Here is a 60948-nt window from a genome sequence, read left to right as displayed (position 1 = left end):
ATTTGACAATCCAAAACAGATATTTTAAACTATGTAAACCCCGACATGTATTCATTTCCTCTGATAGCAGTTGATCTTTAGCTTATTGCATAACTTTGCAAGATGGCGTGAGAGAATGAACGCTCTAGTGTTACTGCCAATGGATAAAGCAAATGTAAGCAAATATGGAGTTGCTGCTCCTTTTAAAGAGAAAGGGATAAAAGCTGTCTGCCTCGATGCTCTGAACCACATCCCTTCTTCCAACTGAAAATATACAATTCTATTTACAAATAAACCTCATAAAACCGGAGAACTCTGATCTGACTTCAGTGTCTATAGCGCTTGGGCTGAGTCTGCCAAACAATGCCTTTAATTGCCCCCCCCCCCCCCCCCCTCCCCACACAAAAAAACGAAGTGCCTTTTCCCCCATTTATTTTCAGTCACTCCACTACAACAACTATTGTTTGGTTCAGTGGACCCAACAATTGCCTGAGAATATGAAAGAAATGTTCAGTTCAAATCAAAGTTGTGTCAAATGAATAATATAGAAACATACAGTGTAACCAGGTGCAGAGATATATTTGGTTTCCAGGCATAGCTGATGTCAACAGACAATGAGGAAAAACTAAAGACTGCCTGATGGACATTGTCACCAGTCTCCTTCTGAAATGACCTGTGACCAGCAGCAGCATATGGATGTCACACTCCTAATAAAGGCCCAATACACCTCAGTGTCAAACCGTGACCTCGGTAACACTCAGTGACTGTGCCAGCTTCACTCAGTGACTGTACCAGCTTCACTATATCTACTTAGTATGGTGGTGTCATAGAGGAGAGAGCTGCAAGCCAGGGGGAGAGGAGAGAGCCAGAAGAGAGCCGCAGGGGGAGAGGAGAGAGCCAGGGGGAGAGTCAGGGGAAAAGGAGAGAGCCGCAGGGGGAGAGTCAGGGGAAAAGGAGAGAGCCGCAGGGGGAGAGTCAGGGGAAAAGGAGAGAGCCGCAGGGGGAAGAGGAGAGAGCCGCAGGGGGAAGAGGAGAGAGCCGCAGGGGGAGAGTCAGGGGGAAAGGAGAGAGCCGCAGGGGGAGAGTCAGGGGAAAAGGAGAGAGCCGCAGGGGGAGAGTCAGGGGAAAAGGAGAGAGCCGCAGGGGAGGGGAGAGTCAGGGGAAAAGGAGAGAGCCGCAGGGGGGGGAGAGTCAGGGGAAAAGGAGAGAGCCGCAGGGGGAGAGTCAGGGGAAAAGGAGAGAGCCGCAGGGGGAGAGTCAGGGGAAAAGGAGAGAGCCGCAGGGGGAGAGTCAGGGGAAAAAAAGGAGAGAGTCAGGGGAAAAGGGAGAGTCAGGGGAAAAGGAGAGAGCCAGGGGGAGAGGGCAGGGGAGAGTCAGGGGAAAAGGGAAGAGGAGGGGAGAGTCAGGGGAAAAGGAGAGAGCCGCAGGGGGAGAGTCAGGGGAAAAGGAGAGAGCCAGGGGGAGAGTCAGGGGAAAAGGAGAGAGCCAGGGAGAGAGCCGCAGGGGGAAGAGGAGAGAGCCGCAGGGAGAAGAGGAGAGAGCCGCAGGGGGAAGAGGAGAGAAAGAGAATACAGAACACTATCAGTACAGAACAAACTCATGTTCGTATAACTCTGAGGTTAAGTGTCATAGCTACAGATGACAGTCACTAATCTGAAAGAACAATTGGGTGAAACCTAACATAAAAACCATTACATGTAAACTGAGTACTGATGGGTGAATAGTATTTACTGTCTCCCAGACTGAAACAGAGAAAGACATAGTTGAGGGAAGAACAGAAGTTTTTTAAAAAGCCAAACAATAGGAAACAGCTCCCAGTCAGAAACAGGCAGTAGTAGTTGTGTGAGGGCTTGAGTGTCCAGCACTGTTCCTGGTTGAGGAACGACCATCCCTTCACACATCCACAACATTGCTCTCACTGGCTTTGTTTCTTTGTACGATACCTGCAGACATACACCACAACACAGCAATGGGCACAGTTACGATCATCTAGTAGAAAAAGGTCAGGACTGAAGCAGAAAAACAACAGAAAAGTACATTAAGATGAAGTTTGTTGCATAATCCGGAACCTTACCTCTCCCAGTGCTTATGGTTGAGACCTGAGAAGTCCTCCAGTTTGGCAATCTCTTTAAGATACTGAGAGAGTTTGAAGAGCTCTTTGTCTTTCTCACGGTTTAAGTGCGCTTTCATGAATGGACGAATCTAAAAGGGGGGGACATTGAAAATGGGTTGTATCAAAATAAACACCATAATGACAGCTGACAACTCGAAGACTCAAGGAGGCTACTTATTGAAAACTGACATTAAAAAGCAGAGGGCTCTATTTTCATCTGGCCTTAAGCCATCACTATTGTCAAAACACATGCTGGTTTACAACTGACCTTTTAAAGCCTTCACATGTCTGTTTTACAACCCTAGCCCAGGATTGGTAATGGACCTCTCTTATAGGAACTCTGGTGCTGAGGTGGGAGGGGTGGTAATGGACCTCTCTTATAGGAACTCTGGTGCTGAGGTGGGAGGGGTGGGAATGGACCTCTCTTATAGGAACTCTGGTGCTGAGGTGGGAGGGGTGGTAATGGACCTCTCTTATAGGAACTCTGGTGCTGAGGTGGGCTGAGGTGGGATAGGGAACTCTGGTGGAGTGGTAATGGACCTCTCTTATAGGAACTCTGGTGCTGAGGTGGGAGGGTGGTAATGGACCTCTCTTATAGGAACTCTGGTGCTGAGGTGGTAATGGAGGAACTCTGGTGCTGAGGTGGGAGGGTGGTAATGGACCTCTCTTATAGGAACTCTGGTGCTGAGGTGGGAGGGGTGGGAATGGACCTCTCTTATAGGAACTCTGGTGCTGAGGTGGGAGGGGTGGGAATGGACCTCTCTTATAGGAACTCTGGTGCTGAGGTGGGAGGGGTGGTAATGGACCTCTCTTATAGGAACTCTGGTGCTGAGGTGGGAGGAGTGGTAATGGACCTCTCTTATAGGAACTCTGGTGCTGAGGTGGGAGGGTGGTAATGGACCTCTCTTATAGGAACTCTGGTGCTGAGGTGGGAGGGGTGGTAATGGACCTCTCTTATAGGAACTCTGGTGCTGAGGTGGGAATGGACCTCTCTTATAGGAACTCTGGTGCTGAGGTGGGAGGGGTAATGGACCTCTCTTATAGGAACTCTGGTGCTGAGGTGGGAGGGTGGGTAATGGACTGAGGTGGGAGGGGTGGTCATCTCTTATAGGAACTCTGGTGCTGAGGTGGGAGGGGTGGTAATGGACCTCTCTTATAGGAACTCTGGTGCTGAGGAACTCTGGGAGGGGGTGGGAATGGACCTCTCTTATAGGAACTCTGGTGCTGAGGTGGGAGGGGTTTTGGGAATGGACCTCTCTTATAGGAACTCTGGTGCTGGGAGGTGGGACTCTGGTGCTGGGTGGGAGGGGTGGGAATGGACCTCTCTTATAGGAACTCTGGTGCTGAGGTGGGAGGGGTGGGAATGGACCTCTCTTATAGGAACTCTGGTGCTGAGGTGGGAGGGGTGGGAATGGAGGAACTCTGGTGCTGAGGTGGGAGGGGAGGGAGGGGGAATGGACCTCTCTTATAGGAACTCTGGTGCTGAGGTGGGAGGTGGGATGGGGTGGTCATGGACCTCTCTTATAGGAACTCTGGTGCTGAGGTGGGAGGGGTGGTAATGGACCTCTCTTATAGGAACTCTGGTGCTGAGGTGGGAGGGGTGGGAATGGACCTCTCTTATAGGAACTCTGGTGCTGAGGTGGGAGGGGTGGGAATGGACCTCTCTTATAGGAACTCTGGTGCTGAGGTGGGAGGGGTGGAATGGACCTCTCTTATAGGAACTCTGGTGCTGAGGTGGGAGGAGTGGTAATGGACCTCTCTTATAGGAACTCTGGGTCTGAGGTTTTTACGGGTGGTAATGGACCTCTCTTATAGGAACTCTGGTGCTGAGGTGGGAGGGGTGGTAATGGACCTCTCTTATAGGTTTGCTGAGGTGGAGGGGGGTGGTAATGGACTCTCTTATAGGAACTCTGGTGCTGAGGTGGGAGGAACTCTGGGTAATGGACCTCTCTTATAGGAACTCTGGTGCTGAGGTGGGAGGGGTGGTAATGGACCTCTCTTATAGGAACTCTGGTGCTGAGGTGGAGGGGTGGGAGGGGTGGTAATGGACCTCTCTTATAGGAACTCTGGTGCTGAGGTGGGAGGGGTGGTAATGGACCTCTCTTATAGGAACTCTGGTGCTGAGGTGGGAGGGGTGGTAATGGACCTCTCTTATAGGAATGGTGCTGAGGTGGGAGGGGTGGTAATGGACCTCTCTTATGGACTCTCTTATAGGAACTCTGGTGCTGAGGTGGGAGGGGTGGTAATGGACCTCTCTTATAGGAACTCTGGTGCTGAGGTGGGAGGGGTGGTAGGAACTCTGGTGCTGAGGTGGGAGGGGTGGTAATGGACCTCTCTTATAGGAACTCTGGTGCTAAGGTGGGAGGAGTGGTAATGGACCTCTCTTATAGGAACTCTGGTGCTGAGGTCTGGTAATGGACCTTTTATAGGAACTCTGGTGCTGAGGTGGGAGGGGTAATGGACCTCTCTTATAGGAACTCTGGTGCTGAGGTGGGAGGGGTGGTAATGGACCTCTCTTATAGGAACTCTGGTGCTGAGGTGGGAGGGGTGGGAATGGACCTCTCTTATAGGAACTCTGGTGCTGAGGTGGGAGGGGTGGTAATGGACCTCTCTTATAGGAACTCTGGTGCTGAGGTGGGAGGGGTGGGAATGGACCTCTCTTATAGGAACTCTGGTGCTGAGGTGGGAGGGGTGGTCATGGACCTCTCTTATAGGAACTCTGGTGCTGAGGTGGGAGGGTGGTCATGGGAACTCTGGTGCTGAGGTGGGAGGGGTGGGAATGGACCTCTCTTATAGGAACTCTGGTGCTGAGGTGGGAGGGGTGGGAATGGACCTCTCTTATAGGAACTCTGGTGCTGAGGTGGGAGGGGTGGTCATGGACCTCTCTTATAGGAACTCTGGTGCTGAGGTGGGAGGGGTGGTCATATCTGGGAGGGGTGGTCATATCTCATGGGGTAGGCGGGAGGGAGGGGTGGTCATATCTGAGGCGGGAGGGAGGGGTGGTCATATCAGAGGCGGGAGGGAGGGGTGGTCATAGGCGGGAGGGAGGCGGGAGGGAGGGGTGGTCATATCAGAGGCGGGAGGGAGGGGTGGTCATATCAGAGGCGGGAGGGAGGGGTGGTCATATCAGAGGCGGGAGGGAGGGGTGGTCATATCAGAGGCGGGAGGGAGGGGTGGTCATATCTGAGGCGGGAGGGAGGGGTGGTCATATCTGAGGCGGGAGGGGTGGTAATATCTGAGGTGTGTTCTTAAAATCATATGCCAAATTCAGGCAGCGCTGGTGCGGATATTTAAAACCCAACCAAAATGTGGTCTTAGTGGTAACGATGGCTGGACTTACAGCACTACAATAGCATTACGTTAGGTTTGTTAAAATAGCCCAGACTCTCAAACAAACGCTGGTCTCTTAGAATGGCCGGCCATCACATTTGAGCAAATATTACGCCAGTCTCTAATTCGTGTCAGGGTCCATAGAAGAGTAATTACACGTGTGGACATTTTACTGGTCTACTCCAGTGGATTCCACAGCACCTCGGTCAATACACACGTCTGTCCATGTAACCAGTGAGGAGAGATGATTCGTTCTCTCCTTTAGTGACATTTTTGCAACGCGTTCTAAATGCAATATATGTTCTAAGTATCAAACTGAACTGATGGACGACAATGTGGTTATCAACCTGTAGAGTAAAAAAACCTCACAACGGGGTGAGCTGGTCTCTCGCCCTCCCTTTCTATCCTCCATCCAGAAAGTACCACGACCTCAGAACCTGAGCAGATTTTACTCAGACTATTGAAAGTAGCTGGCGACTGGAACGAGCTGCTATAAACACTCAAACGGGACAGTTTTATCTCCATCTCTTCATTCAAAGACTCAATCATGACACTCTTACTGACAGTTGTGGCTGCTTTGCGTGATGTATTGTTGTCCTCTACCTTCTTGCCCTTTGTGCTGTTCTCTGTGCCCAATAATGTTTGTACCCTGTTTTGTGCTGCTTCCATGTTGTGTTGCTATCATGTTATTACCATGTTGTGTTGCTACCATGTTATTACCATGTTGTGTTGCTATCATGTTATTACCATGTTGTGTTGCTACCATGTTATTACCATGTTGTGTTGCTACCATGTTATTGTCATGTTGTGTTGCTACCATGTTATTGTCATGTTGTGTTGCTACCATGTTATTGTCATGTTGCTGCCGTGCTGTTGTTGTCTTGTTCTCTCTTTATGTAGTGTTGTCTCTCTTGTCGTGATGTAGGTTGTCACACACACAATAGTTATTTTAAATCCCAGCCCCCACAGGAGGTCTTTTGGTAGGACGTCATTGTAAATAAGATGTATTTCTTAACTGACTTGCCTAGTTCAATATATGTTTTTAAATCCACACCTCCAATGGTAATAAATCCCGTCTCAAACAACCGCAAGTGAAGCCAAGAAACAGCATGTATGTAATGTATGTTCTAGCAGAACTTACCTTCAGTCCGTTCTGTGGGTTCATGAGGAAGTTTCTGCCAATGTCATCAAACATGATGGTGTTCCTCTTGCTGTAGAACTCACTGTACTTGCCCCATATCACCCCGAGAGGCTTCACCTGTAACACATCCATCACAACACTGTCTGGAGACAGCTCGTTCAGGCAACTGGGACATGAATCAGAGGGATTGAGGAGGTCGTCTGCTCCAGTGTAGGCACACTCACCTCCACGACACCCCTCTTAGGCGTGTGCACGGTGATCATGGCTGCACTGTCCAGCATGAAGGTGATCTTGTAGTTAGGGTTGTCTGTCACTCCCAGCTCCTGAGAAACCAGAGGGCACGGTGAGACAGTCACATACACCACAACAGGAAGACAACATCTGATCTGACATTCTATACTACAGGTCAACAGCGCATATTAAATCATTGCTGCTCAATATGCATGTGTATAGTGCTCTCAATGGAAGTTTACATGTTGTGAAAAATATTTTTGGGGGAAACACTGCCTCTTTCTGGCCGTGAAGAGTCAACAAATTGAGACTGATAAAAAAAAAAAATCATAATAATAAACTTATCAGAAGGGAATACTTACTTTCATTTTAGCATCAATCCACTTCATACTCGTGGCAGCTAGAACAAATTAAAACACAAATTAGGGCCAGTTCAGTTCAACTGTGCATCAAAACGAGCAGTTTGGTACTTACACCAGATGATGATGTCATAGTCCTCATACGCTGAGGTCAGGAACTCGTGGAGAAAAGGCCTCATGAGCTCTTGTCCCGTCTCAGCACAGGACTTGTGATCTGGTTATTAAACAAATCACAGAGAAACATGCTCCAAATGTGTGGGGGAAAAAAGCACAGCATAAGGACAAGAGTATAACATCTTTCAATAATATTCTACATTCTTAAAATCTAAAATAGGTTTCATATTTAGAAAATGGTGAAATTATTCAATCACAAACAGCAGTGGCCAGTGCAGTTTTAATAGTCTTCTTACTCACCAAACAACGTGTAGTCGACATCTAGTACCAACAGACTCTTTCCTACCCTGGGTGGGTTCATCCCATCCACTTTGTAGTCTTTCACACGGCGGGCTATCTTGGCCAAGTTCTCCTCTCTAAAGAAAACAAAAAAGGGCATTAAGTTAAAACAAGTCATTGGACTGACTATGTGATCTTAGAAAACATATCGTAGAGTGCCAAGCGAAGTTTGAGCCGAATCAATTCATTACTTGTATGACTGAAACGACGGTGTAAATTATTTGGATCTGCAAAGTCCTACTGCACCTGTTCTGTACTTCAATCACCTCTTCTTCAATGTCAAAGTCATTGACAATGTCATCATTCTCTGGGGGAGGTGCTAAAACCTCTTCCTTCACAAAACAAAACAAAGCGATTGGGTGTTATGAGGCCTAGGTCTTTGACATGCTAAAGTTAGAAACATCAACACTCTACAAGTCCGTGCTTGTTGTGACATTGCTTCTGGTAAACAGCTGGAAGCGGGCTCCACCAATCACAGTCCTAGGTGTGGAATGGTTCACCATACTGTTTAGTACAAGAGCAGAAGGAAGAGGAACCCACCAGACTCTCCTCCCTGCTGCCCATCATCATAATCTTGGTATTGGGTTTCAGCTTCAGTGAACCAAGCTTCACTTGGTCCTCTGCTGGTTTGCCTGGGAGCGAGACAGAACCATTAAGACGTGATGAATCAGATATCCAGACAACTCAGAAAAAGGCAGAAATCCACAACGGTGTGAAGCTTGAGACGGAAAATACTTCCATACAATCTGTGCTGCACGTGCCAATTAACTCTCAAATGCAGTAAAACAGTTATTGGCTTTTTACAGATGGGTTTTTACCTTTGACCTTTAATCCTAGGAGTTTCTGCCTCTCTGGGAGAACCCCTGTCAGGGACTTGATGGACTGCTTGAGGTCCAGCACAGTGTCCTCTTCGGAGAGTGTCCTGATGGAGTACTCCTGTCCTCCCCATTTAATGATCACAGACACAGACATGCTGCCGCGAAGCTCCTGCAACACTTGTACGAGATCAGAATGATAACCCCAAGCTAGCTACACATCCAGAAAACAGAACAGCAAAGCGATCTTATTGGAGATGCATTGCTTCCAGTACTTTGCAATGAAAACAAGTTATAAATTAAGTTGAACATGGCTACCATATAGCTTGTTAGTTAGCTACCTAGGTTAGGCCTAGTATTATCTTCGTAGATAGATTCAGCTCACTCAGCTCATTCAGTAAATTAGCTAGCTAGCAAACGTTAGCAAGCTAGTTATTATCCGCAATTTATCAAATCACTCAGATGCAATCTGATCAAATGATGATAGAATTTTTTTTTTACATATCATGTCTGGCATTTCTAAAAAAAAAAAATGACTTGCGTGTCTCTCATTCATCCAGATCGAGCTAGCTAGCAAGCTAAATCGATGGCCTGCCAGCCATGGACTGTTATTTATACAAGTCAAGACAATCAGATGCGCATTCATACCTAAAAATTGCGGTGTGCCACAATTCCCTTCGTTTCTGTGGTGTGCAGGAACACGTGCTACGAAGTATAATAACTGTGTAAAGTAAGTGATTTCTTAAAACTCAGTTTCATTCAGTGTTGTTTAATAATCAGCAGTCGTTTTTGTCGCCCGGTTTGTTACCAAGCGCGCTTCGTTTATAACTTCCTGTGGGTGGTGTACTGCTAAAATACCGACAGATGGAGACAAATAGCAAGGGATAAAGGTTCAATAGCCAGCGCTTGCAAATGCATTGATTTATCCCATTTTTAACTACACAAATAATATACTTGAAGTTATATTGATTCACCTAAATTTAGGCTTTGTGCTGTAGTATGTAATTTTATTTTGTCTAAAAAGTGACATTTATTTTCAACTCTATCGAAGTATTTTAGAGCCCTTCAATCATGCTTCTCAGTTCCATTACATTACACATAAGAGTCATTGGACAGAAGGCGTCTTCTCACGGCCGGCCGCTCATTAGACAGGATTATGAGGGCGGCATTTTCTGAGCTAAACAGACCAAAACGCACCTCCAACAACACATACAACCTCACATAATACTGTCCAAAAACAATTACAATTTCTCTTAACCAGTGGCATATGGGCTTTTTAGGTGAGAGCTGATGCCGCCCTGTGATAAGCAGGACCCACTTTGTCAAAAGCAGGAATGGGTAATATTTTGCTTGTCCATTCCCAGTGCTCCTCTCTAGGGTGATGTTGGAGAGACTCATCGCTTCAACTCCACCAACGTTTTGTCCAAAAAATGTACCTAACATAAATCCTGTAGCACATATAGGATCTGGCAGAAATGGTATGTGGCCTTTTCTGTATCCTACAGATTAGAGATCAAATGGATGACAATGTAATGAGACGGAAACTGTTTACATCATGCAGGTTTCTTCGATCAAATAGCCGAACCTAAATGGCGCTCAATCAAACAAACATGCGAAGTCACGTTAACAAACATATCCTAAAAACTGGACAGGTCGAAGTAAAATGGACAATCACAACTGTTGTCCAGGAGTTTCACCCCATTGTCATGATCAGTGGTTTAAAGTTTGTATCCATCAATTTTTGACAAGCTGATCACAGTGAAAAATAATATACCTCTGCATTTCCCGTTGTGTGAAACACATTGCACATATAATCATAATAACTGCTGATACAGTTGGGGAGCTGATATTCAGTGATTAAATTGCCAAATTGATTCATTATAGGAATCAGGACTAATAAAACAATGCAACGGGCCGTTTTACAACAGTGGGCCTACCACATGGATGGGCATTCATAAAATTCAATTTCTGGCAGATATGGTAGGATGGATGTCTTTTTCTGGTGTTTGACAAAAGGTAGGCTTACCATATGGGCGATCATACAATTCAATTTCAAGCAACACTCTAGGCATCTCAGTAAGCATGGACCGACGGTGACGCCTTTTGGACATCTTTGTTTTGGTGGAGTTCAGAAAGGCCTTGATTTCCACATCCACGGACATTGATTTTTGGTCCGGACCGGAAATAAGCTTTTTGTGCATATGGAAAATGTATGGGATCTTTTATTTCAGCTTATGAAACATGGGACCAGCACTTTACATGTTGCGTTTATAGTTTTGTAGCATGCTCATAATGGAAGAAGGCCGCCAGAAACGTGTTGTCACTGTAAAATAATGTTGGCTGCAACTGTGATAAAGCCATTAAAACAGAATACAGTGAGTGTATATTTTGCATTTGTGAAATTCATGAATTATTTTAATTTGATATGAAAGAAAAGGGTTTGATGTTTGTAGAACCTAATTGCAATTGAGAATCAATTCATGTTTACATGGAGTATTTGGCTGTTTTGGCTAACAGAAAAGTCTACCTCTGTAAATGACGGTCCTCGGAGTAAAGGTACTAGGGCTGAATGTTTATATACTCACATCATGTGTACATCAAACAAACGTGAGGAATATGTAAAATACCACGTTTAAAACTGCAATATGTAACTTTTTTAGTTTACCCGGACAAAATCCACATAGAAATATTAGTTATAGAACTGTAATTCTCAATGAAAGGAAGTCTAAGAAGCAGTAGATATGTTCTATGGGTGCTATTCCTATACTTCCCTTACTTCGTTTTTGCGTCTTTTACTTTCGAATTCAAACAGCTGAATATACAACATTTTTGGTCAAATTAGGCGAATTATAAGAACAACATTCAATTAAATGGCAGAGCTATTTTTGCATATTCCACCTACAATTACCTGATTCCAGAGGTCAAGGTGTATCCCAAATGAGACGCCTAGACCTCTGGAATCAGCTTGCGCTCAAATCGTATTTTCTGTTGAGCATTGCAAACGTAACGAACAAATTTAGAAGCTGTTGACAATACATTTAAAAAAATAAAAAAATAAATACAGCATCTCTCTCAGCCCAGCCAGGAGTTGTTCTCTAATTAAGAGCTGCGGCGCATGCGCAATAGCCACGTCTTCATTATGAAGCCGTTACCTGGCTGAGTGAGAGGAGAGCTGACGGTTCGACTACGGAGAAAATGTCATCGTTTAAACCGTTCATTTGGGAGACGCCTACTTAAAAACATGTTTGATATTCGACCGGAGAAACATCATCAAATTGAGTTTAACGTCGTTCTCGCAATGTAGGTTATTTGCTTTTTCCGTGGGGACAACGTTGATAACGCGACAGCAAGCTAACTTAGCTAGCTACACGTCACATGCGGTGATAAGGCGTAACTAGCAATGCTTCTAGCCAACTGTTGCTAACTAAGATTCATTTTTATCGTGAGCAGCTCTTGATGTTACGTTTTTAGTTTGCTAACTATGCATGGTGGTACTTTCCATTACAAACCTATGGTATTGCTAACGTTAACTAGCTAGTTTAGGATGTTTTTAGCAGCTAGCTAATGTTAGCTATTGACGTGTCGTTAGCTAGATGGCATCAATGCAGTTTTCTGAGTCCTACTTCTGCCCATCCGCTATGCTAACATGCATGATGCAGTCACGTTTAGCATATTGTCTCATTTTACGACCCGACAAAAATGAACATGATTGAAGATCTCTAAGTAACATTATTAAAAATGATATTATGATGTGATTATTCAGCACCCTTCTTGCGGGGCACAAGTGGTTTCGTGGTTAACTAGCCGTGGCTAACGTTAGGCGATGTAACTAAAGTTAATGTTATGACGCTCAGAGCCAAGCCACAACAAGCCATTCATGTAGCGTAGTTAGACGCCGAGTTAAGTTTGAATCGCTTTAATAACTTCACCCTCAACAACGTGATCCTGTAACTGGTGGTGGTATAACCGAAATGGCGTGAAATACAGTCGTGTAATCAGAATTAGAAGTGGTCACGTTAGCTAATAAGACGTTTCCGGACAGTCAGTCATGACTGAAAGTGTATTCCAAAGTGATGTAGCTAACGTTAGCTAGCCAGTTTACTCACAAGTACAGTGTTTAAACTATTATTTTATTTATTTTTTTACCGTGGACTATCTGAAAATGTGGGCCAGGGGGGATGGGATCTCAGAGATCCATTGAATCAGTTCTATATGTAATTCTATGGGATATACCCAACATCAGTGTCTGTCTTTATTATCATGTTTTTTACGTGATGAGTCAACAACCAATCTGTAATACAGATTGTGTGAAAGGGTGAAGGCAAGCAGCATCATGATCATACGCCTTACTAACATTCGGCTATGGAAGGAATGTTTACAGTAGTTCAGGTGGATACAGGGACCAGTTGGGATGCTTGGCTGTGTGGCTAATGGATAACATTTCATTTTCATTTACATTGATCCTGCTCAACCAAGCATGTAGGATTCTTGGGAAAATAGCCCACAATGTGGACTCATAGTGAGAGGTGACGACAAATGAAATTCACATTTTATTTTTTTGTCAGCAAATTACTTTTACTACATCTATATTCCCATAAGTATTTTTCCTTTAAAATAAATAAAAGGTTTATTGTGAAAGTGACCTCTGGCCCCATGTTACCAAATATGGTCTCATTTCCTGTACTTCAGGCTTGACTTGTGGAATTACAACACTTTCTGTGCAGGCATTTTTAGTGTATATAGTTCCTTCCTGCCTCGGTTTGTCTGAACATGCAGACAGAGACTTGAAGTGTTAACAGTTCTTCTTGGTCAAATGTAACTGTGTTTATCTATCCTTTACAGCAACTTGTGCATTTTACTTTTTTATTTGACCTTTATTTAACCAGGCAAGTCAGTTAAGAACAAATTCTTATTTTCAATGACAGCCTAGGAACAGTGGGCTAACTGCCTGTTCAGGGGCAGAACGACAGATTTGTACCTTGTCAGCTCAGGGATTTGAACTTGCAACCTTCACGGTTACTAGTCCAACGCTCTAACCACTAGGCTACCCTGCATGCCTACCTAGGAATGGGTTTATGAAACACCACATCGGTGAATCTATGGAATTGGAGCTCTGAGAAAACATCATTTTGCTACTGTTTAATAAAAGCAAGTATTTAGCCTACATGTTATAGCACTTGAGACTTCTCACCTTTTGCTTTCTTCTCCCTACTCCTTTATCCCCCCCTGTCCAGTCTTAGTTGGTTGTAGCGTGCCTTGTCAGGGCCATGGCATTGAAGGACAAGCTGGAAGCGGTGCTGAACGTGGGGCTGCGAGTCCCCAGCATCATGCTGCTGGAGATACTCTACCGCTGGGATGTCAGCTCCTTCTTCCAGAAGATCCAGAGGAGCAGTCTCAACAACAACCCCCTCTTCCAGTACAAGTACCTGGCTCTCTACCTGCACTATGTAGGTCAGTATCTCGCGCACACACACACCCCTCACCTTTTTCAGTGCTACTGCAATTGGTCATGCCACTTCTGCAGCCCTTTAAGTTCTCATTTTATAGCAACTGTACATTTTTAAGCAGCACATTTTAACAAATGCACCCATACACTTACAAACATTTCTATTGGTCCATCTTATGATAAACATATTTTAAACTGGTCCCCCCCAAGGTAAATGTAATGCTTACTAATGAATTTAATGGTGTTGTAAATGTCAGATTAGTTGTGAATTTTCTTGGCTACTACAGAAGTTTGCACTTTTTTGAGTGGCCATGAACTTTTCATGAACTGTTAAAAAGGCAGTGCTGTTAATGTGATTTTCCTAGATAGATGGCTCTTACACAAAATGGGAATGATCTATTTGAAGAGGAGAAAAATGCCTGGAATATCAGCCAGTTCAGGAAGGATGGAGTTTTTGGCCCAGATCATAATGTCACAATCCAATCTTATTATAATAGACCAATGACCATTCAGGGGTGTGCTCTAAACCATCCTATCAGCCAATTTGTTCTTCTAACAGCCACACAATCAGACAGAGCATTTCAAGGGTCGAAGAAGGCTCAGGGAAATGAATGATACAAAATATCTAAGTTATTTTCATTAAATTAACAGTAATTTTTTAGACATACATTGAGTTTTTGATTTTTTTGATTTTTTTTAAAGACTGCTTGGGGGCTTTTCACCTCAGAGTAGATGAACTCTCGAGTGACATTGTGAAGAATAAAAACTATCACATTCATAACAATCACTGTACACTACGGTGATCATATCCAAACAATCAAACAAGCTTGCAGTGTTAGCCAATAGTGCAGCACTACACCCAAAATAATCTATCGCTAGTGTGCCCTGAACAGGAAAAAAGCTGCAGTTGTAGCCTGTAACTAGGTCCCTGTTTTTCATGCTTGGTTCTCCTCCATAGAATGTAATTTATGGAATACATTAATATAGTTTGTGTTCAGCAGTTTTGAACCTACTAAGTGTTGAATTGTCTTGCTTTGTGTTTATAAATGTTATCGGGTTCAAAGCTGAGACGGGATAAAATGAATGATACAAAGGATGACTGACTTTGTTTGTACTCAGAATTTGCATCATGGCTGTAATGTCTATGATTCATGCATGTCAGCATCACCTCTGCAATTTATTCAGGTGAATTTTGTATTCATAATGGCACATTAACACAGACACACATACTGCTAATTTTGGGCTCCCGAGTGGCACAGCGGTCTAAGGCACTGCATTTCAGTGCTAGAGGCGTCACTACAGACCCTGGTTTGATTCAAGGCTGTATCACAACCGGCTGTGATTGGGAGGCCCATAGGGCGGCAGCTGTGAGTGTTTCTGGGTTAAGAGCTTTGCACACCTGGCTTGTACAATATTTGCGCAGTCTTTTTAAAATTCTTTAAGTTCTGTCAAGTTGGTGGTTGATCATTACTAGAGACAGTCATTTTCAAGTCTTTCCATAGATTTTCAAGTACGTTTAAGTTGAATATGTAACTAAGCCACACGGACATTCAATTTCATCTTGGTATGCACATCCAGTGCATATTTGGTCACGTGTTTTAGGTTATTGTCCTGCTGAAGGGTGAATTTGTGTCTGTTGGAAATCAGACTGAACCAGGATTTTGCTCGTGCGTAGCTCTATTGTTTCATTTTATCCTAAACTCCCTAGTCCTTGCCGATGACAAGCATACCCATAACATGATGCAGTCACCACCTTGCTTGAAAATAGGAAGTGGTGCTGTGTTGGATTTGTCCCAAACAACAATTTTATTCCGGACATGATGTTAATTTCTTTGCCACCTTTTATTTTTTTTCTATACAGGCTTCCTCCTTTTCACTCTTGTCATTTAGGTTAGTATTGTGGAGTAATTGCAATGTTGATCCGTCTTCAGTTTTCTCACAGCCATTAAACTCTAACTACTTTAAAGTCACCATTGGCCTCATAGTGAAATCCCTGGGTGGTTTTCTATCTCTCCGGCAACTGAGTTAGGAAGGACGCCTGTATCTTTGTAGTGACTTGGTGTATTGATACACCATCCAATGTGTAATTCAAATTTTATTGGTCACATGTGTTAAGCACATGTTATTGCGAGTGTAGCGAAATGCTTTGTGTTTCTAGTTCCGACAGTGCAGTAACCTCTAACAACAAGAACAATTTCACAACAAATACCTAATACAAACACATCTAAGTAAAGGACAGGAATTAAATATATAGATATAGGATGGATGCGCAATGTCAGAGTGACAGACTAAGATACAGTAAACACGAGATGAGTAATCCAATATATGTAAAGTGGCTAGTGTTCCATTTATTAAAGTGGCCAATGATATAAAGTCTGTGTATATAGGCAGCAGCCTCTAATGTGCTAGTGATGGCTAATTAACAGTATGATGTCCTTGAGATAGAAGTTGTTTTTTCAGTCTCTCGGTCCCCGCTTTGATGCACCTGTACTGACCTCGCTAGTGGTTAGAGCGTTGGGCCAGTAACCGAAAGGTTGCTTGATCAAATCCCCTGCCTGACAAGGTACAAATCTGTCATTTTGCCTGTGAGGAAGGCACTTAACCAATTGTTCCAAGGGTGGCCTGACTACGTGGATGTCAATTATGGCAGCCCCCCCAGTACCTCTGATTCAGAGAGCTTGGGTTAAATACAGAAGACAATTTTCAGTTGTAGGCATTCAGTTAAACAACTGACTAGGTATTCCCCTTCTGGATGATAGCGGGGTGAACAGGAAGTGGCTTGGGTGGTTGTTGTCCTTGATATTTTTGGCCTTCCTGTGACGTTGGGTGCTGTACGTGTAATTAACATCCCCCATGCTTAAAGGGATATTACATTTTTACACATCTACCAATTGGTGCCCTTTGCGAGGCATGGGAAAAACTCCCTGGCCGCCTTCGTGTTTTGAAATTCACTGCTCTACTAAGGGACCTTTACAGATAATTGTATATGTGGGGTACAGAGATGAGGTAGTCGTTCAAAAATCATGTTTACTATTATTGGACACAGTGAGTCCATGCAACTTATTCTGTGACTTGTTAAGCACATTGAACTGATTTAGGCTTTCCATAACAGGCATTGAATAGTTGTTTTGTACTAGACATTTCATCTTAAAATGTATTACTTTGTAAATAGTTCTAAGAACATAATTCTACTTTCTCGTTAAGGAGTAGTGTGTGTGTGTAGGCCAGTGACAGTCAGTTTAATCCATTTTAAATTAGGCTGTAACACAGTGAAATGTGGGAATGGTAGCTGTGTGTGTGAATACTTTCTGAAGACACTATGTGTGTGCAGGTGGGCCTGAGGAGATTGAGAAATGGACTTTGCTGCAGTAGTTAGGCTAGTCTGTTTAATAGACTAACTACGTAGCCAATTCAAAACATATAGTGTACCCTGACTAATTTTCACAGCATCTATTCATTTTATTTTACCTTTTATTTAACTAGGCAAGTCAGTTTAGAACAAATTCTTATTTTCAATGACTGCCTAGGAACAGTGGGTTTAACTGCCTGTTCAGGGGCAGAACGACAGATTTGTACCTTGTCAGCTCAGGGGTTTGAACTTGCAACCTTCCGGTTACTAGTCCAACGCTCTAACCACCCCATTAATGTCATTGTCCTGTCCGATGTTCTTTTCTATCGGCACTCGCAAATTGATAAACAGGAGCATTAATAAACCAATACCAAATATAAGGCTACTCCTGTTGTAGAATCGCCCTTCGAGTGCTTCATATTGGCAGTTGATGAAAAAATCTGGCACTGTTGGAAAACTGGGATTCCCTTCCATTCATCATTGGCCATGTCATTCTGACAACATTAGCCAATCAGAATATTTCTATCATGATGTCAATAGATCTCCCCAGAAACTTGACTGAAGTTTGTAGATTAACTTGTCTTTGTTGCCTTTTTGTGGGTGTGAAATGGTTTCGTTAAATCTAATGCTGTGTAAATGCTTGAGTTGAAAATTACTAGTCACTTGTCATTTTCCAAAGCTCTCCAGTAACCTCTTCATACACCACACGAAGGAGTGGTTTGTTTTTCGTCCTTATCTCTGGGCACGAAGCCAGACAGCTTTAATTCTTCTCCTGTCTGTTTGGGCTCTAAAGCTAGATGATAGGCTGTGCGGAACTGGGTAGAACATGTTTTTGTTAGTTTTATGCTACAGGGGGGTAGAGCTAATTACCCCTTATTTCTCATGTAGGCTTACTTCCTTCTGAGGGGTAAGCAGCTCTTTGTGTGTGTATATATATATACACACACACACACACACACACACACACACACACACACACACACACACACACACAAATAAAACTTGTAAATAATCTAGATCCGCTATGTCCCGAGGGTTCCCTGTTCCGAGCATGGTCTTCCTTGAATCCTTCAATTGCTCGAATAAACCTCTTATTGCTGATAAATTAATTCTCCCTGATTCCTCAAACCAGTTTTCCTCTACACTTTGAAGTAGATTACTTTAGCCATTTTGATCCCTGATTTATTCAATTAGGAACTTTATTCTATTGGCCTAAAGACAAGTATTTGGTTGTAATTTTATAGGCCAACCATTCTCCATGAGACTTAAATGGGCAGTGTTGTATTTTGAGACAGGCTTGAATATGCCTGAAAGCCAATAGGCAGAGGGTAGCTTATGTTTTTATTCTGTTCTTAATATATGATCATTTAATTTTGAAGTGGTTCCTTGCATCATACAACCCATTTTCCAGTCACCCTTTTGGTCCATGCATGATGTTAGACTTTGTGGTTGAGACGAGTTACTTGAGCTTTCAGACAAACAAAATCAGTCATACTTGGCTGATGCTTGTGTTTCAGACCAGAACAGAAAGGCATTAAGATGATAATGAATTAAACAGTGAAATGATGCCATAATTTAAAGCATGGCCTGACCTTAAACATTTGCAATTGTCTACAGCCACTTTTTGTGTGTGTGTGCTTTGTCATCATGGTGAAACGGCTCGGTCACATTTTCCTCTCCTTCCATCTGCCTTAGAGCTTTTTTTCCACCATCCAAGACAAGTATTTTAAAGGGATTTTCCGTGATGCTCGGCGAGAAATAAGTCAATCTGGTCACAGCACCTCTGCTATTCCAGTTGGTATATTTTTACCTAAATGTTTGAAGAGGACTTAACCAATGATACTGTTTTGTGGTTTGGCATAGTGATCTGTACTGTACAAGGCATGGAGGATCCCATTATCATCAGGTCAGGCTGCTGGGTAATTGTGTAGTAGATGGACAGTGTGAGCTATGGGGAGAAGCTGGCAGCAGGGTTGGGTATGTGACTTTTGTTTAGGCAGGCTAAACGCTGTTGACTCAACTTTGCTAGCCTAGCACCATGTTCTCTGTGTGGGCGGGCCTAGCACCGTGTTCTCTGTGTGGGCGGGCCTAGCACCGTGTTCTCTGTGTGGGCGGGCCTAGCACCGTGGTGGGCGGGCCTAGCACCATGCAGGGAGTAGGACTGAGTGACGTCAAAGAAGCCGTTTTCTTCCCAGGGGAGGAGAGTGGAGGAGGTACAGGCCATGATAACCAGCTTACAGACCATTAACACCATGTACTGCAGTCACTAGATAGATACGCTAATCATCAATGGGAATGACTGTTTTTTTCTTGCCTTTGTATTTTGTGTGTAAGCACACTTTCTATGACCTCGCCAGGGGTGTGTTTGGGGTCTTGGTGGTCTTGGCTGAAGATGGTGGATGAGACTTTGAGCTTGGTATTTGCTGATGAACACACTTGACAGCAGAGCACCAGTTGACTGAACTGAACCGTGTGTGTGTGTGTTTTTGTCTTGGGGAGAGAGGAAGGGAGAAAATATATTCTTCTGTGTTTTTAGGTTTCACCTAATATTTTGAATCTGAGGACTTTTGGCACTGTAGCAGCCTGTCTACAACCCTTTAGCTTATAATCGTCTCTAGAACTTTGCTGCAGCTACAAGCCAACCGTGCCCCCCCCTGCCACACCCCTGGTCACGCCCACCACCTAAACCCCTTTTTGAAACGGAAACCAAAACAAACTCTTGCCCGTGTTGGCTTGCCTAATGTAATGCAGACAGGAATAGGATGTGCTCTGTTCATAACATACATGGCTGCTCCTGACTAATGGCCGGAAGGCTTCTTCTCTGTGCACAATTCAGATACTCGAGCCCGTCCCCACCCGCCACGGGCCGAGCTACATCACGAGGACTGTTATATTAGTTTTATGTGAAATAATGTGACACATCCCCAGGCACAGGATAGGAAATGACCTTTACCAGTCAGTTTATAATTTGTCTGGGCGCCTGTTATATATTTAATATTAGCAGAGGGTGGAACGTTATATTATACTGATCAAAAATATAAACGCAACAATTTCATAGATTTTACTGAGTTACAGTTCATTAGGCCCTAATCTATGGATTTCACATGACTGGAAATGCTGATATGCATCTGTTGGTCACCGATACCTTTTTAAATAAAAAGGGTGTGACACCAGTCAGGCTCTGGAGTGACACCAGTCAGGCTCTGGAGTGACACCAGTCAGGCTCTGGAGTGACACCAGTCAGGCTCTGGAGTGACACCAGTCAGGCTCCTTCGCATAGAGTTGATCAGGCGGTTGGATGTGGCTCGTGGAATGTTGTCCCACTCCTCTTCAATGGCTGTGTGAAGTTGCTGGATATTGTCAAACTGGAACACACTGTCGTACACATCGATCCAGCAAAGGATCTGAATACTTACGTTTTTTTTTTTTTTTTTTTTTTTGCAAAAAATGTCTAAACCTGTTGCTTTGTCAGTATTTGTTATTTATTGTGTGTAGATGAGGGGGGACAATTTTAACAAATTTTAGAATAAGGCCGTAACGTAACACAATGTGGAGGAAGTCGACGGGTCAGAATGTGCTGTGTATGTGTGTACATACTTTTCAATATTGCAATATTATTTTTGCACTAGTTGGCTGTACCTGCACCAAAACAACAGTATTTATCCTTCTGTAGCTTGTTCTCCATCTTTTTAAATCGGGAGCCAATATGTTTTCAGCACTTATATTACCATGACTGATCAAAACCTGTTTTCCCATGTCTCTCTCTGGTCCCTCTGCAGCAGATGTATAGTGAGCAATATGTTTGGAACATAAAATCTCAATAAAATCACTGTATGGAATCACACTGTACATATGGAATCACACTGTACATATGGAATCACACTGTACATATGGAATCACACTGTACATATGGAATCACACTGTACATATGGAATCACACTGTACATATGGAATCACACTGTACATATGGAATCACACTGTACATATGGAATCACACTGTACATATGGAATCACACTACATATAGAATCGCACTCTGCATACGGAATCGCATACTATATAAATATATAATCACACTACATATATAGTCACACACTATACACACAGAATCACACTATACATACAGAATCACATATCGTATCGGCACCATGGATTCGTTCACGACATTACGGCAGCAGTGCTTACCCTCTCCTGTCGTCCCTTCACATGTCTCTGTTTCCTGCTCTGTGACGGTTTTGACTGAGCAGCCAGATGAGCCTATTGACAGCAGTGACTTGTCTGGTTGGGCTGGCAGAATATAGCTCTAACTCTCAGGATTATATAAGCGGGATCCGCTCACAGCCACAGTCTGAGGGGAGAGAAGGGAGGGAGAATTAAGCTGCCCCTCTCTAATCTCCCGTCCCCGTCACCCTGGCTTTCACAGTGAGGCTGGCTCATGCTGAACGGGCCATTCGCACGCGCACACTAGTGGCTGGGTTCACCAACAAACATTGACTCCAGTCGGCGCCTGTGGCGATCCGAGAGAGGATCACAATCATTTTGGTTCTCATGGGAGGTAGAATCATGAACGGTGAGCTCAAAGTATTGGAACAGTGACAGCGTTGTTGTTTTGGCTCTGTACTCCAGCACTTGATATAATGACTGAGGGTAAAGTGCAGACTGTCAGCTTACATTTTCATCCATACTGGGAATTATTTCACTTTTTGTACACAGTCTCTCAATTTTAGGACCAATTCACTTGTATTAATGTAGTGAAAAGTTCAGCTTTTTTGTCACGTTCATACTGGGCAGTGGTTACATCAAGCTTGTGTCTCTACAAACACGTTGGATGCATTTGCAGTTTGTTTTGGTTTCAGATTTTGTGCCCAATAACTGATTGGTAAATCGTCATTTTGGAGTCACTTTTATTGTGAATAGAATGTTTCTGAACACTTCTACATTTAATGTGGATGCTAACATGATTACAGATCATCCTGAATGAATAACGATCTTGAGGTTTTTTTAAAGCACAAATATCATAGCCACAAGACATGCTAACCTCTCACTATTACAATAATGGGAGGGTTGCAGTTTTTGTGGGTGGGTATGTTTGTCTTTGTCGAGTATTTGTTTCTCCAGAATGACTCACTCCACTGACCATTCTTCAAGCCTTGATGGCTAACTGTTTTTGTCATGCTCCCTGATCTCTAATGAAAGTTTGATCAGGTTTAGTTGCACATTTTGACTTCCACTCACGCATGCGCACTCCCTCACAGCGGATGATGCAGAGAGCTGTGGTGTGTTAGCTGTTTGCTAATAGAATCCCCAGGGTGAATTGCCAGATCTATTGCTGGGTCCAAGTCGGCCAGTGAGTCCCGGGTGTATTCGTGCCTGGTGATTTTTGTCTCGGACTGTTCCTGCTGACTCCTACACCGGGCAGGCCGCGCTCAACCAAGATGGAGGGAAGGCAGGATTATTGCTTTCACTGTCCTCACTACTCCTCTGTATTACTGAGAGGATTGGAAGGGCAGTTGCAGGATTCTACATGTGGTGAAGGCCAGTCAGACAGTAGTGGACGCCTGTGTTAAATCTGTCCCTTGTGTTAAATCTGTCCCTTAATGTCAATTGCTGTTTAACACGCATCTTTTTGTCTATAAAAAATAAATCTGCTTAAAGTGTTTCACCTTTATTTAACCAGGTAGGCCAGTTGAGAACAACTTCTCATTTACAACTGTGACCTGACCAAGATAAAGCAAAGCAGTTGGACTAAAACAACAGTTACACATGGGATAAACAGAGTCAATTTGACCTCACACACGTTTTATTATCCCAATAACCGATGGACCAAACTTTTTATGATCAAGTAAACACCATAAAGTATCAGAGGAGGAAGTTTGACCCACACTGGTCAGAACACACCAGACTGGTCACAGGGAAACTGCTGGCTGGGCTTGGTGCTCTGAAATGGGGAAAGGGACTGTATCTTCAGACATGTTCCACGCCATTTACCAAACCAGGATAACTCTCCTGGACTACTGTTCCACAGTACGGCTCCCACCCAACATCAGAGCATTCAGACCGGTCTTAACAAGCTCCAGTGACTCATCAACAGGGCTGCTCCTATCAGGACCGGTCATACACGAAGGGAACACACAAAGACAGTTGAAACACTGGACATGATTCAATACACTACCCTGGCGACTGCTTTCAAGGCAACACAAACTGCCTACTTTATGTGTCAGACCTGTTCAACAGTTTCCACCAATCCTCTGGGGACTAGATTAGCAGCCAAACACTATGAACAATGGGATCCCCACCTATTGGCTCACCCACCCACTAAAAACAGTGTAGTTTGCTGGATTACTGCTGTGTGACAAGCTGGTCTTACCCACAGGACAGCTAGCTAGCGTTTCTGCTTTAGTGTTACTGAGTGGGCTATCATGTCTAATTGAAATGAATATGTATTCTACTTCATGGTGCTGTACAGTCCCCTCTGATTCACTGCGTCTCCCTCCCTTGTGACAGGTTACATCCTCAGCCTGGTGCTCCTGACTCTGCCTCGTCAACACCTGGTGAAGCTCTACCTGTACGTGCTAACTGCCCTGCTGCTCTTCGCTGGACACCAGGTGTCCAGGTGAGAGAGCGAGACGTACATACACACAGACTTTATATTGTTAGCAAGGAGTGAAATGTGTTTGGAAGGTCATTTTAAAAAGCCATTGCGTGCTGTGATTGTTAACAATTTTCATATTGCTCCATAAAACAGGTAATAGTATTGAGTGAATCAAGCTTCTACAGGCCCTGGGTGTGTGTAACTTGTTAAATTCTCTGAATGATATTTCTGTATCTAGCCAGTAAGGACAGAGGACCACAGGTGTGACTGCAGGAGGTGAACTGATCTCTCGTTTGTCTTATTGTTTTTAGGGATTATGTCCGCAGTGAGCTGGACTCTGGGTACGAGGGACCGCTCTACCTGGAGCCACTGTCCATGAACCGCTTCACTACCGCCCTCCTAGGTAACTAAACACAGTCCCACCTTCACTACCGCCCTCCTAGGTAACTAAACACAGTCCCACCTTCACTACCAGCCTCCTAGGTAACTAACTAAACACAGTCCCACCTTCACTACCGCCCTCCTAGGTAACTAACTAAACACAGTCCCACCTTCACTACCAGCCTCCTAGGTAACTAACTAAACACAGTCCCACCTTCACTACCAGCCTCCTAGGTAACTAAACACAGTCCCACCTTCACTACCAGCCTCCTAGGTAACTAACTAAACACATTTACATTTACATTTAAGTCATTTCCTCCTAGGTAACTAACTAAACACAGTCCCAATTCACCTTCTGACATCCACTGGAACAGCCTCCTAGGTAACTAAACACAGTCCCATTCAGGGCACTGACAAACCACATTTCATTTATGTATGAAATGACGTATGGAAGTATGATATCATCTACATGGTAAAAACACAGGCCCATTCCCAAAATCATGGGCACTAATACCAGTGCCCCACCCCCTTTCCTAACAGCCTCCAGTAACTAACTAAACACAGTCCCACCTAGATGTTGGAACTAAACCATCCATTCAGCATCCTAGGTAACTAACTAAACACAGTCCCACCTTTCACTACCATCCTCCTAGGTAACTAACTAAACACAGTCCCACCTTCACTACCAGCCTCCTAGGTAACTTAACAAAACAGTCCCAACTTTGTCCCATAAACATGCTGAAACACCATCCTCCTAGGTAACTAACTAAACACAGTCCCATGTCATTGTATGCTTCACTACCAGCCTCCTAGGTAACTAACTTAACACAGTCCCACCTTCACTACCAGCCTCCTAGGTAACTAACTAAACACAGTCCCACTTTCCCACCTTCCTCACCACCACCAGTTCACTGCCTAGGTAACTAACTAAACACAGTCCCACCAGATTCACCACCATCCTCCTAGGTAACTAACTAAACACAGTCCCACCTTACACTACCAGCCCTCCTAGGTAACTAACTAAACACAGTCCCACCTTCAGCTCCCTACCATCCTCCTAGGTAACTAACTAAACACAGTCACACCTTCTACCAGCCTCCACCGGCCCTCCTAGGTAACTAACTAAACACAGTCCCACCTTCACTAACAACACCATGACCTCCTAGGTAACTAAAGTAACTAACTTAAACACAGTCCAATGTTTTCACTACAGGCCTCATAGGTAACTAACTAACTGCAACTAAACACAGTCCACTAAATGAAACTACCAGCCTCCTAGGTAACTAACTAACTAAACACAGTCCCACCTTTCACACTAAACCAGTCCCACCTTTCAAACCATCACAGGTAACTAAAAATTAAACAGTCCCACCTTTCACTACCATCCTCCTAGGTAACTAACTAAACACAGTCCCACCTTCACTACCATCCTCCTAGGTAACTAACTAAACACAGTCCCACCTCCTAGGTTTAAACACACCACCACCATCCTCCTAGGTAACTAAATAACTAACTAAACACAGTCCCACCTTTCACCACCAGCCTCCTAGGTAACTAACTAACTAAACACAGTCCCACCTTTCACTACCATCCTCCTAGGTAACTAACTAAACACAGTCCCACCTTACACTACCATCCTCCTAGGTAACTAACTAAACACAGTCCCACCTTACACTACCAGCCTCATAGGTAACTAAACACACTACCACCCTCCTAGGTAACTAACTAAACACAGTCCCACCTTTCACCACCAGCCTCCTAGGTAACTAACTAAACACAGTCCCACCTTCACCACCACCATCCTCCTAGGTAACTAACTAAACACAGTCCCACCTTACACTACCGCCCTCCTAGGTAACTAACTAAACACAGTCCCACCTTTCACCACCATCCTCCTAGGTAACTAACTAAACACAGTCCCACCTTCACTACCAGCCTCCTAGGTAACTAACTAAACACAGTCCCACCTTTCACTACCACCATCCTCCTAGGTAACTAAATAACTAACTAAACACAGTCCAACCTTTCACCAGCCTCCAGGCCTAACTAACTAGGTAACTAACTTAGGTAACTAACTAAACACAGTCCCACCTTCACCACCAGCCTCCTAGGTAACTAACTAACTAAACACAGTCCCACCTTTCACCACCAGCCTCACAGGTAACTAACAGTCCCACCTTCAAACAGTCCCACCTTCACTACCAGCCTCCTAGGTAACTAACTAAACACAGTCCCACCTTCACTACCATCCTCCTAGGTAACTAACGAAACACAGTCCCACCTTTCACCACCACCATCCTCCTAGGTAACTAACTAAACACAGTCCCACCTTCACCACCAGCCTCCTAGGTAACTAACTAACTAAACACAGTCCCACCTTTCACCACCAGCCTCCTAGGTAACTAACTAACTAAACACAGTCCCACCTTCACTACCAGCCTCCTAGGTAACTAACTATCCTCCTAGGTAACTAACTAAACACAGTCCCACCTTACACTACCAGCCTCATAGGTAACTAACTAAACACAGTCCCACCTTTCACTACCACCCTCCTAGGTAACTAACTAAACACAGTCCCACCTTACACTACCACCCTCATAGGTAACTAACTAAACACAGTCCCACCTTCACTACCATCCTCCTAGGTAACTAACTAAACACAGTCCCACCTTCACTACCAGCCTCCTAGGTAACTAAACACAGTCCCACCTTCACTACCATCCTCCTAGGTAACTAACTAAACACAGTCCCACCTTTCACCACCAGCCTCATAGGTAACTAACTAAACACAGTCCCACCTTTCACTACCAGCCTCCTAGGTAACTAAACACAGTCCCACCTTCACTACCATCCTCCTAGGTAACTAACTAAACACAGTCCCACCTTTCACTACCATCCTCCTAGGTAACTAACTAAACACAGTCCCACCTTCACTACCAGCCTCATAGGTAACTAACTAAACACAGTCCCACCTTTCACTACCAGCCTCTTAGGTAACTAAACACAGTCCCACCTTCACTACCACCCTCATAGGTAACTAAGAAACACAGTCCCAACTAGCATCCTCATAGGTAACTAACTAAACACAGTCCAACCTTTCACCACCAGCCTCATAGGTAACTAACTAAACACAGTCCCACCTTTCACTACCAGCCTCCTAGGTAACTAAACACAGTCCCACCTTCACTACCACCCTCATAGGTAACTAAATAACTAACTAAACACAGTCCCACCTTTCACCACCAGCCTCATAGGTAACTAACTAACTAAACACAGTCCCACCTTCACTACCAGCCTCCTAGGTAACTAACTAAACACAGTCCCACCTTCACTACCATCCTCCTAGGTAACTAACTAAACTAGGTTCGCCCTACAACCTTCAGGCACATGGAAGGTGTTCCCTTGCTTCATCATTGACAGTGGGTAGGGTGTTCAGGGGGTTGTGATTGTATCTGTTGCTCTGAGCTGCCGTTTGCTGCAGAGCTCCTCAGCTCTCTAATGGGCTCTAACACAGCGAGGTGGAGCTTCTGAATGCAGCCACAGCGTTCCAGTAACAACGGGGACACCCACAACTCTGACAGGCCTCTCAGTGGCTCTCGTTTAATCTCTACCTTTCCCCCCACGCTCGCTCTCTTGCTCACTCATTGATGTATTTCTTTGTCGCACTGCTTCTTTCATAAGAGGGAAGCTTGTTGTGGTTCTGCAGTATCGGAAAGCTCTTAGCTTACTGGGGTGTGGGCTCCGCCTCTTCTAAAAATATGACTGGCCATAATATTGTTGTATTCAGAGCTCAGTAAAAAGGCTGAAAGCAAGCAACCAGTCTTATGTCTTCATGAATAGGAGGCCTGCCTGTGAAATGCCTTTATGTAATGACCTGATGATGAGCGGCTTGCCCTTCTGTTAGGTAACCCACTGCTACTTTGACTTTTAACGATGGGAACCCTTTCCTTGACAAGGGGAGGGACTGATTGATTCCTTGGCTTTGAGTTTTACACCGCGGCTGCCACTACAGAGTGTATGGTGGACGTTCACCTACACCCTGTGTGTATTAACCCCGTCCCTCTTGTGTCCCTGCCTCTCTCTCCAGCTCAGCTGGTGGTGTGCACCCTGTGCTCCTGCGTCATGCAGACCAAGAGGATCTGGCTGTTCTCCGCTCACCTGCTCCCCCTGGTGGCCCGTCTCTGTCTGGTCCCCCTGGAGACCATCGTGTTCATCAACCGCTTCGCCATGATCTTCACGGGCCTCGAGGTCATCTACTTCCTGGCCTCCAACCTGCTGGTGCCCTACAACCTGGCCAAGACCGCCTACAGGGAGCTGGTGCAGGTAAAACTGGAGGAGATCGTCAGTCCATTCTTACCTGATCCTCAGTGGTTTTTCCCCTCTCAGGAGACTGTAAATCTACCAGCCGTCTGGATGTGTTTTATTTATTTCTAGTAGCTAACCATCATCTTTGTGCCCAGGTGGTGGAGGTGTACGGGCTGCTGGCTCTGGGGATGTCCCTGTGGAACCAGCTGGTTCTGCCCGTCCTCTTCATGTGCTTCTGGTTGGTTCTGTTCGCCCTGCAGATCTACAGCTACTTCAGTAGCCGGGACCAGCCCACCTCCAGAGAGAGGCTGCTCTTCCTGTTCCTCACCAGGTGGGACCAGCATCACTAACCCTGTCGTGGTATTGCGGTTTCTGTCGTGGAATGCTTATCCTGTGTGGTATGCGAGAGGTTTGAAACCCAAGTCGTCCTCAAAGTTATTGAGTCTCAAGTTCTACAGTTTCACTCACGTGTCTTGTTTTAAATCCTAGAAAATGGGATGTGGTCCATCTATTACAAATACATGTATGACCTTTGAATAACTCATTCGTCGTCGTCCCCCAGTATTGCAGAGTGCTGCAGCACCCCCTACTCCCTGCTGGGCCTGGTCTTCACTGTTTCCTTCGTGGCATTGGGCGTCCTCACCCTCTGCAAGTTCTACCTGCAGGGCTACCGAGCCTTCATGAATGACAACACCATGCACCGGTCAGTCCGCTGTCCGCCCAGCTGCCTTCTCATTCAGTCCATGTGATGCTGTGTGTTCGTGTCTGTTAAGTGTGTTCTGTGGACCACAGGTTTAAACACTGGGGGAACCTTTTTCCTTTCTGTCATCATTTTAAAAAGACAGAATATTTATGAATCTCTCTTCCCCTACCTCCCTCCTATCTCAGGGGGATGACAGAGGGCATCACGTTACTGATCCTGGCTGTCCAGACAGGTCTGATCGAACTGCAGGTCATCCACCGAGCCTTCCTCCTCAGTATCATCCTCTTCATCGTGGTGGCCTCCATCCTCCAGTCCATGCTGGAGATAGCTGACCCCATTGTACTGGCTCTCGGGGCGTCCCGGGACAAGTAAGATGTTCAAGGCTGATTTTGAAATGTGACTTTTTATTTTTGCTCTGCTTTCTACTAGGGCCCATAGGGTCATCCACACACAGAGAGAGAAATGTATTTAACCTTTATTTATACAGAGAAATGAGCAGCAGAGTCACTTAAAATGTAAACCCAACTATATGGTTGAATTCGACAACTTTATCGACCCCCTCCGAGGCGGTTCCCTACTAATGGGTGTGTTGGTGGTTGCTCTGTTCAGGAGCCTGTGGAAGCACTTCCGGGCCGTGAGTCTGTGCCTCTTCCTGCTGATCTTCCCAGCCTATATGGCCTACATGATCTGCCAGTTCTTCCTCATGGACTTCTGGCTCCTCATCATCATCTCCTCTAGCATCCTCACCTCACTGCAGGTACACACACACACACCAAGCTCTGTTGCTGTGGAGAGAGAGACGCATGGTGACGGGACGGGCGCGGTAAGGACCGTAAGCTGTAAGCTCCCCCATGCTATTCCCTGGCCACCTGTAAGTGTACGTTACCTCTGGAGTACGGAAAACCCTTCGCGCTCCGAGAGGTGGAGTCAACACGTGATTGGCCCTTTCATGTTTTCTATCTCCCTGTAATAAGAGCCACGGAAAGATCCTTTGGGTAAAGGATGTTTGGCATACCTTCTTGAAGTCTGTATCCAAAATGATTACTTCAGTAGCAGAGATCCCCACTCTGGGAATGTTATGTACTTGTAGAGAATGTTTTAAAACCAATATGAACTAAATCTAAAAGGGTACTTTAAAATATATGTTATTCTCAATCTAAACATGTTTCCGGTGACACCAAGACTGTCTTTGATGCATCTACACACTAATGGTTGTAATGTCTCACTGTTAACTGGATGGCTGGGTATAATCTCTTCATGAGAGGGCCATGAACATTACCTAGTCACGTCTTATTCTTTTAGAAAGCTCCGAAACAGATTGCTGGACAGTCTGATCAGGAGATTGGTGTTAAGGCTGGACCCCTGCGCCTCCAATGGCTGTGGATATTTAATCTGATGCCCCAGAGGCCTCATTTGAGGCCAACTGGATTGAAGCAGGGGCTGTCAGACGGAACTATCGCAATGCGATTTGGCCTAACAGAAGTCGATTTAAGCCAATGACCTTGAAAAGCCAATTTAAATGATAAGTGAAGTCCCCTGGGGGGGGGGGTCTTGATGTTTATGGATAGGCCTGGGTAAGACCAAGATGTCACAGCTTTCTCAACTTTAATGACTTATTTCTCTAGCATTATTCTGGATGCAGAAGGTATGTCAAACATCCTTCCCCTCCCAAATGACCTTTCTATGGATTTCAGATCCAAAACATCATCGTCTTTGGAATCGCCTTGGTGATTAGTTTTTTTTTTTTTTTTTTTTTTTTTTTTTTTAGAACATTCTAGTACGTTGACCTGAAGTGTTCTTCAACAGAACGGAGTACTGATTTAGCTTGTATATGACCTGTGATCCTAACCCTCCCTGTCCCCTAGGTGCTGGGCACCCTGCTCATCTACATCCTGTTCATGGTGGAGGAAGTCCGTAAGGAGCCCGTACAGAACATGGACGACGTCATCTACTACGTGAACGGGACCTACCGGCTGCTGGAGTTCCTGGTGGCGCTTGTGGTGGTGGCCTACGGCGTGTCAGAGACAGTGTTCGGGGAGTGGACGGTGATGGGCTCCACCATCATCTTCATTCACTCCTACTACAACGTGTGGCTGCGCGCCCAGCTGGGCTGGCAGAGCTTCCTGCTGCGCAGAGAAGCCGTCAACAAGATCAAGAGCCTTCCCACCGCCTCTGACCTGCAGCTGAAGAAGTACAACGACATCTGCGCCATCTGCTATCAGGTGTGTGTGTGGAAGAAGTGTGCATGCTTGAAGAGAGTGTTTGAGACCAATGTTATTGGTCTGATAAGTGTTTCAAACGCCTTCTGATTCGAAGAGGATGACAATACAGCTAGAGGGGATATGAAGTAGGTTCTCCTTCAACATAAAATAAATATATATTATTCATAGAGAAGGAACGTTTTTAGTTTGAATAAGGATATGTAACTGATACTTCCACTCATCAGAAAAGGGTCCGTGTTGAATCTGGCATTGTAGTAGGCTTTTCCAGTTCAGTAGTTAACCAGTGTCTTGTCCCTTCCTGTAGGACATGAAGTCTGCTGTCATCACCCCTTGCAGCCACTTCTTCCACGCTGGCTGTCTCAAGAAGTGGCTTTATGTACAGGAGACCTGCCCCCTCTGTCACAAACAGCTGAAGAGCCAATCACAGCCTGCCAATGCCACCGCAGCACCCGCCCAGGACATTCTACCAGCCAATCCCAACCCAGCAGAGGCTGGGCAAGGAGAGCCAGTGGCTGTTGTGGCTGAGGAGGACAAAACCGTTACTCAGAATGGTGTTCCTGTTGAAGGGAGCCAAGCCAGCCCCTCTGCTAACCCTAACCTTGAGGGTAAGGCAGAGGAGAATTCCCTGGGCCCCGAGCAGGCTGACACAGTGGACAGTGTGTATTTGGAGGGCCAGGTGAATGGTCTGTCACAGGGCTCGGGGGAGTCATGTCTCCGGCATCGCCAGCCCCAGCAGTCTGCCTCTTCACCTGCAGCAGCAACATCCACAGCATGTGGAGCTGAACTCTAGTCAGAACAGTCTGCCAGCCCCTGCTGCCTCTAAACCTCACTCCTGCATACTACCACCTCACACACAGCTAAAGACTGAGTAACCAAGATGGAGGTTGCTGGTTAACTGTTGGACTGACTTCCTATTGTCACTATCCAACACCTCCCCATTAATGAACTCATCTATTTGTTGGCCTGTTTCTTAGATTTTGTTTTTAAACTCATTAACATTTCATGGTTATTAATCCTATAGGATTGTATGAAATATGATGCAGACTTTAGTAATGTTTGATTCTGAGATGCCATACTGAACATCATTACATTTCACTGTTGAGAAATATGCATTGACTTCTCCCACTTGATGACAAAATACGTAAGTAGCCTTGTGTGAGCCAGAAACGCTCATGGCAGCAGGTTCCTGTAGCATGAGGCATGTTGATGTATGAGTACACGCCCTGGACGGGACTCTTGTCCAGGGGTCGGCAACCCTGGTCCTGGAGGGCCGCAGGCACCTCATGCTGGTTTTACCGGCCTGGAAGACCAGGTGTGTTGAATTTAGTCAATTACTGAAGTGATCCGTTAGCTCAGTTGGTCAGGTGTGGTGCCTAGTTGGAACAACATACTACAAAGCCCTAATATAAATGTGTGTCTATAAACATTTATATTGTATCTGAAGAGGAATTTTGATATGCCTGCCATTCAGTGTTAAAGCTGCACCCCCCCCCCAGTATGACGTGATCAGAGGCTTGTGTGAACACTTTAGTAACCCTCTCGGTTGAAGTGTGAAGAGAGCTGATCACCGATTTGAGGGAGTTACCAGCGCTGAATTGACCTAAAACAGTATTATTTGTCACAATTTTGAGAATGAATACATAGTATTATGTATGATCAAACTTGTCAAATGTTCCGTCAATTAATTGGTGGCCTTTGGACATTTTCTTGAGTCTATATTGGGAGAAGCGGCTAAGAGGGTACAGTATTTTACATGCATCATGACATCGACAGTTTGAAGAGGACTTTTAGCGTTTGAAATGCGTTCCTATTTGGAATGGAATGTTTCTTATGAGAAGCCCTACAAATTATTATTATTTTAGTTTTTGTTTTGAATACAAAGAATGACATGCTCTGTGAATGCTGATTTCCAGTCAAATTGTTTTGGTGAGAAATTTGCCTGGTGTTGCCTTTTTTATTTTTACAAAACTGCTGAATGTAGAATTTGACAATCTAATTTTAACCTGTATATTCTGCAGTCTTTTTGTGTTGGTGATTTTGAATGTTATAGGTGGTGATGGATCGGCCACAACTTCCAACATCACCATGCAAGCTCTATCCTGGAACCCACACGCCTTCCATTGTGAATAAGAATTTGCTCTTAATTGACTTGCCTCGTTAAATATAAATAAAACCCACAAGGGCTCCCGAGTGGCGCAGTGGTCTAAGGCACTGCAGCTCAGTGCTTGAGGCGTCACTACAGACACCCTGGTTTGATCCTGGGCTGCATCACAACCGGCGTGATTGGGACTCCCATAGGGTGGTGCACAATTGGTCCAGGTTTGGCCGGTGTAGGTTGTCATTAGTAAGAAGTTGTTCTTAACTGACTTGCCTAGTTACATAAAATAAAAGGCCATAGGGGTGGAAGGTGAAGGCAAATGTCAAGAGAACTGGCATGGGGTGGAATTAGCTGGAGAAAAATACCCAGATCAGTGTGATCGGGGTAGGAGGTGAGGAGAGATTTGAGTGAGGGGAGGATCTTCTCTGACCACCTCCAATGGGTTTTGACCATGAGGTGAGGAGAGATTTGAGTGAGGGGAGGATCTTCTCTGACCACCTCCAATGGGTTTTGAGAAGGAGGTGAGGAGAGATTTGAGTGAGGGGAGGATCTTCTCTGACCACCTCCAATGGGTTTTGAGAAGGAGGTGAGGAGAGATTTGAGTGAGGGGAGGATCTTCTCTGACCACCTCCAATGGGTTTTGTGAAGGAGGTGAGGAGAGAGGATGCAAGGAGTATGCAATTGAGGTTCTTCCCTAGTCTTGAGTTTAGCAGAGACAAACAACCAGGTTTTTGGAGCCTGTTCTGGCACAGCATTAAAGTTGTCAAGTCTGTGTCAGTCCTACTTTACAATACACAGACCTTATACCATATGTGTCAGTCCCACTTTACAATACACAGACCTTATACCATATAAACTGGATGGTTTGAGCCCAGAATTATGATTTGCTGAAAACCATGGTAAAGCAGACCATATACAATAGATATGACATATTAATTTAACTGCTCTAATTCCGTTGGTAACCAGTTTTTAATAGCCATAAGGCTCCTCGGGGGTTTGTTCTAAATGGCCACTGTACCGTAGTTAAGATCTGAGTCCAGACACTCCCCTTACCTGTGGTATATTGGCTTTATACCACACCCCCTAGAGTTTTGTGTAAATAACTGGTAATACACATGTTATTACATTGTGTGTATTTTCTAAAATGTCTTGGTTGGTGAACAACCATTGAGTTGTACGTACAATACTATAGCCACAAGGACTTCACTGTAACGTGTCTTTTCATAATTGCCATGAACCACTTTGGAAAAACCTGGTCACAATGATTCTGTCACAAACTGAAATTAGGGGAACTGTTTGAATTTTAGCAACCAGGAAATGGCGGTGCGATTTCTGCATAGTGCGTCTTTAAGTTTAGCAAATGTATTTAGTTTGACGTCATTACTGTTTATAAATGTTCCAATAAAAACACGTGGTCAGTTTTCATAAAATCTTTGTCACTCAAATAAATGAGCATTGTTCAAACACATGGTATAAACCTCAAGGTTTTCATGGACAAATCTAACCTAACAATTTCACAACAACTACCTTATACACACAAGTGTAAAGGGATGAAGAATATGTACATACAAATATATGAATGAGTGATGGTACAGAACAGCATAGGCAAGATGCTGTAGATGGTATTGGGTACAGTATATACATATGAGATGAGTAATGTAGGGTATGTAAACATTATATGAAGTGGCATTGTTTAAAGTGGCTAGTGATACATTTGACATCAATTTCCATCAATTCCCATTATTAAAGTGGCTGGAGTTGAGTCAGTATGTTGGCAGCAGCCACTCAATGTTAGTGGTGGCTGTTTAACAGTCTGATGGCCTTGAGATAGAAGCTGTTTTTCAGTCTCTCGGCCCCTGCTTTGATGCACCTGTACCGACCTCGCCTTCTGGATGATAGCGGGGTGAACAGGCAGTGGCTCGGGTGGTTGTTGTCCTTGATGATCTTTATGGCCTTCCTGTGGCATCGGGTGGTGTAGGTGTCCTGGGGGGCAGGTAGTTTGCCCCCGGTGATGCGTTGTGCAGACCTCACTACCCTCTGGAGAGCCTTACGGTTATGGGTGTTGCTGCAGTTGCCGTACCAGGCGGTGATACAGCTGCCAGGATGCTCTCGATTGTGCATCTGTAAAAGTTTGTGAGTGCTTTTGGTGACAAGCTGAATTTCTTCAGCCTCCTAAGGTTGAAGAGGCGCTGCTGCGCCTTCTTCACGATGCTGTCTGTGTGGGTGGATCAATTCAGTTTGTCAGTGATGTGTATGCCGAGGAACTTAACACTTACTACCCTCTCCACTACTGTTCCATTGATGTGGATAGGGGGGTGTTCCCTCTGCTGTTTCCTGAAGTCCACAATCATCTCCTTTGTTTTGTTGACGTTGAGTGTGAGGTTATTTTCCTGACACCACACTCCAAGGGCCCTCACCTCCTACCTGTAGGCCATCTCGTCGTTTTTGGTAATCAAGCCTACCACTGTAGTGTCGTCTGCAAACTTGATGATTGAGTTGGAGGTGTGCGTGGCCACGCAGTCGTGGGTGAACAGGGAGTACATGAGAGGCCTCAGAACGCACCCGTGTGGGGCCCCAGTGTTGAGGATCAGCGGGTGGAGATGTTATCTGCCCTCACCACCTGGGGGGCGGTCCATCAGGAAGTCCAGTACCCAGTTGCACGGGGCGGGGTTGAGACCCAGAGCTTGATGATGAGTTTGGAGGGTACTATGGTGTTAAATGCTGAGCTGTAATCGATGAACAGCATTCTCACATAGGTATTCCTCTTGTCCAGATGGGTTAGAGCAGTGTGCAGTGTGATTGCGTCTGTGGACCTATTGGGGCGGTAAGCAAATTGGAGTGGGTCTAGGGTGTCAGGTAGGGTGGAGGTGATATGGTCCTTGACTAGCCTCTCAAAGCACTTGATGATGGAAGTGAGTGCTACGGGGCGGTAGTCGTTTAGCTCAGTTACCTTTAGCTTTCTTGGGAACAGGAACAATGGTGGCCCTCTTGAAGCATGTGGGAACAGCAGACTGGGAAAGGATTGATTGAATATGACCGTAAACACACAAGCCAGCTGGTCTGCGCATGCTCTGAGGATGCCATCTGGGCCTGCAGCCTTGCGAGGGTTGACACGTTTAACCCAACTCACAAAACCACAGGTTTTGGTAGGTTTTGTTTGATTGCCTTGCGGACGGAATAGCTACACTGTTTGTATTCAGTCATGTTTCCGGTCACCTTGCCTTGGTTAAAAGCAGTGGATCGCGCTTTCAGTTTCGCGGGAATGATGCAATCAAGCCATGGTTTCTGGTTTGGGAATGTTTTAATCATTGCTATGGGAACGACATCACCGATGCACTTTCTAATGAACTCGCTCACCGAATCAGCGTATTCGTCAATGTTGTTGTTTGACGCAATGCGGAACATATCCCAATCCACGTGATCAAAGCAGTCTTGAAGCGTGGAATCAGATTGGTTGGACTGAGCACGGGAGCTTCCTGTTTTAGTCTCGGTCTATAGGCTGGGAGCAACAAAATTGAGTGGTGGTCAGCTTTTCCAAAAGGAGGGCGGGGGACGGCTGACGTTACAATAACAATGATCCAGGGTTTTACCAGCCCTGGTAGCACAATCAATATGCTGATAGATTTTAGGGAGTCTTGTTTTCAGATTAGCCTTGTTAAAATCCCCAGCTACGATGAATGCAGCCTCGGGATATGTTGTTTCCAGTTTACATAGAGTCAAATAAAGTTTGTTCAGGGCCATCGATGTGTTTGCTTGGGGGGGAATATATACGGCTGTGATTATAATCAAAGAGAATTATCTTGGTAGATAATGCGGTCGACATTTGATTGTGAAGAATTGTAAGTCAGGTGAACAGAAGGACTTGAGTTCTGGTATATTGTTATGATCACACCACGTCTCGTTAATCATAAGGCATACCCCCCCGGCCCTCTTCTTACCAGAAAGATGCTTGTGTTTGTCGGCGCGATGCGTGAAGAAACCAGCTGGCTGTACCGACTCCGATAGCGTGTCTCAGGTCAGCCATGTTTCCATGAAGCAAAGAACGTTACAGTCTCTGATGTCCTTCTGGAATGCTACTCTTGCTCGGATTTCATCAACCTTGTTGTCAAGAGACTGGACATTGGCGAGTAGTATGTTCGGGAGTGGTGCGCGATGTGCCCGTCTCCGGAACCTGGCCAGAAGACCGCTTCGTCTGCCCCTTTTACCGCGACAGTGTTTTGGTTCGCCGGCTGGGATCCGATCCATCGTCCTGGGTGGTGGGCAAAACACAGGATCCGCTTTGGGAAAGTCGTATTCCTGGTCGTAATGATGGTGAGTTGACGTTGCTCTTATATTCAGTAGTTCCTCCCGACTGTATGTAATGAAACCTAAGATTACCTGGGGTACCAATGTAAGAAATAACACATAAAAAAACAAACAACTGCATAGTTTCCTAGAAATGCGAAGCGAGGCGGCCATCTCTGTTGGCACCGGGAGTTGATCCTAGATATGTCTCGCTGGTGAGTTTACAGACATATTCAATCTCTACCTATCCCAGTCTGCTGTCCCCATATGCTTCAAGATGGCCACGATTGTTCCTGTACCCAAAAAGGCAAAGGTAACGACCCGCCCTCCAGGACCCCTACAGCACCCGATGTCACAGGAAGGCCAAAATGATCATCATGGACATCAACCACCTGAGCCATTGCCTGTTCACCCCACTATCATCCAGGCGAGGTCAGAACATGTGCATCAAAGCTGGGACTGAGAGACTAAAAAACAGCTTCTATCTCAATGCCATCAGACTGTTAAATAGCCATCACTAGCACAGAGAGGCTGCTGCCTATAGGCATAGACTAGGAATCACTGGCCACTTTAAGGAATTGAACACTAGTCACTTTAATAATGCTTACATATCTATCATTACTCATCTCATATGTATATACTGTATTCTATACTATTCTACGGTATCTCATTCAATTGATAATGCTTACATATCTATCATTACTCATCTCATATGTATATACTGTATTCTATACTATTCTACGGTATCTCATTCACTTAATAATGCTTACATATCTATCATTACTCATCTCATATGTATATACTGTATTCTATACTACGGTATCTCATTCAATTGATAATGCTTACATATCTATCATTACTCATCTCATATGTATATACTGTATTCTATACTATTCTACGGTATCTCATTCTTAATAATTATCTCATTCTCATCTCATATGTATATACTGTATTCTATACTATTCTACGGTATCTCATTCACTTGATAATGCTTACCTATCTATCATTACTCATCTCATATGTATATACTGTATTCTATACTATTCTATGGTATCTCATTCACTTAATGCTTACTTATCTTGCATTACTCATCTCGTATGTATAGAAAAACAGTATCTTAGACTGTTCTGCTCTGACATCGCTCGTACATATGTACAGTTAAAGTCGGATGTTTATATACACTTAGGATGGAGTCATTAAAACAAATTTTTTTCAACCACTCCAACAATATTCTTGTTAACAAACTATAGTTTTGGCAAGTCGGGTTCGGACATCTACTTTGTGCATGACACAAGTCATTTTTCCAACAATTGTTTACAGACAGATTATTTCACTTATAATTCACTGTATAACAATTCCAGTGGGTCAGAAGTTTACCCACACTAAGTTGACTGTACCTTTAAACAGCTTGGAAAATTCCAGAAAATGTCATGGCTCTAGAGGCTTCTCATAGGTTAATTGACATAATTTGAGTCAATTGGAGGTGTACCTGTGGATAGATTTAATGTCCTTCCTTCAAACTCAGTGCCTCTTCGCTTGACCTCATAGGAAAATCAAAATAAATCAGCCAAGACCTCAGAAAAAAAATTGTAGACCTCCACAAGTCTGGTTCATCCTTGGGAGCAATTTCCAAATGCTTGAAGGTACCACGTTCATCTGTACAAACAATAGTACACAAGTATTAACACCATGGGACCACGCAGCCGTGTATGTAAAATGTTCTTTGCATACAAGCTTACCCAATACCAAAATGATGGATCTTTCTTGTCTTATTTACAAATGTTTGCACACAGCATGCCAGATATGAAGACCTAATGTTCAAAACCTTAAATACAGTATAAAGCCTCTACCTCTGCAACAAGCTCAAAAGCTAGATTGAATTTTTGAATAAACATATCATTGAGAAATTGCTGATCGTAAATTGTGTAAAATAGACCAACCACAGCTGATTCCAATCTCAATCGGAGACATAGCCAGGTGTTGAAGTTCTTTCAATTACATGGACATACGCAGTACAAAGAGGACTCTGTGAATTGATTTTGTTCAATGTGGATACAGAACAACACAGAGGAGCAGAGAGAGAAAAAATAATGTCTGGACCAGGGAGAGGCGTAGCTGGACCAGGGAGAGGAGGAGCTGGACCAGGGAGAGGAGTAGCTGGACCAGGGAGAGGAGTAGCTGGACCGGGCAGAGGAGTAGCTGGACCGGGCAGAGGAGTAGCTGGACCGGGCAGAGGCGTAGCTGGACCGGGGAGATGAGTAGCTGGACCGGGCAGAGGAGTAGCTGGACCGGGCAGAGGCGTAGCTGGACCGGGGAGATGAGTAGCTGGACCAGGACAAGGGGGAAGGAGAGGTAGTTGGACGAGGGAGAGGCGTAGCAGGACGAGGGAGAGGCGTAGCAGGACGAGGGAGAGGCGTAGCAGGACAAGGACAAGGGAGAAGGAGAGGTAGGGGGAGAGGAGTAAGAATGCGTGGTGATATTCAAAGGAGAGTAAGAGCTGTTGTCACTGATGACATAAGAGACACCATCATAGACCATGTGATAATCCATGGTCTATCACTAAGAGAGACTGGTGAAAGAGTCCAGTCTAATACCATGGTCTATCACTGAGAGAGACTGGTGAAAGAGTCCAGCCTAATACCATGGTCTATCACTGAGAGAGACTGGTGAAAAAGTCTAATACCAGTCCAGTCCAGTCTAATACCATGGTCTATCACTGAGAGAGGCTGGTGAAAGAGTCCAGTCTAATACCATGGTCTATCACTGAGAGAGACTGATGAAAGAGTCCAGAGCTGGTGAAAGAGTCCAGTCTAATCTCACTGAGAGAGGCTGGTGAAAGAGTCCAGTCTAATACCATGGTCTATCACTGAGAGAGACTGATGAAAGAGTCCAGTCTAATACCATGGTCTATCACTGAGAGAGACTGATGAAAGTGTCCAGTCTAATCTCACAGACTGATGAAAGAGTCCAGTCTAATACCATGGTCTATCACTGAGAGGCTGGTGAAAGTTCCATTATCAGGAATTTTCAACAAACCAACAGGTAAGTAATGCATTTCACAAGGGCTCCTTCTATCATTACTGTTGCTATGTCCCACTGTAACGGTAGGCCACCAGTCCCAATGCAAATACATATGTTGTATTTTTGTTCCTCTAAAGGACGCAAAGTCTTCCTCCCTCTGGGGGAAGAGGAAAGCTCCTCAGTGAAGACCAAGAGCCATTGTAGGATTGGTCATTGCTGACAATGCAATAAAACAGAGCTATTCAGACCAGAATTGTAGAGGAGGGAGGGAAACATGAGGGAACAGGAGGGAGGAAACATGAGGACATGTGTGATTGCATGGGTCAATGTAGCATTCCCACATTCACATGCAATCACAAACTGGTTTGCAGCCCATCCAAGAATGATTTGCCTTTTCCTCCCCCATTCACATTCAATCACAAACTGGTTTGCAGCCCATCCAAGAATGGTTTGCCTTTTCCTCCCCCCTACTCACCTTTCCTCCCCCCTACTCACCTTTCATCCCCCTCACTCACCTTTCCTCCCCCCCTACTCACCTTTCCTCCCCCCCCTACTCACCTTTCCTCCCCCTACTCACCTTTCCTCCCCCTACTCACCTTTCCTCCCCCCCCTACTCACCTTTCCTCCTCCCCCCTACTCACCTTTTCCTCCCCCTACTCACCTACTAACCAAGCATTTCTATCCAAGGTGCAGAGACATCTCAGCTGAAGACTGTCAGGAGTGGATGTGGCATGCCAAGCGTTTCTATACAAGGTGCAGAGACGTCTCTGCTGAAGACTCCCAGAAGTGGATGAGGCAGGCCAAGCGGTATATAACAAAGTATTGAGATAAAAAAAGTATTTAGTCATCATGGGTACACTTCAACTTCAAATAAATTCATTAAAAATCCTACAATGTGATTTTCTGGATTTTTTTTCTCATTTTGTCTGTCATAGTTGAAGTGTACATATGATGAAAATTACAGGCCTCTCATCTTTTTAAGTGGGAGAACTTGCACATTTGGTGGCTGACTAAATACTTTTCCCCCCACTGTATATCCTATGTCTGAGTTGACAGATGCACTGTAGGACATTATTGAGGGGGAATGGTCCAAGGTCCACACCACAGGTCAGTAAAATACTGTACCAGCAGTGGTCTCTCTAACTTTAGACTGATTAAAAATATATTGCTTTGACAAAGACCGATTTGATGTCGAAATGCGTCAGCAGAGGTGGGACCAAGTCATTATTATTCAGTCTCAAATCACAAGGTTCGAGTCTCAAGTCAAGTCCCAAGTAGAACGGGTCGAGTCAAGTCCCAAGTAGAACAGGTTGAGTCAAGTCCCAAGTAGAACGGGTTGAGTCAAGTCCCAAGTAGAACGGGTTGAGTCAAGTCCAAGTCATGCATAATAAGAGCAAGTTGAGTAGAGTCACAAGTTTTGTGAAATGTCTATACATGCAATGACTTGTTCTTTGTCTATTTATTGAGGCTACCAGACTTTATTGAGGCTACCAGACTTTATTGAGGCTACCAGACTTTTCATTATTTTGTCTACATCACATTATGATTATACATTAATTAATTTGAACAACAAATTCGAAAATACAAGCTTCAAGACTGAATTATCAATTTCAAGAAATCTGTACATACCAAAAGACCAGTAAGCATATGCTGGTAATTGTTGGTTGATGCCCCATTGCTGGTCAGCTTGCAAAGTAAACCGTTTAATATTATTTTGGAGATGCATATTTATTTATGGTAAATCCTCTCTCTCTACAATGTGATGTTTGCGCTGCACCCATCCTAAAACTGTACAGCAAATCAACAATCTTTTCGATAAGTGGTTCTCAAACTTTTTGACCCACGACCCCAAAAAATAGTGGTTCAAAGCTTGCAAACCCCCGCACACGCGAACACACGCGAACACAATCGCTGCGCAAATGTAGCCTGTCATTACAGCTATAAATGGTGAACAGGCAGTTAACCCACTGTTCCTAGGCTGTCATTGAAAATAAGAATTTGTTCTTAACTGACTTGCCTAGTTAAATAAAGGTAAAATACATCTCTCTCTGTCTGAGGATGACAGAAAGGCTACGGCTACATCAGAAAAGCAGCCATATCTTGAGCATCTAGAGAGATGGAATTATAGCGGGCAGGTACTGTGTAGAGAGGCTCTGTCTGGACGTTGTTGTTGGGAGGGTGTCCTTTCGTCAGTTTCGTATAAAGACATAAGCAGATCAAGTGCAGACTCTGGATTTGTAGTCAATGATCAATACTCAGGGTTAATAGCACAATAATGTAAAGACTTAGGCCCTCAGTCCTCCAGAGTTGGGGTGTACCTGGACTACAAGGCAGGAATTCTGTCCTTACAGCGTCTCTGAAAAATTGGCCATCCTCCACTGAGTCCAGACCACATTCAATGAGGCTCTTTATCCTGGGCTTTGGTTTTATGATGAAACCATTGCTAAACTGTGTGATTTGTAGTAGAAGTTCAAGCACCCATAAGGAGGATATGTTGTTATTCTCTATTACTCTGTAGAGATCTATTACCCTTGTAGAGATATTAAACTTTTTTTAAACTAATAAACAAAATGCTGAAAACATGAATTATCCTTGGTCTTGCTTTCTCATTTTCATTGACAATAAACCTTTGGCTCGTCTACATGCATGGACACCAATGGCCTTTTGAGATGTGATGACAAGACCATAGAATAGATAAGTGTATATAACCAAGTTACATTTGTTATCATTTTTCTATTTGTTTTTGAAACTCTACATTGTTGGGCAGGCACCATATGTAAGCACTTCACTGTTGTTTACATAGCATGTGACAAATACAATTTGATTTGAGGTGCACTTGGCCACAAAAACCTGTTTTGGCATGGGTAGCAGCACAAATGGCTTTCTCCATTTTAAAGTTGTCAACAGATGGACTTCTTATGGGATCACAGCTCAGCAGGAGTGATCAGCCAATTATACTCCAGCACTGCAGGTGAAAGTAGGCCTAAATCACCAACTTTGGCTTTATGCCTGTAGTAGACAGTTCACTCCAGTGGGCACCTTTTCAGTTTGTTGCTGCCAATAAACTCGGAAGAAATGTCAGTCTACTACTTTGAAATGGAGATGGCGCTAAAAGGCACTGCCCAAACAGAAGCTAAAAAGTGTGCTCTCCCCCCAAAATAAATAAATACATACATGACCCCCCAAATATAATACTAACGCTACCTGGTATATTGTGTTAAATGCATGACCTCTATACGCTTAGTTTGCATCTTGAGTTCAAATTAAACTTGTATCTAGAACACACATCGACTATTGATGCATTGATTGTGCCTCCTGAGATCTAGGACACACGGTGGCGACGTTTCATCACTTTTGAAGGTGTAAAATCCTTGCACTTCAAGACCATCTGCAGACGGTAAAATAGTAAGCCGGCCTGTGGTTAAACCTTTAAGTATTCGTCTAAATTCAGTATATTATCCTGTTTTAATGTTTAGCCAGTGTCCTATGCCAACTACACACGTTCAGCCGGAATGTTACAATGAAACACAACAACTCAATGCAGCCTACTACGACGTAGGACTATACAAGAGAATGGCAATTGATAAGTGGCAGTTGGTTAGGAGTAGCACGAAAGAGTGGATCTAGAAACTATTAGCAGCAGGACAGTGTGCCAGGTACCTAAAACGTGCCTCAGTTGCGTTTACACAGACAGCCCAATTCTGATTAAAAAAAAAATCACTAATTGGTATTCTGACCAATCAGATCAGCTCTGAAAAATATCTGATGTGTTAAGATCTGATGTGATCGGTCAAACGACCAATTAGTGGTAAAATACATCAGAATTGGGCTACCTGTGGAAACGCAGCGTTATTTTCCTTCGTTGCCAATAATCCATCCGAGACATGATGCCTATTGACCACCGGAGGGAGCCGCAGTTGCATTTCAACTTTACTCCGTCACCAAACTTAGATGATTGAATCAACCATTTACAGAGGAAAGACCGTGGTGGGTGAGTAGAGTATAGCCTACCTCCGCACAAGCGTTAGCAACCTGTGTAGTCTTTCATCAGCACCCACAAAACCAACTTGTATTTAACGGCAGCAGGTAGCCTAATGGTTCAGAGCGTAGGGCCAGTAACTGAAAGGTAGCCTGTTCGAATCCCCAAGCCTACTATTTGAAAAAAATGTTAACATACCCTTGAGCAAGGCAATTAACTTAAATCACTCTGGTTAAGAGCGTCTGCTCAATGACTGAAATGCAAATGTAGCTTAATTGAATTTGACTTTGCTCCATTCTAGTAGCCTAGAGTGAATTGTTTTGGTGGCTAGTTTATTGTGAAATGTATCTGATTTAAAATTATACATATATATATATTGAAATATTGGTGAACATTGAGTTGACAATGCGTTCTAATTCATTAGATGCAATTTTTGTTCAATAGTTTAGGCCTTTACTCAAACAAGAGACTCAAATAATATGTATTCATCTTACTAATATACCTACTATGTTATGATACTGTTAGGCTAAGAACTATATGCTTATTTTATCGGTCTTGTGCACTGGGCCATTTAGATTTGTGGTTTGGAAGTCTGTGAAGGAATTAGATGAAGCCTATTTAAATATATACATCCATCTCTGATGTGAACACTTTGGAGGATAGTGGGAGGTAAACCATATCCATGTCTCAGGTGTGTCAGTCAGTCACGGAGAAGAGGAAAACAAACGGCTTTACATTTTTACCTGTTGTCTGTATATAGGCTATAAAATAACTCAGCCCAATAAGGTCAAAAAGTGTCATGTATAGTGACAGGCAAAATGTGCTAAATTTAACCGGGAAAATGTTGGCCTCTTTTAATCGTCCACGTTCTTCGTTTTTTAAATGTGTATTATTTGCCTAAATCATGATTCATGAAATTACTGATCAGAGTTTTTCTCTCTCGCGCTGCAAAATAGTCATAGCCTATTTCAGACTATTTATTTATCGCCGATAAAAAGCAGATTCAGAGAGAAAGGCAAAGACGAGGAATCTGGTAACAATTATGCCACATTGTTATTTCGAGCTAATTATTGCTGTCATTGTTTATCTCAGCGCTTCTTGTGGCGTTAGCATAAACAGTTACATTTAAATTGGAACCGTGAATGTGTTTTGTTTCATACCATATGGGTTTCATAAATGAGGTGAAACAATTGTATACAAACTAAGTGAGAAGAGGCAGGATAGTCTCTGTTTTGTGAAACAACTCTGTATGTCTGCCGCATTTCTCCACCACATGAAAGCAGAGTTTGGTCTTGAGACCAAAACTGCAATACAATTTTCTCACCCCCCCAAAAAATACTAGTATCTTCAACACCATGTCTTGATATTAACCCTGCTTATCGCATTTTCTGAACTCATCTCACGACTGTAACCTTGATATATGGGCCCATCACATAGCCTTGCATTGATACAGCCTGAAATTCAGTAACATGTTTGAAAGGCACGAGCTTTCACTTGCATGATATCATATGGATATATATAATGTTTTATATATAATTTCTAAATGGAACAAACAGTTAGGCTAAATGTTGTTCTGTATTCCTATATTGCAGTTGGATATATTAAAGTGTGTACAAGGATGTAAACTTCCACTGGTGTATCTGAAGTACGGACATCTGTGCAAAGTCTTCTAGTGGTGTTAGAATGTTTTTACATACGTGAACCATGGGTTGACATCTATAGTTTAATACTGTTCACTAGCCTAGCTAAGCCTAACATTAATCGTTTAAGACAGAGATTCCGGTGTGCTCAAACGTGTCTCTTCTCCCCTCTCCACTGCGGCCAAACAATGAGAGACTAAAACTAGATATATTGAAAAAAGTTGTTTTTTAAAATATATATTTTCCCCATAATAAGAAACACATCAAGGCCAGCGCTTTATCCAAAACTGATTCAGACATCTCTCACTGGGGGTTACACAGTCAGACACGTTTTCAAGACATATCGGAACTAATCAGAATTTCATCTCTTGTACGCTTCACTTCATGCAACCCATGTTTCGATATGGAGTTATCTTTGGCAACATTCTCCGAAAGCTCCTTTAAAGTGATCTCTGGCTTTGGCTGCGAGAGTGCGACTGTTGCGCGGTGGAGGTAAGGGAAGGGGCGGCCTTAAATACATCGCCTAATGAGGCGAGCCGTGGTTGGGCGTATCTGACACTGGGCTCGTCTTTGTTTGGGGGCAGCCCGCCTCTTACAGTCACTCCCTCTTCCCTCTGCTGGGGCTAGTGTGCTTGTGTTTAGTTCTCAGAGATAGTCAAATAGGATTCCTTTGGGAAGGGACACAAATCACTCCCATTTTAACAAGAGGAACAACACGGGATCTGCCTACACAAGGGTCCTCATCTTCTTGATTTCTTATTAATTTCCATTTGACAGAGATCATTGGGAAAAAGGAAACAAAGAGAGAGTAAAGGAAGAAAAAACTTGTCAGGGGATGAAGACATTTGATCTAGAACAATCTGAAAGCTCTAGTTGATCCCACTGACACCAGGGCTCGCTCATAGAGCAAGTATCCCCAATACAGGAGCGACATCGTCAAAAACCTCAAGCGAGATTTTGTTAATTTGCGCCGTCTTGCGTTTCGCTCGTTTGTCTTTTGATCTCCGTTTGAAGTGATTCTGTCTATGAGGCACCTGAATTTCGATACCTCGTCTTTGGACTCTTTTCGTATTTTTCTCTTGGTTTGAAGTAAACAGACAGACACACTGTCACAGGCATCAACGCGGACCCAGCACCATCCCACGCCCACGCCCGCCTTTTACCTGTGATTAGAGAACTGATTTTGGGACACTCGGTAAACAGAGAGAGAGGGAGCGCGATTTTGTAATGTTTGGGATTCAGGAGAGCATCCAAAGGAGTGGGAGTAGTTTGAAAGAGGAACCCATCGGGTCTGGGATGAACGCAGTTCGGACATGGATGCAGGGAGCCGGGGTGTTGGATGCGAACACCGCCGCTCAAAGGTAAGAAGCCGGAGACAGGCTCTTCCTCCCGGCGCGAAGGTTCCACCAGCGCACGGATGGTCCATGGTCCACACTGTTTTGGGAAACTATATTTTCAATGGACCAAATATTTTTTTGTCGCTCGCTACACTTGCAGTTTAGCGTACATGCTTTTTGCTCGAAGAATTGTTTTAAGTTTTCTTTGCCGCGGCAATGATGCTCCCCTCACCAGTGGGTGTTTAGCATGTAGCCTTATGGATGACTTCTATACTCTACTGTTAATTGGACATAGACAGAACAGTTAAAATAGGAGTCATAATAGTTATAATATAATAACTATAATATCATGATAATAAAAACATGTTAATTAAATTGGCCATGGAAATATGTTTCGTATATAGGCTTGCGTAGGCCTATCAATGCCACGAGCCTGGAGTATTGACAGGCATATCAACTCAACATCTTCATTAAAAGAGCCCACTTCTAAACATTCATTTTCCAAATTAGGCTATTTGTCGCACTGTTTAAAATTAGGCAAGTATCAAAAGATTCGCTTCGCAAAAAGGAACAGGATTTACACGGTTCGCTTCACAAACATGAACAGGACTTACACAAGTTTTACTCTCTAAGAGGCTAAGAACTTATTTCAAACGCTTAAGTCTGGTGATGCTCTAACAACGACTACCCCTTGCATGTCTATCCACAGTGGAGTGGGTCTTGCCCGGGCTCATTTTGAGAAGCAACCGCCATCAAATCTTCGAAAATCCAACTTCTTTCACTTCGTTTTGGCTCTATATGACAGACAAGGACAGCCTGTGGAAATCGAAAGGACGTCTTTCCTCGGTTTTGTCGAGAAGGAAAAGGTGAGTGATTTAATATATATATATTTTAGCAGCTTCTGTACGCACACTAAATTTCCCACATCCACATTTTGACACATAAAAAAGTCCAAAGCCTAGCTGTATCAGACTAATCGAGTTTGAAATGAAAAACCATTCAACCTGTGTATAGACCTGTGTATTTGTTTTGGGAAGCTTTACAAATATTTCCACATGTTCATGGCAATTAGGCTACATGCTCGTAATAGCCTAATAGTAACAAAATCCGAATGACAATGGACCTAATTATACTGATACTATAAAGAATAATACTACTAATAAAATATTCGTAGAATAATATTTGTAGAATAATATTTTGTATTTTGAAGTTGATACGGTATAGCCTTGTTGCCGTTGTATCTCTAAATATGTATACTTGTTTAAAATAATATAAAATATTTGACATAATACAATTAAAATCGATGTGTTTATCTCATTACAAAATATCAAGATTTAGCCTACTGTTATAGAAATATATTGGGAAATTATTTTGTGCATTTCAGTACATAAAACATAGGCTTAATAACATGATTTTTCCAATAAACCAGTTTCCATGTATTTGTATGGTAGCACTACATTAAGTAGCATAATTACTGCAGTGTCTTTTTGAGACGTTTCTCACCTTCAGCCATGCAAACAGTTCTCTATAGCCTACAGTTCAATAAGTGGCTGTTGAACGATACAAAATGTACGTGTACAATAATTATGCTACATTTCGCCAATCCAGATTATTATCAGATTATTATCGAGCTGATAATCAATACACTAGTTTATTTCTGCGAGCTCAGTCTAATTTGAACACAAGCGGACAAATATCCATTTTTATCAAATTGATTTGAACTCCACTTTAAACCTGCTCATTTACAGGAATCCACTGGAGAGAAGACTAACAACGGGATACATTATAGACTGCAACTTCTCTACAGTAATGGTAAGTGTACAACATTGGTCAACTCTCCAGTCGACAATGTTGTGCTTGTGTTCTTAGTCGCAGGAAACGGATACGTATGACCACAAACATGATTTGCATTACATTCTACAGAAATAACAGCACCAGGTGTCTTTTAGTTGAGCCTTTTCCCTAAAGTCATATTTAAGTTAATTTAAGATCAAGTAATTGTTACATATGAACAGACAAATCAAACGTTTAATTTTGGATTTAAAAAAATAAACATGCAATCATCAGTTAGACATCTGCTATAGAAACAGGTAGTCTATACTGTGAGTGAAAGAAAATCAACGTTTTTTTATCAGTAATAATAGCCTGGTGTAGAAGCAATACAATATTTACGGCTTTCTGAATCCCATGACCCGAATTGTCTTTTCATAATTAACAATTATCATAGCTAAATATTTTCCGCATATAAGCAGTCCAACCTGCGAGCACGTGTAGTGTACCTTGATCACAATGGCCTTGGTCCATCTTGTGACCCCGTCAGCAGCTATTTGTCTCACAGCAAAACAATCTAACTGTTTTTAGGTCGCCGTGTCGTGTGTTTGTCTATGATTGTTTTTGTGGGCTATGCTGTTCATTTTATTAGCGTCAATTGGTGTCGTTTTCATTGTTTCCATCACATTGCGAAGCTTCACAGTCTGTCTAGCAAACTAATTCTATTTGATTGTGTTAAGCTAATTAATGAATAGGCTCTAACCCATTGCGCAACAATATATTGTGACATTATTTCTGCCTTTTCCGTTGTCACTACCGGCTTGGAAGTATGGGCCTACGTTTCCTTTGTGTTTTTCATTTGTCTCAAATAGGTGTTTGGCAATAACTATTGTGTAATCCACCACAAATTGTGCCAATATTGTTTAAAGACTAACGATATTCACTAACATTGCTAATATCCATGGGAAATACATTTTGTTTGCCAATATTGAAAATAAATTGTGACTCTAATGTCAAGCATTATTGAATTATATTTTTCAATAATGAATGGTCCTCCTGAAGTCTGGAGGATGAAGTTCAGTAACTGATTTAGTTTTAATCCAACCTTTGCTGAAAAATGTTTATTTATTGACACAAGTGAATTGCTTTAGATTAAGAATACTGTAATGGTAAATTACATACCAAAAATTAATTTAATTAACCTGCAGAGTATCTTTAATATTTTCAGTGAGGCCGAATTTGTTGCCTCAATGCATAGTTTGGCATTTATGATAGTCATCGTCTCTGTTTCAATGTGTGACATTGTGTATCAGGCCAGGGTACCTAATTCTATTGAAACCGTCTCCACTCATGTCTTTTCTCCTGTTCTTTCCTTCTCTCTCTCTCTCTCTCTCTCTCTCTCTCTCTCTCTCTCTCTCTCACACTCTCTCTCTTTCTCTCTCTCTCGCTCTCTCTCTCTTTCTCTCTCTCTCGCTGTCTCTCTGTGTGTGTGTGTGTGTTAGGCATCAGGACAGAGCAGGACTTTTATGTGCGACTCATTGACTCCATGACTAAACAGGTAAGGCTCTATCCCCACGTCCCTCTGCCTAACAATGACAAGTAATACAGAACAACATTAAAACAACATGTTGAAGAAGTGAAGGGAGGAGAAACAGTAACATTTCTCAGGTGGACCTGGAACAGGAGGCAGGAGACAACAGCCCATGGCAGACTGTGTGTACACGGAGCCCTCTGGGCCTGTGTCACATTTGGACAGGTCCCCGCTCACTTGGTAACCCTGACAGCCCAGAGTGTCTCCTTGTATTATGCCCCTAACAATGAAGAGGGGGACCCATTGAAGTGTCTTTTGCTGAGCCGCTCTGCTCTCACTGTAATAATCATGCTGTTGGTTTGAGTGGGGTTTGGATGGACACTTGCCTTGCTTATTATTTAGATTTTATTCATAAGAAAATAGAGTTATTTAATTGACTTTCAAGTGCAGGAGTTAACTATTTGGAAAGCTTTTTTTATATGATGTATTTTTTGAGACAGACGTTGTAATCTGACACCCTCAAGAAAGTTACAATGTCATACACTGAATTATAATGTTCAGAGATATTATTTCCCGGTCTTTAGCCAACTCTGTACCGTTTCTGTTTCCCCTCCTGGAATTCACCCCTATGGATAGTGTGACATGTTTGGTGTTTGGCTAACGTGCTCGTTAGCGGGCTCAGGGTAATGGCAGGCTGCTGAGAGGAGAAACATGCTACACTCTCTTAACGCTCACTAACATACGGTGTCACACTGCACTGGCGTCACAGCGAATATCAAATGGCATTAAACCCCAGTAGCTGCCACTCAGACCGTGTCAGTCTGGCAGTCTTGTTGTCTCTTAATAAACTGTTTAACCTTCTTGGCGAGGGGAGAGAGAGGCAGAGGTTTGAGGGCTCACACATTGTTTTCTTTCTGTCCGCACTTAGAATTCCTATTGTTGTGTTTTTTAACTCTGTCGATGAGAGGATTCGAGAGTTTTAGGAATATGCTAGACTAACAAGTAGTGGTTCTTGCTGCTGTTGATGGACTACAACAACTATTTGAAATAGGAACCTGATTATTTTGTTTTCATACTATCAGTGTAGAAGCTCCTCTAATTTGTATACAATATTTTTTTTCGTTTGTGAATTATTGCTAGATGTATGACTAGTATGGCGTGAGGCACAGTACATGGTGCATATATGTATTTCATAACCAGATGAGTCAGATGACTTACTGACCAGTTTGTTTTAGCTCTGGGCATCTCTGTAGTGGTCTATCAAGAATGTGAACAAAGCCAGAGCACAGGCCTCAATCTCTCTCTCTCTCTCTCTCTCTCTCTCTCTCTCTCTCTCTCTCTCTCTCTCTCTCTCTACCTCTACCTCTACCTCTCTCTCTCTCTCTCTCTCTCTCTCTCTCTCTCTCTCTCTCTCTCTCTCTCTCTCTCTACCTCTACCTCTCTCTCTCTCTCTCTCTCTACCTCTACCTCTCTCTCTCTCTCTCTCTACCGCTCTCTCTACCTCTACCTTTACCTCTACCTCTACCTCTCTCTCTATCTCTACCTCTACCTCTCTCTCACTACCCCTCTCTGTTTCTCTCTCTCTCTCTCTCTCTCTCTCTCTCTCTCTCTCTCTCTCTCTCTCTCTCTCTCTCTCTCTCTCTCACTCTCTGGTTGACAGAGCTGTCACTGGGGCCTCACAGCTCATAGTAAATACCAGAGGTGCTAATACTGGAGCCCAGAGTGTGGAGACATAAACATTCCAACTCTGTCAAATTGTTTGTTGATCATTGCTTGACAACCATTTTCAGATCTTGCCAGAGATTTTGAAGCAGATTTAAATCAAAACTGTAACTCTGCCACTCAGGAACATTCACTGTCTTCTTGGTAAGCAACTCCAGTGGTGATTTGGCCTGTTAGGTGATTTGGTGTTTTAGGTTATTGTCCTGCTGAAAGGTGAATTCATCTCCCAGTGTCTAGTGGATAGCAGACTGAACCAGGTTTTCCTCTAGGATTTTATCTGTGCTTAGCTCCATTCCATTAATATTTTATCCTGAAAAACTCCCCAGTCCTTCATAAATACAAGCACACCCATAACATGATGCATCCACCACTATGCTTGAAAATATGGAGAGTGGTACTCAGTAATGTGTTGTATTGGATTTGGCCCCAACATAACACTCTGTATTCAGGACTAAAATATAATTGCCTTGCTACATTTTTAGCAGTGCTACCTTAGCGTCTTGTTGTAAACAGGATGCATGTTTTTGAATGTTTGTATTCTGTACAGGCTTCCTTCTTTTCACTCTGTCAATTAGGTTAGTAGTGTGGAGTAACTACAATCTTGTTGATCCATCCTAAGTTTTCTCCTATCACAGCCATTAAACTCTGTAACTGTTTTAAAGTCACCATCTGGCCTCGTTGTGAAATCTCTGAGCAGTTTCCTGGGTGTATTGATATACCATCCAAAGTGTAATTAGTAACTTCACGGTGCTCATAGGGACATTCAATGTCTGTTTTTTTTTATTTTACCCATCTACAAATAGGTGCCCTTTTGCAAGGCATTGGAAAACCTCCCTGATCTTTGTGGTTGAATCGGTGTTTAAAATTCACTGTTCAACTGAGGGACCTTAAAGGGGGACCTTAAAAATCATGTTTAACACTATTATTGCAGTGAGTCCAAGGAACTTATTATGTAACTTGTTAAGCACATTTTTACTCCTGAACACATTTAGGCCTTAACAAATTGGTTAAATACTTATTGTCTCAAGACATTTCAGCTTTCAACGTAAACGTTTTTATTAATTTGTTAAACAATGTAAAAACATAATTCCACTTTGATATTATGGGATGTTGTGTGTTGGCCAGTGACACAAAAATCTGCATTTGATAAATTTGAAATTCATGCTGTAACACAACAAAATGTGGAAAAGGTCAAGGGGTGTGAATACTTTCTGAAGGCATTGCATACAGTAGTATGGAGGCTGGATGATAAGAAGGGAAAATATATATTTTGAACTATTTCTGACCAGGGAAAACTCTGGGTGGTTGTTGTAGCCTATATCTACAGTACCAGTCAAAAGTTTGGACACACCTACTCATTCAAGATTTTTTCTTAATTTTTACTATTTTCCACATTGTAGAATAATAATGAAGACATCAAAACTGTTTGATGGTTCATCTGAGGGCATAGGTCATTTCTTATAAACTACCGTATTAGTGTCCTACTCCTTGAAAGCGGCAGCCTTTAGCTTGGTGCGGATGTTGCCTGTAATCCATGGCTTCTGGTTGGGATATGTACGCACGGTCACTGTGGGGAAGATGCCGTCAATGCACTTATTGATGAATCCGATGACTGAGGTGGTGTAGTCCTCAATGCCATTGGATGAATCCCGGAACATATTCCTGTTTGTGCTAGCAAAACAGTTCTGTAGTGAAGCATCCGCGTCATCTGACCACTTCCGTATTGAGGGAGTCACTGGTACTTCCTGCTTTAGTTTTTTGCATGTAAGCAGGAATCAGGAGGATAGAATTATGGTCCGATTTGCCAAATGGAGGGCGAGGGAGAGCTTTTTATGCGTCTCTGTGTGTGGAGTAAAGGTGGTCTAGAGTTTTTTTTTCCTGGAGTTGCGCATGTGACGTGCTGGTTGAAATAAGGTAAAACCGATTTAAGTTTGCCGGCATCATACGATCAGGAAAAACCTGGTAGCTCTAATAATAAGGTTTAACAGTAGAAAGACTGCTGTAGTCTGTTGATGACATGGGGGCTGGGGGAAAGGAAGACTAACAAGTGGTCCAGCCAAACCATTGTTGTGCTTGGTTAGGAAGGATAAGGTCAACATGATCGGATCCAAAGCCCCATGCACATTCTCTCCAGCGAGGAGCCTGTCTGTCTGTCTGTCTGTCTGTCTGTCTGTCTGTCTGTCTGTCTGTCTGTCTGTCTGTCTGTCTGGTCTGGTCTGGTCTGGTCTGGTCTGTCACAGCTATGAGTCCCAGTGTCTGATCACAGTGCTGCCTGCGTGCTGCTGGTCCAGCCCTCATGGAAATCAAGGATTATCATACTAATGCTATAAACCTACCCACAGAGTTTTAAGACTCACTGTGTTGTTATTACTGTGGCCAACACCACCACCACCACCACTGCACTGTACTGTGGCTCCAATGGATCAACCACTAATGTGTCACTGTGGCTTCATACCCTACTAGAGATAGCCTGACAGGGAAAACGGAGGAGGAGTTTATGGTGAGGTTTATGGTGAGTGGATAACGGTATTGACAACTACCATGCATGTTGTAATCACACCTGTTAGTAGTACTCTCATTTTCATCACAACCATAGAATTGCAGTAATAAACATAGTATTTATTGTATAACCAACTATAAAATCAGCACTACTATCACACAGAATAGAGAGAGAGTAGTGCCCCGAATGTCAGTCTGACAGTTGTATCTGCGATCATGTTCGTCACCGTTGACAGATCTGATAAAGACAGAAAGCAGGCAGGAGGGCCTCTCCTCACTCTCCCTCCTTCTCTCTCTTCTTCTCACCCTCCCACTTTATCTATCACTCGCTTACCTGCTCTCTCTCCGCCTCTCTTCCTCTCCTACCCTGAGGTTTGGAGCCAGAACAGCTGAGCTGGGGGTGGGGTGGGATGGGGTAGTTGCTAGTTTGAGGGGGGAACAAAGACGGAGACAGGCAGACTGATCGTGGCACCTCTTTAAAAGTATCTGTGTTGCTGTGGCGGCGGCCTGGGAAGAAAGGCTGCCGTGCTCCTGGTGGCACGCTAACCGATGACGCTAACAGAGTGGGAAGTGCGTTTCCACATATTTATAGCAACTTGTTTACACACCTTGGATTTGAGCCGTCATATCAAAGCCAATGAGGAAAATGGCAAATGAAAATGGAAAAGTGTGCGGCGTGAGTTTAAATATGTATTAAAAGGCACATGAAGGCTACATGTTTGTTAATGCAACGGGTGCATCATGTTGTTGTCGGCACAGGTGTGAATGTCATGTACGTGCTGCACCGACGGTGGAGGTAGAGGGAGCATGTCTTGTTTTTTATGCACGGTGGACTTCAAAGATAGAACGACCGTAAAATGAGTAGTAGGTCAAACTTAACTAAATAACCTATCTGATACAAACTGCACTTCTCCACTTGCAGCCAGATTCTCTCCTAATTACAATTCCAGATGTGTCAGAAGCTGTATACAATATGTTCGACACCAAACACTTCAATGACACTAACAAACCAGACAAAGGGCTATTCATCTATTCTATGAGACATTTCCTGCCGTTGGGAGGCTGCCCGATAATAGCGTTGGATATTCAGCCTTGTTCAGGATTATATTGTGGTAGTAGTAATGAGGAGTGTGGTGAGGTTGCTAAAGCTGAGGCCTGGAAGTCTGGGCGATATGGGGCTGATCGTCTGGGCACCGTCCCTCAGCACCCTCTCTTGGTGTGGATAAATGAAGGTGTGACTTAGCAACTCCTGTTTTTATAACCTTGACTGAAAGACAAGCCAAAAATACCACTATGTTATTTATGTTTTGTGTTAATGAGTTTGCATCCTTGCCACTGCTCTGTGTGTACTTCCTGTTTCTTTCCTGCTTGTGAGAGAGAGAAAAATACAAGCTTTTCAGCGCTATTCATTTAGCATTATTATTATCATTTTTTACATATTTAGTGAACATGGTGAAAACATAAACTCACAGAGTGAAAGGGTTTCAATGATTTTGACAAACTCTTGGCATCCCCTCTAACAAAGGACTCGGGATATTTAATCTTCATTTTTTAAATTTGTGGAGCATGTATATTATTTCATGACTTTATATTTCTACGAGTTCATCTGTCATGATTAATATTTCTCTACTGGAGGACATCATTGCACAAGGTCTGGCTGTGCTCAGTAAAGAGCTGGACATTGAGAGCAGTGTATTCCTAGCCTGCAGACGTTGATTCATGCAGTGCTGTTTTAGAAGACCTTGGTCCTTATTCTGTCAAAGTGAAACCAAAGGAACAAGTCATTTTCATCGTCACCCTGACTGCATAAGTAGCTGTGGAGCTTGTTTTTCACTCACTGTTATGAGGGAACAGATACATTCTAACACCATATTTACACCTGCACACGAGGCTGCTGATTGGAGTGTCGTGTGGTTACCGTGCCGACTCCATGCGGTGACTGTTTTGCCGTCAAAGAGAGATTTGCCGGCACTGGGATATGTTGTTAGGTTATGGGTGGGTGACAACAAAGCTGAGTCATTTTGGAAGAGGTGTACGCTGGTCCAGATGGTGTGTCACTCTCCAGTCTGGCATCCCAACTGCTCGCCCACACCTCGCCTCCCCTCTTCTCTCCTCCCTCTTACCGCCCCACCGTCACCGCCATGGGCATAGAGTTTACAAGCTAGAGTAGATAGACTGAGGCCATTACACTCCTACCAGGCAGACAGTGGCAGAAATCCGCGAGCAGCTAGCACCCTCTTCACTGTTAACGACAGAGTGAGGTGGAAGCAGTGCAGGCAGAGAAACACTGCCCTTCCTGTATTTGTGAAGCACTCTGCACGATGAGTCATGAATATTCAATCCAATATTCAATCAAAAAGAAGAGAATGTTCCCGGAAAAATAACAGAACATTCCGAACAGAATAACAGAACATTCCCAGTTACCACTGCACTCATAAAGCACCGAGCAGCTCAGTCCACTTTCCATAAAACACGTCCGTGAGTAGTGTAGCATATTCACAATGACGGCTTATGCATCCCTGTGGTTTTAAAGAGTCACAGTGTGAATCATGCACTACATGACCAAAAGTATGTGAACACCTGCTCGTCGAACATCTCATTCCAAAATCATGGACATTAATATGGAATTGGTCCCCCTCCCCCCTGCTGCTATAATAGCTTCCACTCTTCTGGGAAGACTTTCCACTAGATGTTGGAACGCTGCTGCTATAACAGCCTCCACTCTTCTGGGAAGGCTTTCCACTAGATGTTGGAACATTGCTGCTATAACAGCCTCCACTCTTCTGGGAAGGCTTTCCACTAGATGTTGGAACATTGCTGCTATAACAGCCTCCACTCTCTTCTGCTGGAACAGGCTTTCCACTAGATATTGGAACGTTGCTGCTATAACAGCCTCCACTCTTCTGGGAAGGCTTTCCACTAGGATAGATATTGGAACATTGCTGCTATAACAGCCTCCTCTCTTCTGGGAAGGCTTTCCACTCCAGATTGCTGAACATTGCTTTGCTATGTTAACAGCCTCTGCTGCTATAACAGCCTCCATCTGGGAAGGCTTTCCACTAGATGTTGGAACATTGCTGCTATAACAGCCTCCTCTCCTCTGGGAAGGCTTTCCACTAGATGTTGGAACATTGCTGCAGGAACTTGATTCAATTCAGCCACAAGAGCATTTGTGGGGTCGGGCACTGATGTCGATTAGACCTGGCTCGCAGTTGGCGTTCCAATTCAACCCAAATGTGTTTCGATGGGGTTGAGGTCAGGGCTCCATGTAGGCCAGTGAAGTTCTTCCACACCAATATCGGGGGAAAAAAACATTTCTGTATGGATCTCGCTTTGTGCAAGGGGGCGTTGTCATGCTGGAACAGGAAAGGGTCTCCCCCAAACTGTTGCCACAAAGTTGGAAGCACAGAATCATCTAGAATGTCATTGTATACTGTAGCGTTTAGATTTCCCTTCACTTAAACTAAGGGGCCTAGCCCGAACCATGAAAAACAGCCCCAGACCATTATTCCTCCTCCACCAAACTGTACAGTTGGCACTATGCATTCGGGTAGGTAGCATTCTCCTGGCATCCGCCAAACGCAGATTCGTTGGTTGGACTGCCAGAAGGTGAAGCATGATTCATCACTCCAGAGAACGCGTTTCCACTGCTCCAGAGTCCAATGGCTGTGAGCTTTACACCACTCCAGCCGACGCTTGGCATTGTGCACGGTGATCTTAGGCTTGTGTGCAGCTGTTCGTTCATGGAAACCCATTTCATGAAGCTCCAGACAAACAGTTCTTGTGCTGATGTTGCTTCCAGAGGCAGTTTGGATCTCGGTAGTGAGTGTCGCAACTGAGGACAGATGATTTTTACACGCTGCACGCTTCAGCACGCGGCGGACCCATTCTGGGAGCTTGTGTTGCCTACCACTTCGCTGCTGAGTCGTTTTTGCTCCTAGACATTTCTACTTCACAATAACAACACTGAGTTGACCGGGGCACCTTTAGCAGGGCAGACATTTCACGAGCTGACTTGTTGGAAAGGTGGCATCCTACGACGGTGCCACGTTGAAAGTCACTGAGCTCTTCAGTAAGGCCATTCTACTGCCAACGTTTGTCAATAGAGATTGCATGGCTGTTTGCTCGAGTTTATACATCTGTTAACAACGGCTGTGGATGAAATAGCCCGAATCCACTCATTTAAAGGGGTGTCCACATACTTTTTGTATATATATAGTACAGAGTCACAGTGTGAGCAGTGACAGTGACTCAGTCAACCTGTTCTTCTCAGTAGGGGTCAGTAGGGGTCAGCAGGGGTCAGCAGGGCTCAGAGGCTCCCTCAACTGTGACACTCCTGTGTAACGCTCTCTTCTCAGCTCCTCTCGTCTCTCTTATCAGCTCCTCTTCTCTCTCTTCACAGCTCCTCTCGTCTCTCTTCTCAGCTCCTCTCCTCTCTCTTCTCAGCTCCTCTCCTCTCTCTTCTCAGGTCCTCTCGTCTCTCTTCTCAGCTCCTCTCGTCTCTCTTCTCAGCTCCTCTCGTCTCTTTTCTCAGCTCCTCTTCTCTCTCTTCTCAGCTCCTCTCCTCTCTCTTCTCAGCTTCTCTTCTCTCTCTTCTCAGCTCCTCTCCTCTCTCTTCTCAGCTCCTCTCCTCACTCTTCACAGCTCCTCTCCTCTCTCTTCTCAGCTCCTCTTCTCTTCTCTTCTCAGCTCCTCTCCTCTCTCTTCTCAGCTCCTCTTCCCCCTCTTCTCTCTCTTCTCAGCTTCTCTCCTCTTCTCAGCTCCTCTTCTCTCTCTTCTCAGCTCCTCTCCTCTCTCTTCTCAGCTCCTATTCTCTCTCTTCTCAGCTCCTCTCCTCTCTCTTCTCAGCTCCTCTCCTCTCTCTCTCTCTTCTCAGCTCCTCTCAGCTCCTCCTCTTCTCTTCTTCAGCTCCTCTCCTCTCTCTTCTCAGCTCCTATTCTCTCTCTTCTCAGCTCCTCTCCTCTCTCTTCTCAGCTCCTCTTCCCCCTCTTCTCTCTCTTCTCAGCTCCTCTCCTCTCTCTTCTCAGCTCCTCTTCTCTCTCTTCTCAGCTCCTCTCCTCTCTCTTCTCAGCTCTCTTCTCAGCTCCTCTCTATCTCTTCTTCTCTCTTCTCAGCTCCTCTCCTTCTCTTCTCACCTCCTCTTCTCTCTCTTCTCAGCTCCTCTCCTATCTCTTCTCAGCTCCTCTTCTCTCTCTTCTCAGCTCCTCTCCTCTCTCTTCTCAGCTCCTCTCCTATCTCTTCTTAGCTCCTCTCGTCTCTCTTCTCAGCTCCTCTCCTCTCTCTTCTCAGCTCCTCTCCTCTCTCTTCTCAGCTCCTCTCCTCTCTCTTCTCAGCTCCTCTTCTCTCTCTTCTCAGCTCCTCTTCTCTCTCTTCTCAGCTCCTCTCCTCTCTCTTCTCAGCTCCTCTCCTATCTCTTCTTAGCTCCTCTTCTCACTCTTCTTAGCTCCTCTTCTCACTCTTCTTAGCTCCTCTCCTCTCTCTTCTCAGCTCCTCTCCTATCTCTTCTCAGCTCCTCTCCTCTCTCTTCTCAGCTCCTCTCCTTTCTCTTCTCAGCTCCTCTCTTCTCTCTTCTCAGCTCCTCTTCTCTCTCTTCTCTCTCTTCTTAGCTCCTCTTCTCTCGCTTCTCTCTCTACTCAGCTCCTCTTCTCTC

The 60948-nt window shown here is 44.0% G+C and overlaps 3 protein-coding genes and 1 long non-coding RNA gene across 6 annotated transcripts in view; 2 read left to right on the top strand and 2 right to left on the bottom strand.

Annotated features, from left to right (window-relative positions):
- Nucleotides 1-1378: 1378 nt before the first annotated feature.
- On the bottom strand, nucleotides 1379-9248 carry LOC135551000 (ubiquitin-like domain-containing CTD phosphatase 1). 2 transcript variants are annotated; one of them, XM_064982348.1, is made up of 11 exons: nucleotides 9070-9248; nucleotides 8425-8601; nucleotides 8147-8238; nucleotides 7853-7938; nucleotides 7568-7683; nucleotides 7269-7367; nucleotides 7157-7194; nucleotides 6788-6886; nucleotides 6564-6680; nucleotides 2054-2181; nucleotides 1379-1922 (listed from the first exon to the last, which is right to left on the bottom strand). In XM_064982348.1, the coding sequence occupies exons 2-11, from the start codon at nucleotides 8576-8578 to the stop codon at nucleotides 1895-1897; spliced, it is 957 nt and encodes a 318-aa protein (XP_064838420.1). In that variant the 5' UTR covers nucleotides 8579-8601; nucleotides 9070-9248; the 3' UTR covers nucleotides 1379-1894. The 2 variants fall into 2 exon arrangements, with proteins under 2 accessions (XP_064838420.1, XP_064838421.1); XM_064982349.1 differs by having other exon boundaries at nucleotides 8425-8593.
- A 2316-nt stretch (nucleotides 9249-11564) lies between these two features.
- On the top strand, nucleotides 11565-33425 carry LOC135550998 (RING finger protein 145-like). Of its 2 annotated transcripts, none has more exons than XM_064982347.1 (11): nucleotides 11565-11721; nucleotides 13656-13872; nucleotides 23719-23779; nucleotides 24118-24209; nucleotides 28275-28510; nucleotides 28648-28823; nucleotides 29055-29195; nucleotides 29381-29563; nucleotides 29805-29952; nucleotides 31061-31417; nucleotides 31722-33425. In XM_064982347.1, the coding sequence occupies exons 2-11, from the start codon at nucleotides 13689-13691 to the stop codon at nucleotides 32205-32207; spliced, it is 2064 nt and encodes a 687-aa protein (XP_064838419.1). In that variant the 5' UTR covers nucleotides 11565-11721; nucleotides 13656-13688; the 3' UTR covers nucleotides 32208-33425. The 2 variants fall into 2 exon arrangements, with proteins under 2 accessions (XP_064838419.1, XP_064838418.1); XM_064982346.1 differs by having other exon boundaries at nucleotides 23719-23827.
- Nucleotides 33426-33899: 474 nt separating this feature from the next.
- Nucleotides 33900-34431, bottom strand: LOC135550999 (uncharacterized). The gene is made up of 2 exons (XR_010457164.1): nucleotides 34357-34431; nucleotides 33900-34315 (listed from the first exon to the last, which is right to left on the bottom strand). It is a non-coding gene; the product is annotated as an uncharacterized LOC135550999 (long non-coding RNA).
- A 12630-nt stretch (nucleotides 34432-47061) lies between these two features.
- LOC135549417 (transcription factor COE1-A-like) overlaps nucleotides 47062-60948 on the top strand; it is a 48731-nt gene continuing 34844 nt past the window's right edge. Inside the window, exons 1-4 of the mRNA XM_064979387.1 lie at nucleotides 47062-47800; nucleotides 48486-48642; nucleotides 49525-49588; nucleotides 51049-51104. Coding sequence (XP_064835459.1) covers nucleotides 47667-47800; nucleotides 48486-48642; nucleotides 49525-49588; nucleotides 51049-51104 — 411 coding nt within the window. The 5' untranslated portion in view covers nucleotides 47062-47666. The remainder of the gene's footprint in view (nucleotides 47801-48485; nucleotides 48643-49524; nucleotides 49589-51048; nucleotides 51105-60948) is intronic.

This window comes from Oncorhynchus masou, chromosome 12 (genome assembly GCF_036934945.1).
Source record: "Oncorhynchus masou masou isolate Uvic2021 chromosome 12, UVic_Omas_1.1, whole genome shotgun sequence".
Taxonomy (NCBI): Eukaryota; Metazoa; Chordata; class Actinopteri; order Salmoniformes; family Salmonidae; genus Oncorhynchus; species Oncorhynchus masou.
This window is presented reverse-complemented; position numbering and strand designations above follow the sequence as displayed.

What these genes read in the sequence shown, in the direction of transcription:
- LOC135551000 (XM_064982348.1), bottom strand. Translation starts at nt 8,578, where the DNA reads ATGTCTGTGTCTGTGATCATTAAATGGGGAGGACAGGAGTACTCCATC. An exon ending in CTATGACATCATCATCTGGT is followed by an intron (nt 7,195 to 7,268) that starts GTAAGTACCAAA and finishes AATTTGTTCTAG; the next exon opens with CTGCCACGAGTATGAAGTGG. An exon ending in ACCCACAGAACGGACTGAAG is followed by an intron (nt 2,182 to 6,563) that starts GTAAGTTCTGCT and finishes CCCCCCTTTTAG; the next exon opens with ATTCGTCCATTCATGAAAGC.
- LOC135550998 (XM_064982346.1), top strand. Translation starts at nt 13,689, where the DNA reads ATGGCATTGAAGGACAAGCTGGAAGCGGTGCTGAACGTGGGGCTGCGA. An exon ending in GCTGGACACCAGGTGTCCAG is followed by an intron (nt 23,828 to 24,117) that starts GTGAGAGAGCGA and finishes TATTGTTTTTAG; the next exon opens with GGATTATGTCCGCAGTGAGC. An exon ending in GCATCCTCACCTCACTGCAG is followed by an intron (nt 29,953 to 31,060) that starts GTACACACACAC and finishes CCTGTCCCCTAG; the next exon opens with GTGCTGGGCACCCTGCTCAT.